The 72,089-nt window shown below is 48.4% G+C and overlaps 1 protein-coding gene across 4 annotated transcripts; it reads right to left on the reverse strand.

Moving 5' to 3' along the window:
• Positions 1-4,075: 4,075 nt before the first annotated feature.
• CTXN1 (cortexin 1) lies at positions 4,076-55,436 on the reverse strand. Of its 4 annotated transcripts, XM_090125987.1 has the most exons (4): positions 55,278-55,435; positions 46,440-46,508; positions 7,556-7,666; positions 4,076-6,609 (listed from the first exon to the last, which is right to left on the reverse strand). In XM_090125987.1, exon 4 carries the CDS (start codon positions 6,424-6,426, stop codon positions 6,172-6,174), a length of 255 nt encoding a protein of 84 aa, XP_089982113.1. In that variant the 5' UTR covers positions 6,427-6,609; positions 7,556-7,666; positions 46,440-46,508; positions 55,278-55,435; the 3' UTR covers positions 4,076-6,171. The 4 variants fall into 4 exon arrangements, with proteins under 4 accessions (XP_089982113.1, XP_031466393.1, XP_089982112.1 ...); XM_031610533.2 differs by lacking the exon at positions 46,440-46,508 and having other exon boundaries at positions 55,278-55,436; XM_090125986.1 differs by lacking the exons at positions 46,440-46,508; positions 55,278-55,435 and adding an exon at positions 14,832-14,986.
• Positions 55,437-72,089: the final 16,653 nt, after the last annotated feature.

Genomic DNA, 72,089 nt, shown 5'->3' on the forward strand with positions numbered 1-72,089 from the left:
TGTGCACCAGATATTTCCTTAAGTCTTGGTGGCCAGAAGAAGCAAAGCAGCAGATCCTTCCATCTTGACAGCCTGTGGCTCCATCCTCTGGAACACACAGGGTTCCACACTGTGATCAGCCAAGTGACTTGCTTACTCAAATATTTGTCTGATATTGCTCATTGGGCAGAATTACTTGGAAAAGGCACCAGTCCAAATGTTGGTGCTGTGCTAATTAATCCCAACAGCACTGAAATACTCACACATCAGTAATTTACAACTAAAACAACGAGCTGATGTCTTCTGGTGTTGAGGTTACATCACAGAGGACGCAGCAGACGTATGGAAGAGCTATCAATGTGCTGAACTACCATTTGAGTTGCATCTCTTTAACTTCACTGTGCGTGGCAAAAATGCCACATTCCTCAGGGGGTACAGCATGGGGTTCTGCCTGCACAGCAAGACAGCTGTAGTATGAACAGCCATCTCAATTAGTGCTCCGCTGTGGCTGACACTTTCAGGATCTCCCATCAGAACAGATGGCAATCCATTCATCACAAGAGACAGTGCAAATTTCTGCAGGTCTGGAGAATTCAGGAGTCTGGAGTTTTGGATGAACTTTGTCACAGCATCTCTTTGCTGAAAGCACATATTTAAAAGAAATGAAACCAGCATCATTGCCCATCAGACTGAAGAGGACAGCTTCTTCCCATGCTGTGTTTTTCCCTGCCTTGAAAACACATTTGCCCAGATCAAGGCATAACCAGAATAAAAATGTTCTTCCACCAATGATTCACATCTCTCTTACCCTTATCAATGAAACATGTTTGTCACAGGCCCCCAGAATGAGGTGTCTTACCTGCTGCTTGGGATGAAGACTTGAGTCACTAAACTGACACTTTTGACCTCTAGCCAGAAGCAGATGGACAGATTGTACAGCTGGGTTGCTGCTAGAGGCCTGAAAAAGGAGAGCTGATGATTGAAGACAGAAGAGGTGACTGTTGTTATAGCTGAATGTTTACAAGGCTTCAGGTGGTTACTGGATCAGCAAGCTTCAGCAGGTCTGCATTAAAGCTCTGCACATGTGAAGGGGGGTAGCGCAGACATTGCTGTTCAAGTCGTAAATGAGTAATTTGACAGCCTTCAAGATGATTGTGTGTTTTATTTATGAAACTTCAAACATTCTGTTCTCATCTAGTTGGAATTGCAATCCCACTACATAGCACTGTATGTGTGCCAACCTCCAAACCAACACACAAGTGAAGAAAAAACATTACTGATGAACGTGAGATGGGCTGCTACGCCAACCAGTGCTGGGAAGCAGATCCTCTTTGTGCTGTAAGTGCTGGGCTGTGGAGCAGCTGCAGAGGATGAGGACAAGGCTTCCAACCCCCAGCGTCCACCAGGAGGGGCTGTGGGACACCCCCTGCATATGGCCCTGCATATGGCCTCATCCATGGCAGTGACCATGCCAACGTTCTGTGAGGCTGCAAGGAGAGGAGCATGGCTGGGAGCGCTCAGCACTCAGTCCCCTGCTGCCCCCTCGGAGCCCTTGGCCCCCAGAAGGGCCCCCTCCTGCCTGCTGCAGCTGTACCAAAAGCCTGGGCAACAGCACAATGCCAGCAGGCTGCAGAGCAGGGAGGAGGATCCTGGCAGCATGGGTGAGCTTTGGGAACAGGAAATAAGGGCCCTTCTTGTGGGTAGGATCCACGCAGCAGGTTCTCCTCCAGCTCCAGGCCCTGAGATGCCTCCAACCCACCCCATGGTGCTCCACTGAGGTCTTCACCCCAGTCCCCCCCAGCCCCTGTCCCCTGGTTCTTTGCACAGCCTCACACTGCAGCCCCAAGCCTTTTGGTGAACCATGAAAGAAGAAGCATTGCAGCTTCAGAAGACCTGCAGTGCTGCCAGCAACCAGCATGGCTCTGGGAGTGGGGTGAGCGTGGGGCAGAGCACAGCCCCTGGCGTGCTCTGGCTGAAGCTAATGGTGATGGAACCAGCTGACATAAAGACATAATGACTGGTCAGGAAACGAAGCCAAAAGGAAACCTGCATAGGATAAGCAGCACTAAGTGCTGTGCTGGTGTGAAGGGGAACACGGGGCATCAGTGCACACACACACACACAGAGCACTGAAGGAATTTTGGCCATGTCCCATCAAAACTCGCACAGCTGACTTAGTTAACAGTGCAGTTTACTACTAACAGATGACAGGTTCTTTTGGAATGCCAGTGAAGAATTCACTGTCTGCAAAGTGTGTGAGGTTAACCAAGAATAATACAAAGCATGTGCAAAGAACTAAATGTAATACAGCCTGACTACCAGCATCCTAAGGTATGAAACAGCTCCATAGAGATTACTAAGTTTCCTAGGGAAGCATTCAGCATAGCCAAGTGTGCAAACCTTACCCAAGGTGAGTCCCTATGGGGGGAGGAGAGGCTCAGCCCATTGACAGATCCTAGGGATGAGAGATGGCCCATGTCTGACTTTTCTGCAGTGGGATCTTCCTTAATCTTCCCTCCTTCTTGACCCACTTCTATCATAGAATCATAGAATGGCTTGGGTTGGAAGGAATCTAAAAGATCACTGAGATCCAACACCCCTGCCATGGGCTGCTTTCCAACGTTCTTTTCAGGATGACCAGAGCTCCCATCCAACCTGGCCATAAATACCTCCAGGGCTCATGCTCAGTGGGTGTCAGAGGGGTGATCACACCTTGGAAGCAGGCATCCTTTGGGACAGAGGTGTGTTTTGGTATTATAATAAGGGTATAATGAGCAAAGTTCACCCAAGGACAGCTTTTTGTCAAAAAGATGACAGACTTGGGGAAGTAGTTTAGCACCACAAAGTCCCCATCCTAGCACAGTTCTTGAAGTCAGTACATCAGTTCTCACCTTGGGCTGCTTAGGGAACTACTGTGGGTCACAGAACTTGGCTGTGGAGCTCCACTCCACTCCACCTTCTTTGCAGTTTAGTGGCATGGAGGCTGCACTCTGCTCTTGTACACCTGTGAACGACCAGTACCTTAATTTCCAGTGAACAACGCTACACCTTAAGCAATTATCCCACATACTCTACCCTGTGAGTACCCATGCTAAGCTACATGATATTCAGAAGGAATGAGGAGTGTCTTGTGAGGATTATCAGTCACATCAAATGCGTATATATCTTGTGAGTATGGCAGATGAGCTTAGCGTTCCCCCATATTCCAAAATCTAACATCCATGGTAATTATCAAATTAAGGCAGAGAGTGGCGCGTATTAGTTAAATAACAACATGGTGATGCTTCCAGTAGCAGTTGGTGACCATCTGAAAAGAGGGTCCCACTCATGATATTCTTCATCCTTCTTCACTCTTTGCAGGACAGAGTGCACTGCTTCTACAATGTGATGGACAGTCATCAGAGTTTTTTGTCCATTTTCTCAAACCTGCTTCAACAGCCACTTCAGGTCTTCATCATAGCCACCCAACCTGCACAGGCAGCTCAGCCACCTTCGTGTACACCAGCCTTGGTCCCCTCAGCATTGCTGTCCTGCAGGGTAGGGGTGGCCTGGGGGATCACACTGTGCTGCAAGGCTCATTGCTCCCATGGCCACCATGTGCCACTTCCTCCATGTATGTCCCTTGCTCTGTTCCATGCATACCACCAGCCCAAGCAGAACTGCTGGCCCAATATGCAGCCATTGGGTCATAGACATGGGGTGGGCTGGTGCCTGCATGCAGATCTCCCTCCTGCTGGGAGCTGCTCAGGGGGCACAGCAGAACAAGGACAGTGGGCATGGGGAGTGACCTCATCCAGAAGGGCACAAAGCTGTAGGGAGCTGGCCAAGGGGCAGCTGCTGCTTGGGGGTTGCTAGGCATCAGTCAGTAAGTAGCAAGTGATTGTGTTGTGAATATATAAATATATAAATATAGTTTTTATCTCATTCTTGTTTCCATTTTCCTTTTCTGTCTTAGTAAATGGTTTTTAACTCAACCCACAGGTTCTATTTTGTTTTCAGTTCTCTTCCTCATCCCACTAAGGGGGGGAGCGAACGAGTGGCCATGTGATGCCAAGCTGCTGCTGGGTTAAACCACAGCAGTTAGAAATGCTGTATCATACCTCATGGTTTGCATGGTGCAAGATGGCTTAAGACTTGGATGGGAAAACAATTCACTCCAGAAAACGAGCCTAAGGGAGCGGAATTGTCCCTGAGCTTGTGTGCTGTGCAGCAAGTAGGCACTGTGCATGGCAGTTCTGCTAGGCACTGTTTGGATTGTGCTGTGCAAGGGGTTGTTGGGCTGTTAGAGGATGTTCTGAGTGCTGGATGCACTGGACTTTCATTCTCTATCTGAGGTATATTCAAAGGTACACCTCTCTTCTGCCCTGTCTCCAGCCCTATCTGCTGCCTGTACCTTGAACCAGTGCTGTAGCTTTATCTCTAGTCTTGTCTTTGGGTCCTTCTGTTCCTCCTGACTCGATTCTTTGGATGGTTTTTGCACCTCACCTTGTTTGAGCCTGTCAGTGCAACATCCAACTGCCACCAGTCCTGTCCTGCTCTCCTCACCTGGTGCTGTGGGGCTGCTCACTCTTGTTTCCCAGCTCATGCACCTTTGTGGAGCAGCCCCACTTTGGCTGCTTTGTGGCAGTTTTGCTGAACAATGATTGTGCTGAGCAGAGGTCATACAACACAGGGACTGTCTGGACTGTGCAGTGAATGTTTTTTGCAGTACATTCTGTGATGTAGGTTCTTGGCCATGCATCCAGTGGTGTCAAGGAAAGTGCAGAAGCAGGCTCACAGGAGCTGGGTACCAGTGTCCTGTTTCTTTGCTGTCTATGTGATGCCATACTTCTACTACCTCTGTCTGGCCACCTCCAAGAGAGAAGACTGAAGGACTTTCCTATCAGAGCAGGGTGTTATGTAGTGCCCTAAGCAGCCCTTGAGCATCACCCAGCAGTCAGCCCTTGCACCTTCCCCCGTGCCAGTGCTCATATGACTGCCAGCAATGACTGACATGCACCCACACACCCCAGTGCCCGATGGGACGCATCACAGAGCAGAGGAAAAGCTGTGTGGGGTTAGCACAGTGCAGCTTTATTTCCGTGGAGCAGGAGGAAGTTCTCCCCCACGGGTTCAGATCCCATAGCACACAACTTGCCAGCCCACAGCCATACCCCACCACAGCTTTTGCTAGCCAGCCCTGTGGCCAGCTGCAGCACCCCTGCTTAAGAGGCACGGTTCCCACAGTCAGGTTCCCCCGCTATGGGGACAGCCATAGTTCCCCTCACTTACACAGCCCTTCTGCTAGGCAGATGCAGGAGCACGCTCAGGCTGCCCAGGTCCTGCTGGAGCAGCGATATGCAGAGCGAGGCACTGCTGGGTACTGCCAGGCCTGGGCCGGATGAGAGCCACCTCCCAAGTGCTGCGTGGGGATTTTAGATCCCTGCAGGGATCCCCGCGGGGCTGCCAGGCAGGTTTGCAAGTGGCTGCATGACTGCACCTTGCTCAGACCATTTCCACCAGTTTGGCAGGGAGCGGTCATGGTGGTGTAAAGCACAGAGTGGGCTGCAGGGCTGGAGGGCAGAAGGGCGCTGCACATGGGGTTTCCATCTCCCCCTTACTCGTGGGGGGGCACTTTGAGGCTGCCACACAGAGAGGAACAAAGCCAACACTTGGGTCAGGTGCCTATAAACCCCCTCACAAACAAAGCTCAGCTACAGGGAAACACACACACACACACACTGGGCCACGGTCAGCACTCCCCAGAGGACACAGACAGAGGTGACGCGGGAGGCAGGAGGAGGTGGGGGTCCAACACCCGGCCTGGTGCAGGGCAGAGCTGCCCAAACCAGGAGCCGTAGGGGCCGTGGCCGAGGGCAGGTCCTGCCATGCCCTGCCCTGCCGCCTCCTGCCCCTCTCTGCGGCACGCAGCACTGCCCCGGGGCACGGTGGGCAGCGAGACCCGTGGGGAGTCGCATCACCCCTCTGATGCGTCCTGCCGAGAGTGCTGCAGGTTGCGAAGAGAACTGAAAAGTGCTTAGAAAAGAGAGAAATCCCTAGAAAACCCACCCCAGACAAGAGCCCGACCTCGCCTCCCTGCCCACGGCATCCCTGCTGGCCCGGGGCAACACCACAGAGGAAGGGGGGGCCGGGGCCGGGGCCAGCTGGGGTGGGAGGCACTCGGAGCACCCAGGCTCGCCCCATCCCTGCCTTCTACACCAAGGCGTAGTCAAACTGGCCCCTCTCCAACCCCTCCTTGTGGTCAGTCCAGGAGGAGGCAGGCATGCGGCTGTAGGGGTCCAGCAGGATGCGAAAGCAGCGCACCATCAGCATCACCAAGAAGACGAGGAGGAAGATGACAAAGGCAAAGACGGTTTTCTGCTCGGCATCCATGCCTGCAGTGCTGGCTGGGTGCTCAACCAAGGACGGGGACAGCAGTTCATAATCCATCGTCGATGCATCATTCATGGCAGATCTGAGGCACAGGAGCTGCAAAGAGCACGAGGACAGGGAGCATCGGGGCTTGGGCAGCCAGCTCCAGCCTCCTGCTGTGCACCTGGAACACCACCTGTACTGGTCACTCCATAGCCACCAGCACTGCTAAGCTGAGCCAAGGAGCTCAGGATTCACTCCTGTGCAGACCGAGAGCTCCTGGAAGGAGAAGCAGAGATGGAGAGAGAGGAGGAATTGGCCACGGGCTTCAGCTAAAGAGCACCTTAGCTGCTAAATAATTAGAGACGGGAGAGGGCAGGGAAGAGTCTCTGTTGCCAGAACTGCAGTTATGTGCTTGCTGATGCAGCCAGACAAGCAGTCAGTTATCCAAGAGAAAAGCCTGGGGACAGTGATATTTATGGCCAGAGGCTGAATTTGCTACGTATTTTCAGGTAGGAAATGTGGAAATAGTATTTGTTAATTGAAAAGTAATACTTTCAGCTTGAAACTTTTCTTAATTGTTATTGTTTTAAATCCAGCTTCTAAACTGTCAGCATTCACCAGGAGTCATTTTTGCTTTAATCAATTTAAAAATCAGAGGGGTTATTTTTTTTTACTTTTGGCAGCTGAAGAAGTAAGAAAACCAACAGGGGAGGAGGAGTAAATGTAGGGAGGAAGTGCTTTGTAGAAAGTGAGGAAATCTCCCTTATCACCTCAAAGGCACAGGTTCACAAGTGGGTCTACGGTTTTCTGGCAAGCTCAGGAAGCACTGCCACAGTGATGCCACTCAGCAGGGACACAAAGGAATGGGGTGGGTGGCAACTTAGTCTGCTAGTACTGAGCTTGCCTCTCTACATAAATCCCCAGCAACCTTCTGGAGATGCTGTCTGCCTGCCAAGCACAGTGCTGCAGGACCACTTGGGACCACTTGCCCTGAATCACAGGAACATGTAGACTGAGACCTTAGCTGTCAATCTGAGCAGGTTTCTCAGGGCTTTAGCTGTCTGGTCTTGACAATTTCCCAAGATGGGCACAAGCTCAGAATTTGCCCATTCTCCAAGGATGATGTCTCCAGCTGCTGTGTGTCCCTTGAGCTAATGACTGCCTTCAGTTTTGCACCAGGCTTAGAAGGGGCTGAGTCCTGGAGGAGAAGTAGAGCACCTACCTCACTCCAGCTGTGTGGGTGCACTAGCATTGCTGTTGCAGGAGAAGCAGAAGACTGCCTCCCAACAGCCACATCACTGAGCAAAGATCTCCAGGATCCAGCTTCCTTGGGCTAGGGATGAAAAGCAGAAAGACAAATTGACAGAAGTTAAAAGAACAGCAATCATTTAGCAGTCATAAAAAGCAACTAAGACATTCCTGATTTAGCAAATGCTGTGAGTTCTCAGTGTCTCTTAGATCAGCTCCTGGGTAGGAGAATATCTTTACCAATGTCCCCTTGCTCCATTCTGGAGCCTGAGTGCTCTTAGTGTTGTGGAGACTGCAGCAAAAGGTCCCACTAGGAGACATCCAGCCAAGCGTGCCCCTGCCCTCCAGGCAGCAATACTGGGAGCAACTATCAGTGGGAAAAGGCAGCCAGCTATGGACCACAGAATGTTTGACATGGCTCTGACTCATGCTGAACACCTGCTCTCTTTCCTTTATCTGCACCTCCTGGGACACCACAAGGAACAGTGCTTGCAGGCTTTACAAATAATTTCATATCACAAAAACAAAAAAATAAAGGGCAACAGCAGCAGCAAGGTGAGAAAGAGGGGTGTGCTCTGTCCACCTTCCTGAGTCTCAGGACCTGCCTGCTGTCAGTTGCAAGACAGTGACCCAGTGCCCTGTGATCTGTATAGAGGTAAGCTATTCCTGTTTCTGAGCACACTGTGAATGGAAACGGTGATGGCAGCAGAAGGATGCTCTGATATCTGTCACAACTTCCTGCAGCAGAAGTGATCTGCCACTTGTTGGAGATTGGCTGATCCTCATGTGCTGCACTTTTCAGTCCAGCACTGTTTGTGATCAGGGGGTGGAAGGCACTTAATAGACAAATCCCCTTCCTCCTGTCCTTGCTTGAGAAGCCTAAACAGGCAAAAGCAAGATTTGATAGCAAAGAGGCTGAACGGTTGTGGGCACAGACCTGAACAGAGCTGAGCACAACTGCTCTCTGGTCTCTTTTCACCCTATTTATTTGGTACTCTCCCTTCCCAGCATATCTTTTGTGTCTAGGCCAGACATGGAATGTTCTCTTGATAGGCATTTCTACAGCACTGTGCAGTACAGCCTAGTTCTCCCACTGGCACAAAGCACCACCAAAACATGCCTCTCCATAGAGGTGATGAGCCCTGAGCTGGCATCTATGCCGATACTTGGCCAAGTATCTCTAAACTCCAAATACTGACCACTCCAAAACAGCTTTCTCGACACTTCCACTAACACCAGTTTCCCAATTAGATGCCAAGGCTTCATATGTCCTTTGAGGGTGAGTAGGATCTTTACTCTCATTTGTCAGCTACATTATTGCAAGGGAATACCCACTGCACATCTCCAAAGGGAAACTACTAACATCCAATGTCCAGATGAGAGGATGTTTGTCACCCCTAGGATGACTCCATTCAGAAATCCCTTGGATTGTTAAATGCTCATCATGCTGAGGTTTACACCCACCTCCCATATATTCTCAACCAAGCATGGAGTGCTGGAGAGCCCAGCTCAAGCAGTGTGGAGCCTGTGAGTCTGCCAGATATGACCTTTTAGCATTTCAGGAAAGCACCAGCTCTCATGAGGCACCTCTCCAGGACAGCACATGGGGTTGTCATCTCCAATGACGTGTGGCCCTGGCGGGTTCTGGTCCACAGTGCTCTCACAAGAAGTCCCTTTGAAACACAGATATATACCCTGATCTTGGGAAATAATGCTGGTCCAGGACCCAACCATCTGCTGGCAGGTCTATGTAGGAAGACCAGGACTGCTCAGTCAAGCAGTGCCATGAGTAGAGAGAAGCACTTCTCGTACCTTCTCTGTCAGGGATTTTGACAAATATATCATCTGATCTCAATGAGTACAAATTGCAAATATTAGATTTCTCTGGCAGTTCCTGGCCTTCCCTGGTAGCAGCTGCCCAGGCAGTCAGTTAGGCTCCCTCAGGCCTACACTGGCGAGCCTCGGACTCTCCCTTGTTCGTGCTGTGGATTCTCATGGCGTGAGTACTGCATCAGGAGGGCAGAAGGATGGGGGTGAATGAGCTGAGCTGGGAAGTTTTCCAGCTGAGCAGGAAACACATTTCTTAGTCAGTAGAGAATGGCCAGGCTCAGAGCACAGTGCCTTGCAAAACTTGGCTCCTCACACTCTGCAAGGGGTGGTCAGTGGTCCAAAGGTGGATGTGAACCATGAAGATGAGGACAGCGTTGGGAATGAAGCATCCCTGGGGCCTCAAAGTGAGCTGACTTCTTTGCTGGGAAGCTCTTCAGATTAGTCTGATGTTCCCACGGAAAGATGGTGGTCAGACACAGGGTGAGCACAGGAGCAGATGATGGTTCCACGTGACCCAATCAGAGGGGCTGCAAAGATGATTCAGAGCCTGGAGCATCTTCTGCATGAGGAAAGACTGAGAGCCGTGGGACTGTTCAGCCTGGAGAAGAGAAAGCTGAGGGGGGATCTCATCACTGTTTATAAATATCTGAAATGAGTCAAGTTGATGGAGGCGGACTCCTTTTGATGGCGAACAGCAGTAAAACAATGGGCAGCAGGAAGAATCTGGAACACAGGAAGCTCCACGGTAACACAAGGAAGAACTTTATTGTCAGAGTGACAGAGCACAGGAGCAGGCTGCCCAAGAGAGGTGGGGGAGTCTCCTTCCATGGAGACATTCAAGACCCATCTGAACACCAACCTGTGTGACCTATTGAAGGAAACCTGCTTTAGCAGGGGGATTGGACTCGATCTCTAGAGGTCCTTTTCAACACTTTCAATTCTGTGACTTTGTAATACTAAGTGACCTTCCAACAGTTTCTGAAGATCCCAAGCTAGAGTGTCAGATGTTCATGGACCTTTTTGTAATTCAATTTCATAGAGCTGAAGAGAGAGCAAAGCTAAAATGTGTAGGTGGGAACCAGCTGCTGTTCCACAGGAGTCATTCAGCAACGTTATCTTATAACTTCCACACACAGCACAGTCACTTTCTGCATACACACAGAAATTTTTGGCCACAGCTGTCAGAATTCAGACCTTGGTGAAAATAGTTCAGAGATCAAATAAAAAAAAGCAACCAGGCTCCTTATCACAGGCTCCTTCTTTCCCTCTGCCAATTATTCTTCCAGAAATTATATTGCATGAAGCTGTGGGGCTGAAAGTTGCAATAATCCCTGCAGAGAGAGCTCTTCCCAAGTGCTAGCTATCTATTCCAACTCGGTGCTGGGATAACTGGGGCCTTCTGTTATCTGGTCATCTGTGATTGCACAAAGACAGCATCTCAGAGTCCAACCCTGCACCAAGAGCCCTAACTCCATGTCTTGCATTAACATGGCAGAGCATCCCTGCTTTGTGGCTACCAAGAAGCCACAGCTGGCCGAGTGACTTCCACCAGCTGCAGCCCTCCACCAGAGACTTCAGTGGAGATTCATGCTTCCCATGGACACATCTGGGTTAGGAGAGTTCCAATTCATAATCCTTGGTACCAGCAATGCTGAAAACAGGTCCTGCTTCTATATAATCAACTCAAGCACAAATCATGTGTCTGGAGGTGCCCAACTGACTTATAACTGATATCAAAAATGCAGGCAGAAACATGCATATGCAGGAGAAAATACAAGGTTTTCTGCCAAATAGTAGCCCTGTATTAAAGTATTTCTCTCGCATTCAGGATGTGTTGCTTTTTTATTACCATGTGAAGAATCAGATCTTAATTTCCCAAGAAAATGCTGGTAAGATAGTTAAATGAAGGCAGCTGTTATTTAAGGAATATGTGATTGAGTTTTATTAAGATTCATGTTCCCTTAGTAACTAAAAAGAATGCATGAGCAAGGAAATTACTAAATGGGGAGAGAACTCACAAAGGAAGAGGACTGTCAACTATTTAGCAACGCTGCGGGGATATTTTTACGGGTACAAAACACAAATTAAATGTTAATTTGGCAAATGACAAATATCTAATGAAATATTAACCTTAAAAAGAGGCACAGAGTAGTCTTTACAATGCAGGATGCCATCTGGTGTGGAGGGCTCACCCTTCCCACTGGAGACACCTCCAAATGGAGACTGATCCCATGAGTGGGCAGTGGCAGAGGGATGGGATCGTGAAGGATGGCACGACTCAGCCTGCTGGCTGCACTGCCCTCAGACAGTTCCAGTAGCATCAGCTTATTCCACCCTCCCAGTTCTTGCAGGTTTTTGACCAAAAGACAAAAGCAAGAGCTAGCTGCTGTATGGGAAAGCACAAAAGGAATCAGTGGGAAGGAAACGCAGCTGTGGATTCAGGGCCAGAGGCAGTTCACCAAGGTACTAACAACCTTGTCTTAGGGTGCTGGGAGATGAAGACAGCTTTTCAACACTGTAGTTAATATCAAGAATCAGCCAGCCTTGCAAAGTGTGCATTTTAGGGGCAGAAATTGAAAAAAGACCCACATGATTGACACAATGAAGCAGAATTGTACCCGAAATGCTGACCTATTCCAAGAATGGAACTGGAAGATGAGCGCTATTAAGAGTGAAGTGGGGTTTAATTGCACTGTATCATGGATGCGGTCCAACATCCAGGGAGGGACCTCGTTTGCACGCTTTTAAATGAACACAACTTTCTTAGTCCTGTCTTACAACAAAAGAAGACATTTACAATTATATAACAGCAATAAATGTGAGTAATGTCTTAAGCAGAGAAAGCAGAACTAGTTTTGATGGAACAGAGTTCTGACGGGGCTAAATGCTCAAATCCACATGAAGAGAGCAGAACAAAATGTCTGCGCTCAAGGAACGGCATCAAATTCATTAGGATGCTGGTAAAGCAACTCTGCTTTTCAAAGCACAGATCCGCTGTTGCTCCCCATACAAACCTATGTAAGGCAAACTGGAGGAATATCCCAAATACCCAGGGTTCAAGGAGGAATTGGTGTGCAAAATGAGAAGGGCAGGGGAGCAATGCCACATACACCCTCTGCTCAGAGCTGGGAGTTCTCTGCTGCTCTGCAGGAGCCAGGGGTCTCACAGGACTCAGCTCCACATGTTCCCTGTTGTTAATATTCATCCCATTGCCATGCATGGCACACAATCGCCTGTTGCAACCGGAGAGCAAACGCGATCGCCAGGGCGACAGGGAAGCAAGCACCCTTGTGAGGGCTGCGGGCAAAGTGCTTAAGCAAGAGGTCTGCAGGGCCTACCAGCTTCAGAGAGAGACGGAAAGGCTTTACTTGCGGCACTGCAGGACTTTGTCTCTCCCTCCGCAGCCCCACAGCCGTGCTTCCAGGCCCACAGGCCCTTCTCCTCCAGGGCCCTGCTGGGCACACCTCTGGCACTGCGATAGGGAGCTCACAGCACAGCGCAGCAGAATTCTTGGCAGGGCTTGCATTGCCTTTTTCAGTCAATGTTGCTGCTGATTCCCCACAGTAACAAATGAACACTGGGTTACTGCACGGCTGCCAGGATCAACAGAGCTGCTGCCACAGCGGGGCCTGCACAGCCAGGGGCAGCTGGAGATCCCTCTAAGGCGGGGACAAGAGGAGCTGCCTCCTCTCTTCACTCCCTCCCAAAGATTGCATTCAGCTGTCATTCTGCAGTGCTCACCTTTCCTCTGGCGGAAACTTTCTCCCACAGGATCTCCTCCTGTTCCAGCCTAGTTTTGCCCCTCAGGAAGAGAGAATTTGTAGGCTCTGTTTCCAGGAACAAGCACCCGATCCTCTATGGAATCCATCCCACAGGGCTACAGATCATGGCACGGAGACATGCATTACAGGCTTCTGCTCCAAAGCAGTGCCCTGGAATGGGCTGTGGGTCCCTTACAAGCAGTCTGCAGGGATGAGTGGCAGCAGTTTGTTTTCCTTCAGGAGGGCCTCCATCACCAGCGCTGCCAGCACCTCTCCATCACCTGGCTCAGCTCCCAGGTCCCGTGAAGGTCCAAGGAAGACCCCAAGTCTCAGCAAGATCCCCTAACTGCAACAATGGATCCAGATGTCCCCTCATGCTCTAAAGATTGTTCTTAACAATCACCTTCAAGCAACTTCCAGAAGGAATGACACTTCTGTCCTGCAGGACTGTCATGGACTATGCAGATTGAGCCCCTGGGAGGGATGCTCTCTTTGACTCTCCTCTGCCCCATGGGCTGTGCAGGGAGGCACCAAGGTAGGGGCTGAGGAATGTCCATCTGCCCATGGCACAGGGAACCGGGCTGAGGGGGTGTACCCACGGCCATTTGCCTGGGCTGCAGGAGGACCCGGGCTCTTTCTGCCCGCTGCCCCTTGGCTCCAGCCCAGCCCTGCAGCCCTGCATGTCTGTAACCCAAGCCCCCTACAAGGGGGGGGGAGTCTTCTGACTGGCAAGTCTGGGGGAGTCTTCAAAGGCTGGCAAGTCTTCTGTCAACCAGCCCATGGCTAACGGGAAGGCTAGGACCCTGCTGTTTCTCTAGTCCCATGCAGCCACTGTGGAGAGGACTTGCTGGCAAGGCAGCTCTACCTCAGGATTGCTGCTGAGCCCCATGGTAGAGGAAAACAAGCAAAACCTAGGGCATGGAGCATAGGACAGAGCTAATCAGGCCAGGGCAGCAGCACGAAATGCTGAGGGTGAAACACTCTTGCCCCTAGAGGGAGCAGGGACAGTTCTGGGGCTCTGAGGTCTATAGCATCATGTACCCTGTCCCAGTGATGGAGTCTGAACCATACCAAGAGTCAGCCCACCTGGCACAGTGCTAGGCACAGTGCCCCTCACCCAACTGCCCTTTCTCCTGCCAGTTTTCACCATAGAGATGGCCTGCTCTAATCACACTCAAGACAGACAAGCAGAAGGCAACCTCCAGGCAAGAGCCTGAGCTAAGGAGAGATGATTCTTCCCAGACATTGCATTCCCTGGTCTCCGTGGAAGCAGGGCATGGGAAGCTCAGAGAAACACAGTGCTCTGCAGAACTCCCTTCATGTGCCTTCTGTCATCTCAGCACACAGAAATCCCACCACCAAACCAAGCCACCCGGTAAGAAGATAACCCAACAATAAAGCTGTCTGTTACCCATAACAACTGAAAAGCCCAGCATCCTGCTCTCTCCATCTAGACTCAACAGTTTCCATCAGAAGACATACTGGTCTCAACACTAGATGAGCAGAGCTATCCCATCTCCTGAACCCATCACCAGTGAGAGGTCCTTGACAACTAAGCATAAAAACAACTTCCCCCTCCCTTTGCACTTCCTGGCTCTGCAAACCCTCTGTCCTCCCCATAGCATGAACACTTGCGAGGGATTGTGGCATGGACAGTACCTGGATTGCATGGGTCGGGGGGCCCAGCCACTCAGCCACAGCGATTCCCAGCTCCAGCACTTGCCATCTCGAGGGAAGGAGCAGATGCCTCTCTCCTGGAGAGCGCACAGGGAAGGCAACTGCTCTTCACTCACACTGGAGCAGGTTCCTATGGCGATGCAGAATCAATTATAATAAAAGGTGGAGCACAGCTATTGGAGCTCGGAGAAGTTTTGTGAGCTGCCTGCCTGGGAAAGCGATGCTTTAAGAGGAAATGGGGCTGGGGGCTGGGGGCTGGGGACTGGACTTGGCTTAGTGTCCAGCTCCTGAATCCCAGTGTCCCCCTGGATGCTCCATGCTCTCCCAGTGCAGCATGTACAGCGGTCTGCCAGGCACCTACAGGTCTCACCTACACTTCCCAGAAGGCTGTCCAAGGCACTGGGTGCAATCTGAATTACCCAGCTACAAATCTGTCTAGCACAGGCCTTTGCACTCCAACCCTTACCACCATCCCCGTGGAGGGAGCAAATCCCAGCATGGAAAGGTTTTGTACAGCAGCAGCCCTTCCTTTCCCATGCAACAGTCCTTTTGTACAACTCCCTTGCAAAAGCTGCTCCAGAGCACACACCCCTGTGTGCCTATGTCTGTCCCAGAGCCACAGCCCCGCTCCCAGCAGGCTGAGATGAACTGGAGCAAGCTCAGCTTTCCTGCGGGGCAGGCACACCCCTGCCATGCCTGCACTTAATCCAAGCCTGACTTCATGCAGCATCCAGCACATGAAACTGCACCTCCAAGATGCAGTTTAAGTATGAGATGCTGGGTGCACAACTGGCCATGAAGATGTTTAAGGAGTGAAGGATCTGGGACTGCAAAATATCACTACAACCATATATGCACCTTCTCACTCCAGGCTCAAGGAGTCATCCAGGTTCAGCGCCAAGCCTGGCAGCTGAAAGCAAAGTGCTTTCAGGCTTGCAGTGTCACACCCAGCTCACAAGGAAACATGCCGAGGTTTGGGAGAGGTCCAGGAGTGTGAATACGTGCTTGGACCTGAACCAGAAGCCACACTCAGCCTCGCTGCCTGACAGTCTTGTACAAGCTCCTCATGGCTGAGTGTGTGCCACCAGCTCTGCCTGCTGCTGCCTCCCACCTGCACGCCCTTCCCACTTCTCTGGGGAAGTGTACAAGCAAATGATGGCAGTCTTTTCTCTTCTGGAAAAAGGTGACAGGAGCCTTGAAGCCCAGGCAATATGATTTTACTAACACTAGATGGAAAAGGAGAGTGTGAGGGACAGGAGTGGTCAATATAACTGGCAGACCTACTGCAGCAGTGATCATGGGGAGATGATCCACATTCAGTTTTGATGGTCATCCACAGACAAAGGCTGTCTCTCCTTGTTCTGAGTCCTGAGCTAAAAGATATGGGAACAGGGTTGGCAGGAGCTCAACAAGTGAAGAGTGCCTGGCAAACAAATATACGTAGCCGGACCAACAGCATCCCTGAGTTTTTGGCAGAATTTAGCTGTCTGAGCAAGCCCAGAAAGCAGGATTTGGCCATTCCCAGACACCACAAGTGAGAATAGCAGTCAAGTTCTGGAAGCAGGATATCCCTCTGAACGCAGGTTCTCCTATAATTTGTCACTGCTATGGCCAAATGTGGCTCCTGTCATCTGCTGAATAGCAGGGCATTGCACATGTAGATCATCATGGATGAAAATCTTCATGAAAGAAAGAAAGAAAGAAGAGAACTCTGACCTACAGGGACTCCAGGGGAACAAAGGCAGATGTTCAAGCAGGAGACTTAATGGACGGGAAACCAGGGGTGACATCCACTGCTATGTGCTCTGGTGAGAAGTGAATCATCCCTCCTCACTCATGTGCTCAAAAAGGGACATAAAAAGCTGCTGTACTTCTACTGGCTGTTAATGGCACCCAGAAGTATGGATTAGAAGCCCAAGTTGCATGTAGCTGCTGGGAGGTGTTGCAGTCCCTCTCCGCACTGCTTCCTTGTTATGATTTCACAATTTACCCAGTGCAAAAATCTATTCTGTAAAAATTAATCACCAAATCATAAAAGCAAAACCCTCCATGGTTCCACTTCAGCACAGTGCAGCATATTCCCTTCCTGCAATAAATTGTAAATATCCAGAAAAAAAACACAGTATTTCCTGTGCAATCCACCTCAGCTGCTAATTGAAATGCAATTTTGTGGTTGTGTTTGTTTGCTTGTTTTTCAGAGATGCTTGCAGAAAACATTCTCACACTTAATCATCACAGACCACACATTGCCAGGAGCAAAGGGCCACATGAGTGGCCTCCCTGCAATATTAATATTGCTTTGCTAGTCATCTGTCTTTTGGCCAGGACTGGGAGTATGTGAATGAATCATTCCTAAAATCCTTCCTCATAGGCACTCATGGAAGTGTCATAGGAGCCCCTTATGGTCTGTGGTGACACTGGTTGTGGAACTGTGTGACCTGCAAGCCAGAGGAGGTGCTCACACAGGGGTGCCTCAGGACCCCCTTGCTGATGCGTGGCCACTGGCAGAATTGAGGGGCTCTGCACTGTGCAATCCATCCCTGCCCAACTCCCATTATGCCTCACTCCAGCCCAACTCAGTCCAACCCTATTCAACATCCCCACTGGCCCTACAACCATGGTTTTCCTGTGCCTCATGCACTGTGGTTAGCTAAGGAGATCTGCCATATCCTTGCCTAAGGGCTGAACACCACAACCTCTGGCCAGAGCTGGTTGTGCGCCAGCAATGTCCAAATTCACAATAGCAGCTTGTCCTGGAGTGTGGAGCTGAGCTGCTGCTGGGTTAAACCATAGGAGTCCATTTGGTGCCCAGTGTGGGGCTCAATGGGTTGAGATAAAGGCATATCTGACCAGAATGCGTTAAAACAAAATTGTTGTGTTACAGTAGGTCAACAGCCGCTGGCCACAATGCTGATCTTGTTCTTCACAATGTGGTTTTATTTGTTTTCAGGGTTGTTTTTCTTAACTCCTTCCAGGTTTATCATCTCTGGGGGCTGGCCTAAGCTTATTTATAGTTTTGCCAGCTTATATATAGCAGACACTCATGTTATACTGACCATGGATTTAATTTGACATCTGCACTCAGCATAGACATAACTTTTGCATTTCAGGAACCTTATCATGGAAACTCTTAAAAAGAATGCTCTTTACTACAGGCGAATTAAAATAGTTTCTGAAATTTTCTTGCATACCTGGGATGCTCAAGCTAGTATGATCCTATTGCTATGTCTTCTGCATGTGTTTCCAATTTTGGTTAAGAAGCAATTAAAAAATACCACCCAGAGCTCTCCCCTGAGGCTGTGGATGACAGGGTGTATGGGAGGAGATGGGCAGGTACTGTCACTATTATCACCTCCAATGGGTCTGTAATTCACCCCTGAACAAATGTGGAATCCTAAAAAGCAGACAGAATTTTTTTAAAATATATGCTCTGATTCTGGCAATGTTGCACTGAAGATGGAGGACATTAAGGAGGTATCTGCCTTGCCTGGACTCTCAAAGGACCCTGTCTGTTGTGGGGTTGCTAAGGGTAGAACAGCAGGTGCCAATCACTACCACAGCAATGCACTGGTGGCAATATCACACCAACCAGAACTCCCTGATTCCATCCATCAGCTGATTCGCCAGCTGGAGAACCAAGGAGTAATCAGCAAGACTCACTCACTCTTCAGTGGTCCCATACAACCAGTGCAAAGTTTCAGCAGAGATTGGAGGCTGACAGTGGGTTATCACAGCCCAAATGAAGTTACACCTCTTTTAAGCACTGCTGTGTCTGTCATATTAGCCAAAATGAACTGGAGTCAAAGGCAGCCAAGTGGTATGCCACAACTGACATCACTAATGTGATCTTCCCAATCCCTCTGGCAGCTGAGTGCAGGCCTCAGTTTGCTTTTACTTGGAGGGGCATCCTGCACACGTGTATATGGGGCACTTTGGGACATGGTTTAGTGGACATGTTGGTGATGGGCTGGTGGTTGGACTAGGTGATCTTAGAGGTCTTCTCCAACCTTAACAATTCTATGATTCTATAAATGCTACTACTATGAGTCAGTCATCTTATTCTTTAAATACAGAGCAGCCTGGGAGCTCTAACCCTCATAGCAAAACTGCATGTGACCTCCCCAGTTCCATCTAAATACTGTGAATTTTGAGTGAATACAGCCATGGGGTAGATTACATGGAAATTCTACTGGAGGTGATCTATTGAAATGTCCACTTCTTGAGAGAAGACAAAACTCCAGGGTGGAATGAAGTGGATAATCTGTTCCATGATAGTTCTCTAAGCAACACAAGACCAGCAAATCTTAGATTGCTAGCAGTGCCAGGTGAGCTTGATACGCTGACTCTAAGTAAGTAATACAACACTGAGGGGGGAGTGGAGTGCAAACACACACGCAGCCAAGTTCAGTGATAACACTGCAGGTGGGAACTTGATAGTACTGCAGAACAGATAAACATCCTTCTTGTTACACTGAGCCAGCCCTGAGCCAGCAGTATTCCACCTTTCTGTCAAAAATGCATTCCCTGAATAAACTTTACAAAGTGCAGGTATGTTTGATTAGAATCACTAAAGATCCATCTGAAAGAAAGAAAATAAACGGTTAAAGATGGCTTAAGAGGAGAAAGGGGAGGGAAGATATCATCAGAGATTGGTCAACAGCACAACACTGGCTTCTGGGATCAGTTGACAGGCTGAGCCCCACTCCTCCCCCATAGAGATGCCTGTTGGGTAAGATTCATACGCGAGGTTATACTAAGTTCTTCCCTGGGAAACCTAGAATTCTCTATAGACTTGTTCCAACCATTTAACATGGTTGCAGTCATCTGTATTATTTGTGTTCTTGGTTAACTTCATATACTTGCAAACAAAAGAACTTGTATTCCTGCTGCTTTTATAAACTGCACTATTAATTTACCTAACTGTGTGAGTTCTCACTAGGAGCAGCCATATTCCTTAAGAGTGATCATGAGAGTACATTCAGGTGTGACTAGACAATTTGGGAGTGCATTATTTCTGAATCCGCAATCATGATGGATCGTATATTGGACCTGACCAGGCTTGTAGTTCTGAATTCAACATCCCTCAAAATCTAAGCCCAGCTGCCCACAGCCCCTCTGATATCTGAGGACAAGCTGGGATGCAAGGGCATTTATTTATTATATACACCAATGTTCATAAATCCATGGGACCCGATGGGGAGCATCCACGGGTGCTGAGGGAGCTGGCAGAGGTGATGGCTGAACCGCTCTCTATCATCTTTGAGAGGTCTTGAAGAATGGGGGAGGTGCCTGAAGACTGGAGGATAGCCAATGTCACTCCGGTCTTCAAAAAGGGCAAGAAGGAAGATCCAGGTAATTACAGGCCAGTCAGCCTCACCTCTGTCCCTGGAAAGGTGATGGAACAGATTGTGCTGGATGCCATCTCCAGACAACTGGAAGAAAAGGAGGTTATCAGGAGTAGTCAGCACGGGTTCACCAGGGGGAGGTCATGCTTGACCAACCTGGTAGCCTTCTATGATGTTGTCACTGGCTGGGTGGATGGGGGGAGAGCAGTGGATGTAGTCTACCTTGATTTCAGCAAGGCATTTGACACTGTCTCCCACGACATCCTTATAACAAAGCTGAGGAAGTGCGGGATAGATGAGTGGACAGTGAGGTGGGTTGAGAACTGGCTGACTGGCAGAGCACAGAGGGTTGTCATTGGCGGTGCAGAGTCTGGTTGGAGGCCTGTAACCAGCGGTGTTCCCCAGGGGTCGGTGCTGGGTCCGGTCCTGTTCAACATCTTCATCAATGACCTTGATGAGGGGGTAGTGGCCACCCTCAGCAAGTTTGCTGATGACACGAAGTTGGGAGGATTGGCTGACAGACCTGAAGGCTGTGCTGCCATTCAGCGAGACCTGGACAGGCTGGAGAGCTGGGCAGTAAGAAACCAGATGAGGTTTAACAAAAGCAAGTGTAGAGTCTTGCACCTAGGGAGGAATAATTGCATGCACCGGTACAGGTTGGGGGATGACCTGCTGGAGAGGAGCTCTGCGGAGAGGGACCTGGGTATCCCCATGGACAACAGGTTGGCCATGAACCAGCAGTGTGTCCTTGTGGCCAAAAAGGTCAATGGCATTCTGGGGTGCATTAAAAAGAGCGTGGCCAGCAGGTCGAGGGAGGTGATCCTCCCCCTCTATTCTGCCCTGGTAAGGCCTCATCTGGAGTACTGTGTCCAGTTCTGGGCTCCCCAGTACAAAAAAGACAGGGATCTCTTGGAAAGAGTCCAGCAGAGAGCCACAAAGATGGTGAAGGGCCTGGAGCATCTCCCCTATGAAGAAAGGCTGAGTGATCTGGGTCTGTTTAGCCTTGAGAAGAGAAGACTGAGAGGGGACCTGATCCAGGTCTATAAATATCTAAGGTGTGGGGGGCAAAGTGGCAAGGCCAGACTGTTTTCAGCAGTGTGCGGAGACAGGACAAGGGGAAATGGCCAGAAGCTGGAGCATAGGAAGTTCCGCACCAATGTGCGCAAGAACTTCTTTACAGTGAGGGTGACGGAGCACTGGAACAGGCTGCCCAGGGAGGTGGTGGAGTCTCCTTCTCTGGAGATATTCAAGACCTGCCTGGACGCCTACCTGTGTGACCTGGTGTAGGGAACCTGCTTTGGCAGGGGGGTTGGACTCGATGATCTCTAGAGGTCCCTTCCAATCCCTACGATTCTGTGATTCTGTGATTCTGTGATTTTCTACCACAGTTTTTTGCACTTTTAACACAAGAGTGGTTACAGCAATGGAAGGAGAACAACTGAAACAAAACTATCTGGGTCACTGTGTTGTGAAAAGATACTGTGTCCAAGGTAGAGAAGCTGTACAAGTACATATGTAATGCCCACATATCCAAGAGCTGGGCCATTGTACAACATCAGAGCAACTAGCAGGTGGATCAGGTTGCTAGGACTGAAGTGGCTCAGGGGAATTTGGACTAACAGAAGGGTGAATTATGCACATGACACCTCAGGGCATCAGGGAAGAGATGCAACATATAGATGGGCAACAGGTGCCGGGACATTCAAACGCTGGAACACACTTTTAGCAAAAGCCACCTGGTTAGTTGACACATGGGGATTGGCCATCAATTAAAAATCTTATGTTCTGCAGGAGATGGTGTCCCTGTAGTGCACATGCAAAACATATAGCTTAGGACAGTCGGGACTATTCCTGCATCTGGCAAAGGCAAAATTATCCATGAGATTGCTTTTGCTCAAGGACCTGAGTGCATGTGGTGGGTAATGCAGAAGGATGGGGACGTCAGTTGTGTACCTCAATATGATTTGGTATTGGGTGAGGACAGCCAATAATTTGAATTGTATGATGTTAGTTGCTACATAATAATGCATGTCACCACTACTGTTGTTGCTATACAACCTATCAGTGGTACCACAGTGGGTATTACCCAGATTAAAGATGAATATATTATGATGGAATCAGAACTGGTTTCAGTGTGCAGCAGTGTAACAGTGCGCATCACCCCTCCTGCAATGAAGGAATGTTATGACAGATGGAGCCCAAAGTTTTTTACTAAATGAACTCCATGGGCAACTTAGAGACATGGCCTTAGATTATGAGAATGGTATCTGTGTGTACAAAGGCTGCTCCAAAAGTAATACCTCCTGTTTTATGATAATGATCAGGAATGCCCCGTCCCTGGAGGTGTTCAAGGCCAGATTAGATGGGGCCTTGGGCAGGCTGGTCTAGCATTAGGTTGGTGGCCCTGCATGTGGCAGGGGGGTTGGAGATTCATGATCCTTGAGGTCCCTTCCAACCCTGGCAATTCTGTGTTAGAGGTGAATGTTGGTGGGATAACAGTAGAGGCTGAACCCTCCTGCCAATACCCCATTACATTTTGTTGTCATGGGACAGATGACAACAGAGGGGCAGTCTGAAAAAAATGGCATCTGACATGAATGTGTGGATGAAGCAACAGTGTGGAATTGAATTCCTCCATGTGGAGCAAATGACACCCATTGACATTCATAAACACTTACAGAACATTTATGGAGACCGAACAGTGAATGTGAGCACTGTGAGGGATGGCAGGTGCCCCAGTAGTGGTGACAGCAACAGTGGTTCACCTCTGCTGGTGCAGATTTGTATGAGACCAGCTTGGAGCTCTTGTTGATCACTGGTGAAAATGCACAGCTAATGGTGGTGACTCTGTTGAAAAACAGTGTTTTGTAGCTGAGAATTTGTTCTATCAAACAGTGTTATTGTGTTCTTTGGGCCTGTTTTAATTTCCATGGAAATAAATAGGAGGCATTACTTTCAGAGCAACCTACAAAAAGCAGGAAAGGTGATGGTATGGATGGAATGAATTGGAATGTATGGGAAAGTGTGGGACCTAAATGTGACATAAATGATACGGAACAAGGAGTGGATATTGTCTCAGTTTTAGAGTTCTTTTCCTTCATAGCATCTGGTACGACTCTGTTTTGACTTAAGGAAAAAAGCAATGCTGGTTGCAAACTAAATTTCCTATTGCTGCTGAGCAGTGCTGCACAGAGCCAGGGTTCTTTCAGCTTTCCAGCTCCTCATACCATCAGCAAGGGAGATGGGCAGACACGAGTAGCTGGGAGGAGACAGAACCAGGACAGCTGACCTATAGTGTCCAAAGGGATGTTCCATACCACATGACAGCATGGAAAAAAAACTTGTATAACAGTGAAAAATTGGCTGGGGGGGAGCTGCTGCATGGGAACTGGCTGGGCACTGGGAGGCAGGTGGTGAGCAATCACATTGTGCATCATTTGCTTCAGAAATATTATTATTATTATTATTATTTCTCTTTTCCTTTTAATAAATAGCCTTTATCTCAACCTACAAGTTCTACTTTCTTTCCTGATTCTCAGCCTTATCTTGCAGGGAGGGTGGAGTGAGCAAATGGCTGTGTGGTGCTGAGCTGCTGCGGGTTAAACCACAGCATGTCAATGAGCTCCTGCTGATCTTATCTCCTTTAAATTGGTAAGCATTGCTTCTGCAAACACAATTACATTAGTTGAATACTCTCTCTGGTGTTATGGACCACACAGGACTTTTCTGTCTGGGATTGCCTCCAGCAGAGCAAGTTGCTTCTGGGACATCATGTGGTCTTTTTGCAAGAGCCAAAGAGGAGCAGCAGTTGATAGCAGTGTGCCCACAGCTTCCCAAAAGCACAGGAGGTAGAGCATCTGTGAGTAGCAGTGAAGACCCTCACTGGATAGCTTTGGAGTGTTCCCAGACCAGCATAAAAGCATGCCTTACTGCAACAGGGGCAGCAAATGTTACCAGCAGAGACCAGGCAAATCTGCAAGGCTCCCTGACCAGAATAACAGATCCCATGCTGTGGTTGCACATCCAAACTCTGGGTTCAGTGAGGGAGACCTCTCCTTCAGGCAGAGTAGGCAAAGAATGGCTACATGTGCAGCTTCCCCAGCACCAACAATCTGCACAAGTCACCCCTTCAGAGTAAAAACAGGATGGCCAGAATAAATGCCTCACCACATCCATTCATTGAGCTGGTCTAGGCAGGAAATTCAAGCATTAGACTTGACTGCTGATATGGCTGTAGGTGGTCTATGGCTCACACATCTACTAGTATGTAGATGAATTACACCTGCAAGGTGACTTGTTTCAAGGGTTCCCTACCAACTGAGCATTTAAATAACAGAGACACAAGGCAACAGTAAACCTGAACAGTGCTGCACATATCCCTTGGCTGCAGGATAAACTTTGCTGGCTAAAAGTAATGGAGGAGTCTGGAGACAGCTCCCACTTGGCATATCAATTACACCCCATGGATGTCCTTGCCTTTAGATTAAGGCAAAGCAACATGTGCTCCTGCAAACATTATTTTGCTTAATGACAGAAATTATGAATTGTTCACTTCTAAGAAAATTCTGCAAGAACTCTGAAGAACAAACATCGCAGAATCACAGAATGGCTCAGGCTGGCCATGGAAAGATGGGATGAAGATGCACCACATCATGCCCTGATTCAAATTCCATCCAGTGCTTCACAACATGGGATTCACTGTGTATGGAGGGACATAAGATCATATATATTATTCTCTTCCAGTGCTGTATTCTCTTCCTTTGTCCCTGAGAAGAGTCATGTCTGTGCTGGAAGCTTAATTCCAACTAGCCCAACACATTTGCAAAGCACCAGGAGTGGCGGTTGGGACTCACCTACCTGCACTGTGCAGACAGTAAGGGATCTCATTCTGCCAAGACTTGAAGGGCTGGACAATTAAATGAGGTTCAGCCTTTGCATTATCTCACCACTCAGCCAAGCACTTTTGAAAGAAAAAAAAGCTGAGTGTTTCTCTAATAAAAAATCTATTCACCTATGAAATGGAATAAATGGGACCTCTGTACTTTTTTTTTTTTTTAGTGCTGACAAAGTGATATTGTAAAATACTGCAGCAGTAGCAATGGATAAAGCCCTGTGGCATAGAATGAACGTTTTTGTCTTTGAGGACAGTGACTGGAAATGCGCAACTGAAGGCTTCAGTTCAAAGCAAAAACAGTTGCCCATGGCTCAGTGAAAATAATTATTTATTCATGCAGTTTTTACCAACTGAAGATTTTAATTTAACTGCCAATGGTGAAGGACTTAATGAACATCAACTTCTGACTTACTGTGAGACTGAACTGCAACAAACACAGCGCTGCTTCAGAAAGGCAAGACAACTCAGGAAAGTTTGTCACCTCTCAGCTGTCAGATGACAGCGCGCTGAGCTGAGCAGACTGAGGAAAGACTGAGCCAGTTCAAACACACCAGCTCCCCTTTCTTGATGCCCTGATACTAGCAGGGCTCGTGGCACACTCTCATCCCCTTTCCTGGAAAGTACTCAGCACTGGCCTGAACCTTCCTGATGAGGAAATATTTCTCAATATGCCTGGGTGACAGTGAGGGAAGAGTATGTCCTTTCCACTGCTAATCCAGAGTACTTGGGAGCAGCTGAATCCTCTGTAATGGCAGCTAATCAAGCAGAGAATTGCACCTCATCACTCTTTCCTCAGAGCCAACTTCAGCTTTGCAAAGCAATTGTGGATAACATGAAGGATGTTTTATAGTTGACCTATTCTTCCGTACCTGCACATGTTGAGAATTCTCTCCTCAAAGCCTTCTGGCCCCAGTAGCTATCAAGAACTCCCTTAAACATTACAGAAAGAGGGAGAAGAAGCATTGATATCAAAGACTTAAACAGTCTGGTTCATGTTCAGGGAGCAGACCCCTCCAAGCTCCAGATGGATGGGAGTGGGTAAACATTGTAAGGGGTACTGAGGGGTGATCTATGAGACAAGGCAGTGCCAAAGAGCAGTCTGTGTACCTCAGCATCTGGACCATCTATGGGCCAACTGAGAGACCAACAGAGAGCCCTGGCAAGACCCTCTTGATTGAACGGTGCAGGTGCAATGATAGATTTAATATGATATAGTCTACCTAGGCTTCAGCAAAGCCTTCAATACTGTCTCCCACAGTATTCTCCTGGAGAAGTTGTCAGCCCGGGGCTTGGGCAGATACACTCTTTGCTGGCTAAAGAACTGTGTGGATGGCCAGGCCCAGAGAGTAGTGGTGAATGGAGTTACATCTGGCTGGTGACCAGTCACAAGTCGTGTTCCTCAGGGGTTGGTAGTGGGGCGCATCCTGTTCAATATCTTTATTGATGACCTAGACAAGAGCATCAAGTGCACCCTCAGCCAGTTTGCAGATGACACCGAGCTGGCAGAAAGTGTTGATTTGCCTGTGGATAGAAAGGCTCTATAGAGCAATCAGGACAGGCTGGATAGCAGGGCTGAGGCCAATGATGAAGTTCAACAAGACCAAGTGCTGGGTCCTGCACTTTGGCTACAACAACCCCATGCAGTGATACAGGCTTGAGGCAGAGTGGCTGAAAGACTGTGTGGAGGAAACAGCCTTGGGGGTGTTGGTCAGCACTCAGCTAAACATGAGCCAGCGGTGTGCCTGGATGGCCACAAAGGACAATGGCATCCTGGTGTCTATCAGAGATAGCATTGCCAGCAGGAGCAGGGAAGTGATCATTTCTTTGTACTCAGCTCTGGTGAGGCTGCACCTTGAGAACCATTTTCAGTTTTGGGCCCCTCACTATAAGAAAGACATTGAGGCCCCGGAGTGTGTTCAGAGAAGGGCAACAGAGCTGTGAGGGGTCTGAAGCACAAGGCTTATGAGGAGCGGGTGAGGGAGCTGGGATTGTTTAATCTGGAGAAGAAGAGGCCCAGGGGAGACATTATTGCTCTCTACAACTTTCTGAAGGGATCTTGTGGAAAGGTGAGGATCAGCCTCTTCTCCCGTGTAACTCAGCAATAGGGAATGGCCTCAAGTTGTGTCAGGGGACATTCAGGTTGGACATTAGGAAATTCTTCTCCAAGAGAGTGGTCAGGCACTGGAATGGGCTGCCCAGGGAGTGGTAGAGTCACCATCCCTGAAAGTATTCAGGAAATGGTTAGATGTGGTATTGAGAGACACTGTTTATTGGGGAAATATTGGTGATAGGTGGATGGTTGGGCTGGATAATCTTGGTGGTCTTTTCCAACCTTGGTGATTCTATGGTTCTATGCTTCTATCTGTGACAATTCTGGGAACAGGTGGGAACTTTGCAGAAATTGCATGAAGATTCCTATGTTAAATGTGTATAACAAGGTTGATGTAGCTCTGGGGTGTGCATGTTTTGTGGAGAGATCACAATGTACCTAGTGCTGCAGTAAAACGGATTTGGCTTTCTAAACTATCATTTGGTTTGGAGAATTTTCTTGGTTATGATTTTCAGTAACAGCACAGTCCTCCAGGCACAGCTGCACCCACAGCTCGTGACAGTCCTCAGCAGGTCAGAAACAGCATGGTCACAGCCTGCCCCAGGGACAGCCAACGGATGCCAAGGAAGGCACACAGAGATATTGCTCCTGGGAGGTGAAAGGCAAGGCATGGTGCAAAGCAGAGGCAACAAGATCTGCTGCCCTACTCCCTGTGCATTCCCTGTCTGCTCTCATTGGACAAGATAAAAGCACGACAAAGGTCAAAATGATGGTTTGTGGTGAGACAGTCAAAGACACCAAAATGCAGCCTAGAGTTAGCAGCCAGCAATTTAACTAAGATGCCGGTGACCACATATGTGCATGTGGTGTCTTTTATACAGGGCACGAGACACACTGCAGTGATTTTGATACAGAGATCATGGTACACTGAGAAGTCAGCGATACGCATGATTGTTAACCTGAGAAGGCTCAGGTCTGTGCTGTATGCATCCAGCTGCCTTCAGGCTGTGCAGTGCTGCACAAATCCCTTGGTGACAGGAGAAACTGAGACAGCTCGTTGTGACAGAGCTGCTGGGGATGGTGTGGCCTTGTTTCTATCTAACTGCAGCAAGAAGCAACCATGTAAACTGCCTCTTTTATGTACGAGTTGTGACAGCAGCAGGCACAAAAGAGAAAGTTCTTTACTGTGGACACCGCCAAAGGGCCCTTGGGATCTGATGTCTGCCAAAACTATGGTGCCAGGAGCTGCTAGTGGCCAGCAGTGGCAATTCCACAAGACAAACAGCCAGGCAGTGATAGGAATGTGTAGGGCTCGGCCCAACTAGTAAATCAGGGCTCAGAGCTCTGACATTTAGTGGAAAATACTCCTGTTCTTAAGTACTCCCACAAAACTTCTCCCAGCATCAACCCCTCTGCTTGCAAGCCCAAGGAGATAGACGGTGCTGACAAGAAAGACCTGACTGCCACTGTGCTGTGGGGCAGAGAGGGAACATGCCTGCTTCGTCCTAATTAGAATGAATCATTAAATAAGACATCCCCTTCCTGACTGCAGCACATGTTACTGAAATAGCTGTATCAAAGCTGCTTTGTCAGGGGACAAGAAGTGTCTTTCTTCTGGGATTATACAGCCATGGAATTATCCCTTGCCTTTGACAACATCAATTAATTACTTCAGAGTCATTTGCAGTAATAAACTAACTTCTTTTCTCCTTGTTAAGCTGTAGTGTAGCTGCTGAGTAAACAGCAGTATCTGGGCACACAGTGCCCAGCTTGTGATCCCCATGGCTAGGCTCTGAGCCAGCTGACGGCTGAATTCTGCTCCCTGGAGGTCTCAGTGTGCTGCCCAGCTGAGTCTCACACTGTAGGTCTGCAGGAACCTAAGTGCTGTTTGAGAAAGCACAAGAGTCTCCCTTATTGTCACAGCCTGGGATGAAATCATGTTCTCCAGCACCGCCCTGAATTTTCAAGCAGCAAAAGGCATGGTGCCTTGTAGCCTGACTCCTGCAGATGGCCCTGACCTCCCCATTTCCACTTAATTAGATACCAGGTCAAAGCAGGTTAGCAGCAGACAGAGCAGCGCAGACTGCTGCCCCACATTTTCCCCTAGCTCCAAGCACTCATCCCAGAGGTGTAGGGATGGCTTCATGTGATGAACAAGTATCTCTGCCTAGGCTGGGGCGCAAGCAGTGGGGACAGGGCACAAACCAAGTGAGACTCTGAGAAGCTGGGAGGTTCATGTTGAATGGCATACTGGGGTATTACATGGATGTCTGCTGCACTAGTCTTGTCCTCTGTCCTTCCTCGAGCTTTGGCAGTGTAGACTCAGGAAGAGGACATGGGCACAGCAATATCAGCAAGGGTCCAGGTGCTCAGTCCCACCAGCACTGTGAGCACAGCCTTGGTAACCGCCTCACTCAAACACTTGTTGGCATCACCTGAGCCATCAGCAATAGTGACCATGCAGCTTTCTTTGTGCTTTCTTCTTGTCTTGGACAATTCACACAGAGGGTGGTGACACACAGGAACTTGTTGCCCAAGGAGGTTGTGGATGCCCCATCCCTGGAGGCATTCAAGGTCAGGCTGGATGTGGCTCTTGGCATCCTGGTCTGGTGGTCTGGTGGTTGGTGACCCTGCATATAGCAAGGGGGGTTGAAATTCAATGATCTCTGTGGTCCTTTTCAATCCAGGCCATTCTATGATTCTATTGATCTGCACAGATAATTTTATATGTAGTGTAAGACAGGTTGTACACTTGACAATACTCTTTGCCTGACTTTGGAAGTGATTCTGTCAAACTCAGACCCAGACAGCTGCAAAGGGAGAAGCATCCCAAAACCAACATGGTTTTCAGCAGATATATTCATATAATGTGCTAACCCTGGTGACACTGAGACTCAGGAATACAAAGTGTTGATGCTTTCACTAGGACACGTTAAGTTGGTTCTAGACAATTCACACAGAGTTTAGTGATAAAGAGAAACATTGCCTGAGCAGCTCCTTCGGAAAGAATTTGTCACCATCAATAAATTGATGAGAGATTTATTTCTGCCAGTCCAAAAACTGCACGCAAAGTAATATGATTTGTCCAAACTCTTTAACATGCTGTTCTCCTTGATTTAAAGTCTGTTGAACAATCTTTATTTTCTTGGCACATTATTAATTCAGATTCTGGCTTTGATGGGAAGGAGCTGAGATGCTTCTGGAGTCTGCAATTTGGGAGTGAAAGAAGGAAAGGGCAAATGGAAAGGCTTAGGCAGCAAAAATCATCCCAGTATAACTGCAAACTGGGATTAAGCAAAGGTTACCTGTGTCTTGCACAGCTCCTATGTCCAAGGACTCATAAATAAGCATGGAAACATCCCATAAATGGCAAGGAAAAGGTGCTGCCTGATAACAGCAGGTAAATAACACAGGCCAATCCAAACCAATGCTTCCTATTTATTTCGAAGGGAATCACAAGAGATCTGAAAACCACAATAACAGTGGTGACAGAGCACAGCTAGTGGTGCTGACTATGCTGAAAAACAGCATTTTGTAGCTGAGAATTTTCTCTGTCAAACAGCACTCTCGTGCTCTTTGGATCTGTTGCAGTTTCCATGGAAATAAATAGGAGGCATTACTTTCAGGGGAAAAGTACGGCCCTGGTTTTTGTGCCAGCAATTCTTCTTGCACAGGAGAAGCTGCATCTGTCCTGCTGGTCTGCTAATGCCACAGCATAGTGTTCAAAGGTGGCTGCACCTTTACTGGGACTAAATGTTAAACTGGGGTCAGAGGTGAGAAGGAAATTCTTTATGTAGAGGCAATGAGGCCCTGGCACAGCCCAGAGCTGTGCATTCTTGGAGATGCACCAGTCCATGGATGGGCACTGGGCAGCCTGAGCTGAGGGCATGGGGGGATTTTGGGGTCTCTTCCAACCCAACTGTTCTGTGACTCTATGATTCTATGAATATTCCCAGACAAAATAGGATTATGATGAGAAGACTGAGGATATGCATGTGTGATTTAAGGGAAAATCGAGTGAGGGAGGTGGTGGTGACCTCACACTGAGCTCTGCTCAGAATTCAGGAAAAGCAAACCCTACGGAGATGTGATTAGGCCCGGGCTGGGTGCCATGGCAACCTGCTCTGGAACAGGCCTGCTCACAGCCTCACAGTGCCGTGAGAGCAGACAGAGGAGGGTGAGCACGTGGTGCTGGTGCACGAGCATCAAGAGAATGCAACAGGCACCATGCACTGCCATGGGGTTTCTGTCCCCATCAATGCAGCTGCAAGAGGGATTCACTGCATTACTCACTTGGGTGTGATTGTTAAGCATTTGAGGATAAATAATTTAGAGCAAAGGACTGCATAAGGCCTAGAGTGATGGACATGGTGACGGGAGACATGAGGCAGCATGGGCAGAGCATAGACCAAGAGTGCCTGGCCTGTGGCATGGAGAATGCTCATGTGCTCCCCACTGGGAAGAGGTCAGCAAATCCCTCTGTGTCAGTAGAGGAGGTCAGAAGGTTTTGGGGATGGCAGAAGTGTCTCTGCTGTGCCTGAAGGAAGATGCTGATGTCTGTGGTTGCATCAGGGTACAGAGTAAGATAGAAAAGTACTGTCTGCCAAAGTTGAGCAATTAATTTTAGGACCTTGCAGGTCTGCCACTCATCTGAATTATCCAGCACAGCCCTGAGGAGTCAGCTCGGCAGCCACAGAAACTGTGACTCTACACCTTGGTTTCATCACTGAGTGCAATAAGGCAAACAGAAGCTAAGCATCTGCTGCTGGGGAGCCTAGCGGTGTGCTGTAGGGCTGCTGGCTTTCATAGATGTTCACTGGGAGTTCTTCCAGTCAGAAAAATGATGAAGTAATACTATACAGCCTCGCTCACAGACATGGGGATTAAAGGCAGAAAGGTTCCTGTATGTACAAGGGCTGCTCCGAAAGTAATGCCTCCTGTTTCATAATGTCAACCCATGATGTCAGAGGCGAATGTTGGTGGGATGGCAGTAGAAGTTGAACCTTCCCACCCATATTCCATTACCAATATCCCATTTTGTTGATGTGCGGCAGATGGCAGCAGAGGGGCAGTCTTACAGAATGGCATCTGATATGAATGTGTGGATGAATCAAAGAGATGTCATTGAATTCCTCCTTGTGGAATAAGTGGCACCCATTGACATTCATGGATGCTTGCTGAACATTTATGGAGACCAATCAGTGAATGCGAGCACTGTGAGGGATGAGAGGTGCATTTTAGCAGTGATGACAGCAACAGTGCTTCACCTCTGCTGGTGCAGATTTGTACGAGAACAGCATGCAACTCTTTCTCATTGCTGGTGAAGATACGCAGCTAATGGTGGCGGCTATGTTGAAAAAAGATGTTTTGTATCTGAGAATTTGTTCTATCAAATAATGTTATTATGTTCTTTGAGTCTGTTGTAGTTTCCATGGAAATACATAGGAAGCATTACTTTCAGAGTGGCCTACGTGCTTTTTCCTCCTTTGTCTCATTTCCATTTGTTAATCTCTCAGCTTCCAGCAGGAATTCTTGATATTACAGCCTAAATACATACCCCTGCCAATGGCACTGCTATGTCCAACACTCTTTCTTATGGATCAGGCTCCTTGTTAACCCCATGATCCTCCTATTGATGTCCCAGTTTTTTAAAGCCTCAGTGATGCCTCTCAGACTGTCATCTTCCATTTTTGTCCAGCACATTTCTTCACATTGAGTCTGACCACTAACCAAACCTGAAGGCAGTCAGTCCTCAGGAGGCAAGGAGTGAGAAACTTCATGAGAACACTGCTCAATGCTCCCTTTACAGCAAAGCCATTCACATCTTCCTCTCTGTTTGGCAGCTCATCTTGCTTTGTTCACCATCACCCCCAGTCTCAATACTGATTTCTCAACATGCCAAGTGCTTTGCTGAAATTCTGGTAGGTTACATTAACTTGAATTTCTTTCTCTCAATGCTGATTTTGTTGAAGAGAACTCAATCTAACTGATGCAGTCATACTCAATATTGAAGCATATTGTTTCCTGTTTATGTGTTTTATTTTGTTCCCAGCTTACTTTAAAAGTCTTGAGTGTTGCCTATAGCTGGACTATAAGGAATATGTTGTTGTATCTCTGTTTTAATGTCTTCAGTCCAGTAAAGATATTTGCTGTTCTCCAGAATAATCAGTGGCTTGCAATCCTGTATTCTGCCTCAATACAACCATTAGCAATACCAGCTAAGGATTCCTGACCAGGGCATCTGTGCCTGCTGTGACCCAGATGGTCTACATGACAGTAAGGTTTGCCTCACTCGGTGCATCCTCAAACACACAGAAGAAGTGTTTTCTCAGTCCTCTGCCTCTGGTGTCTCTGTTAAAAATACAAAATTTTCCCTAAGTTGTCTTTCTGTGCTTATTTTCAAGTGAGTGTCAGGAAGCCAATGTGCTTAAGATTCTTTTTATTCTTTGAAAACTGAACAACAGACCATGCTGGTAACTGAATAATATCCTTAAAACGTGCACACTTACTTAGCCGGTGCTTATCTAGCTTCATCTTTTAGCCATTGGGCCTAATGATGCTTTGCTGGGTAGAATAAGTTGGTATTGCTCTTCCACTCTCCAGTCAGGCATTAATATCTTGTGGTAAGACACCTCTGACAATCCAAACTTTCACAGAAAATCTTCTGTTGCCCATCTTCACTAATCAGCCTCATTCTTCGCTGATTTCTATCCAATTTATTAATATCCTTATCAGCCTTAGAGACTAATGACAATAAAGGCATAGCCCTGCTATTGCTCAAGACAGCTCTCCAAACGAGGATCTCATCTGAATATTTGGCATGGCTATGCACTGGAAGTCCAGTTGTTCACTGAAAGGCTGGAGACAGAATGACCAAAGAAAGTAGCTCTGCAGAAAAAGCTTTGGAGTCTTTCTGGACAAGTTGGGCAGAAGTCAGATGTGTGCCCTTGAGAAGATGAAGGCCAACTACTGCATAATACTGGGCAGTTGTGAGTTAAACCAATCAACCAAAACAAAGGTTAAGAGAAGAGCTACACTGGAGAGTGAAACAAGGGAGAAATGAAAATGGCAGGGGGTGCCAGAGCTGAAGGACTTGTTTCCAAGAACTCTGACAACTGATGAAAACATCTAGAAATGCCTCTGCTCTGTGACGACTCCCAGTATACCCATTGATGTGGGCAGGACCAATTTTCATGACTGTTCCAGATGCCACAGTCACTTCTTTGTTGGTCAGAGTGGACAAGAGTAGAAATCAAACTGACTTTTGTAAACACTCCCTTAACACAACACTTAAAAGACAGTCACCACCTCAGATCTGATTATCATTTAATCAGAAGGCAACAATCCATCCTCAAACTGGCAGAGATTATTTGATTTCATCATTAAACTGGAATCTTGGCAGCTCGAAGCTCCTTCTAGGCCCTTCATTGGGCTACATACACCCGTATCTCCACTTCAAGCCACTCAGAACCTAGTAGGAGCTGTAAGGACAGGGGAAGAATTATATCTAGGGGTAGGTTGATATCCTACAATACCCAGTGAAGTGCACCTCAGCCTTTTCCATGAGTAGATTCCCAGAGTGAAATGAATGATCTACTCTCATCTTCACTTCAGCACAAAAAATGGCGATAGGACAAGGAACAATTGCCTAAAACTTGAACATAGGAAGTTCCACACAAATGTGCAGAAGAACTTCTTTACAGAAAGGGTGATGGAGCACTGAAACAGGCTGCTCAGGGAGGTTGTGGAGTCTCCTTCTGTGGAAATATTCAAGACCTGTCCATACTCCAACCTGTATGACCTATTGTAAGGTTCCTGCTTTAGCAGGGGCTTGGACTCGATGATCTCTTGAGGTATCTTCCAACCTCTGCCAATCTGTGATTCTGTGATTCTGTGATTTGTCCCACCTTCACGCCCTGGTATCAAAAGCTATGAGTGAATCAAGGGCAGAAGCTGTGTAATGAACTGACTTTGAGCAAGTGTTTGTGATTGGGAGTGACTCAGTAGCAATATTTAATGATGAATTCATAGAGGCAAGACCTTAGCACATCCCTCGAGTTCCCTTAAGAAAAGTTGGGAACTGATAATTGTTTCTTGGGAACCACATAAAAATACAGACATATTCCTTTGTCCAAATACCCAAACACTGAGAGCACCTGCACTCCAAACCTCCCACACCCCCACTCCTACCTCAGACTGTGAATGCACACATCCATAAGCACACAGCCTCTGTCTGCATGCAAGCACACCACATGTCTGCAGAACATACACCCCCACCACCTACAAGTTCATCCCCTCCATCCCACACACCTGATGAGCACACAGTGCAGAATACCTCCACACACTTTTCTTTTACTCCATGGACAAGCCAAACCCACGCGTCATTGATGTGCACCCACACCCCTCACCTGGTCCAACAGCTCTGTTGTTTTTCTTCCTGAGTGTCCTTTGTAAGACTGGGACCTCTGGTTCCTTAGTCCTTACATCTAATTTACCCATCATGGGAATATCCCAACACATCTTTCTGCAATCCAAGGCATTTCCCCACAAGCTCAAGTGTCAGGGATTAGAAAGTATCTTTCCAGCCTGTTGTTGAACCACGGATTACCATGAGTTGGAAGGAACCCATAACAACAACTGAGTCCAGCTCCTGGCTCCACACAGCACTACCCAGAACCCAAACCCTGTGTTTGAGAGCAGTGTCCAAATGCTCTCTGAGCTCCAGCAGGCTTGGTGCCATGAGCACTTCTGTGACAGTGGGCTATGCTTTGTTTTAATTGACAATAAATTAAATCCATTTTCCCTTAGTCTGTTTTGCCCATGATGGTAACTTGTAAGGGATCTCCCTTCTTTATCTTGACCCACAAACTTATTCATCCTACATTCTCCCCTTAACCTTTTTAGATGGTTGATTAAGAGACAGCCAAGACCAATCAACCCACCATGAAACTGCACATGCTGTTCATATTAGGTTTGTATTAACTAGCACGAGTCCTTTAGGATGCATTCCTAAGCTACTGGGAATTCACTGTCAAGCCTTGTATGAACTTCTATGCACCCACAATTTCATCCACATCTTTGGAGTACTGCTACATTACTGTTTTACTACGAAGGAAACAAACAAAGCCCTGATCAGATAATATTTTCATTTTTTTTTAAAGCTGAGGGCAGATTCATTCATAAATGAATAACCATTTATATTATTTAATTGTTTTAACTATTAACGGATAACATGACTATGTTCTATTAGAGATGACTATGTTTTATTGCAAATAATGTCAGTGTCTAGAGAAAGCTAGCAATACTCATGTGAGTACCTGAAATGTAAGAGCTATACACATGAGTTATCTTGCTCCAAACTGTTCTAAGCCAGGCCACCTATATCTAAAGATAAAGACAGAAAGTGATTTGTGGTGGAAACTTACCTCATATATGCATTCTGAAGGAGTCTGAGAGCCCAGTGAGATAAAATGCAGTAAGCTGAATTCAACCTTGTGAATATCACCCTTTATATGTATTTCAGGAAATATATATGCCTTGATGAAGGAAGAGACAGTTTCATCAAAAAATTAATTACAGGATTTATGTGAGTATTTGCAGCCAAGAACTTTTAAGCCTAATAAGTAACTCACTTCTGTCAGCCATCGGGGGTGAGTAGGAAGGAAAAATAATCATAGTGACATAGGCTGGTTTAGCAATAGGGATCCATATAAGTTAGTTTAAGGACCAGTATATTAGTTTAGCAAAAAGAATTGATGTGTGCTAGTTCAGTTTAGCTCTGCTTGGAATGTGAAGGCCTAGCAGTCTTGTTTTGTATGAGCAACTCTTTGCTTCACTGATGTCACAACAGACCACTTCTTATCTATGTGGTACGTACTGGGAGCTCTGTATCACCGGGTGCAAGGACTCCCCTTGGATTTCATATACATTGTTTTGAGTTGTAGTACCAAGAGAAAAAGTTGCTCATTGTGGCAAAACAAGCAATGGAAATTTGGCAAATTAGGGGAAAACAGCTGAAAGTTGGCCAAGGGTCATGATGAAGAGGCCGGTGATGGAATCAAGGGGATGAAGAACAGGGTCTTAAGGCCACCAAAGGGCCACACTGCACACATTCAACGGATATCAACATGCATTAATGAGTCCTTGGAATAAGAACGAATACGTATGCCATTTCCAAGAAGTGTACTGCCAATATATGTATTAACTATATAAATGTAGCACCAGAACTCCAAGAGGGTGCTCATGGCTGGCCAAGTCACCCGGTACATATTGTGAACTAAAAGAATTCCTGCTTTCTAATACCACGTTGGAGTTAAAGAGTTTTCTTCCCGGACATTCCAATGGCAATAGCAAACAAAGACAACTACAAAAATCCCAACAGCATGCCATCAATAGATTTCAGGCAATTTTGTCGTACTTTCCCTTACTATCTTGTGGTCATCTTTAGGGCTAGATGGAGAACCTGAATTTTTAGCTTTTGCTCTGAAGTTGAAGACAACTTCTAGAACGTTCTGTGCTGCTCTCTCCATGACCCATGAGGCTCCTTCCCATTACTGGGCACCATACATAATCCAACACCTCAGATGCAATGGGGGCTGATGTCCAGGGAACATTCTGCAAGGAAATCAAGCAGAAGGTAGGGAACACAGCTAAGCATCTCCACAGAGATTCTCTATGGGCAGTCTATTTTTTTTTTAATTAGTATTTTTCTTCATGTTTTTAATAGCCATTAAAGGAAGATGGGGTGCATGCCTTCCTTCTGCACAAATAATGAGATAGCAGCTTGTAAGATGACTGCTGAAAAAAGAATAAGTTTTTATGCTCTGTACAAACAATACACAGAAATGCTGACTAATTCTTATAAGATGGTATGTAAATGTACTATATCTAATTAGCAATTAAGTGACTTCTTGCATTTAAATAGTAATATAAGTACAAACAATGCTAAGCAAATTAGGTCTTTAACATTTAATTACCAGGCTCGTCTATGAATTATTTATCAAGTGGGCAAATATGCTGCTCCAAAGAAAACCACTGCTACAATTAAAAGATTATCAATTATTTTGTGGTCTGAATTCCTCTCCTGCCTGGAACCATTCATATGCAACAGCATTTATAGCCATGCTTTGGTCTTTCTGTGGATGGATTCAGCCTGACTGTAAATGTGTAAGCAGTGATTTATCCACCCCAGCGTGCCCTCCATCAGAGTTGCTTCCTTGTCATCCTACAGCACCGTGGGCTGAGCAATGAAATAAGTTCTAGGATGCTCAGAACAGTCGCTTGCTTTCTTAAAATGTATTTGATGGGGATTCCTTTAAGGACTCTGCATCTTACTCATATCTATCCTAAACCTCATTAGTTCCAAATGAAACTTATCATTTCTCATCGTGTCCCAGCAGATGCAATGAAATCTTGATCACTTCATAATAGCTTTATGTGTTAGGAAGAGTTCACTCCCTTTCTTTGCTGATCAATTTCAGCTTGCTCTTTCAGCCCTTCAGGCTCTTCTTAGTCCTGTCAAGTCTTGCTGCTTTCTCCAGCAGAGTGGGAGTGATGCTGAGAGTGCACAGGGCTCTGCAGAAAGGTGGCAGGGGAATGCATCTCAGGCCAAGGAATCAGACCAACCAAGAAACATTCTGGCAAGTCTTCCTGCCCCCACATGGCTTCCCAGACCAATCACAGAGCTTATTTCTCAGATCTGGGGAAATACTGACAGCCCAAGAAGATAATTGAAAGTGGAGCATCCCATACCACCCTGTCCTACACCAAATAGCACTGATTCCTCTTGGTGGGAAGAAGGTTGGTTCTGTTCTGCCTGGAATGCAGGCAGGCAGGGCAGTATTGCAGGGTGCTGTGTAGGAAAAGACACTTGGTCAGTCACAGGGGGAAGAACTGCAGCCTGGATGAGTCTGCCTTAGGGCTGTAATTAAATCATTTCTTGACAATCCTCCTGCTCACACAGTAGCATCACCACCAAACCAGAGTACTTGTCAGGCAATGCATTCAACAGCAGCTCTAGTATCAGAGGTAAATGGATAACATTAACAGAGGCAGCCTTAAAATTATGCATTGCCCCTCAGGCCTTATCCCTCAGCCTTGTGCATAGTCACATCTTTCCAAATCAGCAGAAATCTCCCTAAGGACCTGAATTATTCAAGCCACTTTGACAAGATAGCCCACGCTTGGCCTAAAGCTAATCCATGCACTTATTCCAGCACTGGCAGCATGTCAAACCATTTCCTTTTCGTGTTCTGGGCTTCCCAGCAGAGCTGGCATGACTATGGCCACAGAGGGGAAGGAACAGGGAAGAATGGCACAGGTTGTTTTTCCCAGCAAGGACTGTGCCTTCTCACCCTGATTGAGGCAGTAACAATACAAAGGCTGTGACAAAGCTGTCTCCTGGGGAGTTTTTGTAATTCCAAGCCAGTTCCAGGGTTTGGGCTTGCTGCTGGCCTTTCTGACACCAGGAGGAGGAAGGAACATGCACTTGTGAGGCCCATTCAGCACTTGCTCTTGTGTTATGGACCACAGCTTCTCCTTCCACTATATCATAACTGGGGAGTCTGTCTCATCCATCCAAGCCATGTTCTGGCCCCTGCTGGCAACTACAAAGTATCTGAAATGTCTCCTTGGGCTCCTGACAGCTAAAAATCAGAAGTCAGAATTTCAGATTCCCAGGACTATTTTCTGTCCTGCCTACCCAGCGCTGGTCAGCCCATCGCTGTTCTTGGCTGTAGTAGGAAATGAACATCCACAGGTCAGAACATACATGCCTGAAACCAACACTATGTTGCTGTGATCTTCAGTTGGCCAAGATGATGTTATGTTTTGGCATTAGGATATCAAAAGTAAGGCAGCAAACACCCTTCCCTTGAAGTCATATGCTCTGGGAATATATCCCCTCAATACTCACCAGAGGCAAAGGGATGCAGGATAATGAAAGTGAAGGTACAGATTAACCTATCCAAGGCTTTCTGGAAGATGTGCAGAATACGCCAAATTGGATGGGAAACAAAAGGATTAAGTCACGTGGGACAGAACAAAAACTATACCATGTATCTGAGAGCATTGTCTCAACACTTCCTGAGCTCCAGCAGCTCAGGGTTGTGGAGCCATTTGGCTCCAGGGCACGCTGCTGCCTCAGACCCAGCTCGCTGTCGACCAGAACCCCCAGGTCCCGTTCTGCAGGCTGCTGTCCGGCCTCTCATCCCCCCCCCCCGTAGCCATGGGCAGGGCTGCACACCCAGGGGCAGGATTCGGCCCTGTTCTGGCTGGACTTCGTGCTGCTGAGGATTGCCCAGCCCTGCTGTGTGTCAGGGTCTCTGCAAGGCCTCTCTGCCTCTGAGGGAGTCAGCAGCTCCTCCAGTTTAGGGCTGTCCTCAAACTCAGCATCCACTCGAGTCCTGCATCCAGACACATCTCCAGACCAGACCTCTCCTTACAGATAAAGCACCGGATCCCATAGAGAGGGGTGTGATCTAAGAGGCTTAGAGAACACCACTGATCTCACTGGATTGCTTTCTAAATGTCTAAAATATCAAATAAAAGCATTGGAACTAAAGGGGGGTTGCACTCCTGTTTATGCCATCAGCAAAACGCACACAGTGTCTTTTTCTAGTTGGACCTCCAGAGCAGCCTCTGGGAGACTGCTGGCATTGCAGAGCATTGCCTGGGTACACAGCTACTGCAGCAGAAGCTGTGCTGTGGAATCACGGAGCATTTGCAACAAACAGCATCAAACTGGGAAGAGATGTTGGAGTAATAAGCCTTCCCAGTTGTTATGTCTTTTTATTCATTCATTCATTTATTTATTTAAAGGTGATGCAAATAAAATGTTGGAAGAAGAAACCTCCTTTGTTTCCAGATCCTTTCAGCCATTCCTTCCTTCCTTCAGTGCTGAAACTGAATTTGTACTTCATCTCCCAAAGGAAGTAGAAGCAATGATTCCACTATCAATTTAATGGTTTTCTTCAAGAATCAAGCTCTACGTTCAGAGCTGCAGAGATTCGCAAATAAATGATAGTCATAGCAAAATACTGTTAATTTCAAGGGACAGCTTCCCTCATGGAGCATTTAAGTGCTCTCAAGCATGAGTGCTACATGGCAGTGCTGATCCGCCCTATGGGAAACTTTTCAATACACGGGGAAGTCTGAAGATCCCATGAGTGATGCAACAAATTGACAAAACATGAGATTTGTGTGATGTGACTGATTGCCATCTGACACTTGAAATGTGATTTAAGCTGTGTGTGACTCTGTTTGTTCTCCTTAAATGAGCATGAGTTCGGAAGATCCTACAAAGGTAATATCTCTTGTTTCAAAAAGCTAAGTTACAATGCTAAAAATGTAATTTTAAAATTGAAAATAGTTGAATCTAAGCTTGGACTTCATGTGACTTGGCAGGAACAGAGCTGACACAAATGTGCACTTTTGTTCTGACAATACTGAACGTATCGAAGTAATCTGTTCTGCAGTTTTCAAATAAATACTGATCTTGTGCAGATTCAGCCATAGCTCTGAGACACCCAGTACATAGAGCAGATTGCTGTTAATTCAGTGCATGCTCCTGGGCAGTGCAAGGGTGAAAAGGTGGGCATGAGAAACAAGTTGCCAGATCTAGGAGCAACCATGAACACACTACAGGCACAGCACCACCCTGGGTCACAGCGTGGGCTCCAGCAGATCCTCCCGAGCCTTCATCATCTCCTTAGCCCAGGCTGTAACCAAAGCTGCCCACGACTTCTCCAGTGCATGACATCATGGCCAGGGATTTGTGTTTGTGGCAACTGAGGATCTTGTCCAGCACAGGGCAAGGCTCTCCAACCCCTATTGATTCACTTGGGATTACAAAGATATCTCCGATGCCTGTTATATTCATCTTCTGTTAGCTGTGCTAGTCATCTGTTTCAGTGCTAATGAATCCAGGAGACCCTCCACAGGTACCAAAATATCACCTTCAGACCAGGAGTCAACTGGTTCCTGTGGATTCAGATGTCCTTTAGCCATTGGCAAAGCCAGCCTTACAACTGAGTCTCTCCTCACTGCCCTAGGTCTGGTAGGAGTACTGTCAAGTCATTCTGATCTTCCAGTACTTGACATGGGCACAAGATCCACCCCGTGGGAACCAGATCCAGTTCCTGACCCCATAGCACAGCACTGGCTCCTACCAGAGCCCCTCTGCCTCCCTCCAGCTCTGCTGCTGGGTGGGCTCAGGCAAGGAGATTCACACCGAAGCCAAGAAAACAGAGGTTCTTCATCACAAAACTCAGGGATTCCAAACAGACCCAGTCTTTCTGCAGGTTGATTCATTCCCACAGTTGATGCCAGAAGTGCCTGCATCCCACTGCTGCTCATAGCTGTGCTCACACTTTTTCTTTGGACCTCAGCATATGAAACCAGGGGAAAACAGTCCTGCACCACCTCCTCTCAGGAGTAGGGACACTGGTTTGCTAGAGCAGCAATATTACTGCTCAGCTCAGCACAGGGATCCCTGAATCTCTCTCTCACTGGTGTCTCAACCCAGAAACCCTCATGTCAGCCTACCTGCCAGACCCATGGTAGACATGGGACATGCCAGTTTTAGAAGCCCTGGCTCACCAGCAGTACATCCTGCCCAGCGGACAACACAGAGCAGCCAAAGGCATTTAGTTCCTGTCTGGTGTTTCCTTGTATTTGGAGTTTACCATCCAGAACCCTTTTCCGAAGTCAGCTGGAGAGTTTTGCAGTGTCACACTACTTTTCATCCTCAGCGCTGTGATTGCAGACACTTCCCACTGGGAAGAGGAAATTCAGGTTCATTCCCGCATCAGGCAGTGATGTTGTGCCCACTGCTCTGCACTGCACACAGGGACAGACCAACACTGCACTGCCCTTGGCTGCGACCCTTATCTTCAGCGCTGCAGTACAAGAGAGAGCCCTCACCTTTCTCCTAATAGCAAAGTCCGGCTCTCACACCTGAGCAGGAGCAGAGCAGGAGTCAGTGGGCACTGCTTTCAATACAGCTGTGCTAGAGGCAGGGAACATAAAGAGGACAACCTGGGCAGCCTCCATCCTCCATGGTTTGCCGTTCTGCTCTCCATATTCCTCTAACTGACATCATTCTGTAGAAGGGCCAGGTAATCCTTTCCTACTGCCCTTAATATGATGGACAGTATGACAACAGAAAGGTTTCCTGCTTCTCCCTGGTCACAGGTACATCTACAAGGGTTGCTCCGAAAGTAATGCCTCCTGTTTTACAATGCTGACACACAGCTTCAGAGGTGGATGTTGGTGGGATGGTAGTAGAGGTTGAACCTTCCCACCCATTACATTTTGTTGCCATGTGACAGATGGCAGCAGAGGGGCGGTCTGACAAAATGGGTCTGACATGAGAGTGCAGATGAAGCAAATGAGGTGGCACTGAATTCCTCCTTGAGGAACAAATGGCACTCATTGAAATTCACTGACACTGAATGTTCATGGAGACCAACCAGTGGATGTGGGCACACTGAGGTGGTGGGTGGTGCATTTCAGCAGTGGTGACAGCAACCATGGGTCATCTCCACTGGTGAAGATTTGTGCAATGAGCGTGGCATGCAGTTCTTGTTTATCACTGATGAAAACGAGCAGCTAGCAGTGATTATGTTGAACAAGGGTGTTTTGTAGCTGAGAATATGTTCTATCAAATAGTGTTATTGTGCTCTTTCTATCTATCATAGTTTCCATAAATATGAAGCATTACTTTCAGTGTGATTTATGTACCCTTGTGACACAGTACCCATATCCAGGCAAAGTGGCCCCACTGCCCTCTGCAAGGAGCCAAGTGGAGGAAGACTTTTCCAGCTGCTGGGAGGAGGTCTGAGGCAAACACCCGTATCCAGAATGTAGGTCAGCATCACTGGATTCCACTGAGGGAAAACCAGAAGGCTGCTCCAAGCAGAGGGCAGGAATAAAGGAGGGAAAAGGAGAGGAGAGACAGAGGACATTACAACATGAAAGACCTTGAAACAGGAAGGAAAAGTTGGCCTGCATTTGTTCACCTCTCCGGGCCTTAATCCCTTCATTAACACAAGCGCCTGATGATACAATTAAAGACAAGCTCTTCCAAACCTGCAATGCAGACAGTCTGCACCAACAAAGGCTCCTGTGAATTAATCTGTGTATTTAGAGGTATCTTCCAAGCTTAGCAGCATTTTCCACGTTGTGCAGATCTGTGGGGTTGGCCCAGGGCCAACGGACCCCTACATTCTGACCAGGCTCCATAGAGGAGCCCTCTGCACTGAGGAACAGGAGCAGAATGGCTGAGCCACAGCAGAGCTGGAGCTCATCACACACAACCAGCAGGAGCCAAGGTGGTGGGAGGGAGCACAGAAGGTACAACAGACATCAGGAGAGGGAGCATGCAGTACAAAATGAGCCAGGACAAATAAACAAGGAGATAAGGGCAGGGCTGATAAGAGGCCGAGTGCCAGTGTTGGTGGGGGTTGCAAGCAATAGCTGTCCTGTGACTTGGCTTAGGCACATCTGTCTCGCTGGCCTGCAGGCCCTCCTGTTCTTTTGCATCATCAGCTCTCCAGGTTGTGCCCACATCCTGCTGTTTCTCCAGCAGGACCTTGTACTGCATGCAGCTGTGCCTCTAGACACCACAGCAGCACAAACACTAAAAACTACACATCTAAGCAAAAGAAAACAGGTCTTTGGGGTGGCCCTATCCAGCCTCAAGGTTTGGCAACCCTGCAAGATCCAGAACAACTTACTGGCCAGCTTACCCCATCCTGAAACTGATGTCATCATAGAATCATAGTTTGGGTTGGAAGGGACCTCAAGGATCATCAAGCTCCAACCTCCCTACCGCAGGTAGGGCCATTGACCTCCATATCTACTACTAGACATATCTAATGCTATCTATTACTAGATGTCCTCACATCCTGCCTTGGTATCTTCCCACAGCCCCCTTCCCTACCAGGAGATGGGTTCTGTTCACATCCATGTTGTCCATGCATCACACGTTCATTGAGCATGACTCCCAGGAACTTGGGCAACAGTCTGCCTTGGCTGAGAGCCTCTGTGCCAACTACTCTGTCCCTTCCAGACTTTGCACAAGACACCAAAAACCCCTGAACTCTGCTCCTGCCTGTGAGCAAGCCCCTGACCCAGCTTCCCTGCTGAGCAGCTCAATGGGCACACGAGGCTGATCCTATTTAGGTGGGCAGGAGGTAGAAGCAACATGCTGCTGGATGCTCACAGAGCTCAGGCAGCACCAAGATCATGGTTTTATGGTGGTTCTATCTCCATCCCACTGCATATGCAAAGAGCAGCGTGAACAAGAACCAGGCTCATTAGATGCATCCCAACAGGCTGCATGAAAAGGATGTGGATGCAGCAAAACAGGCAGAGCCTCTCCTTGTAAGGCAGTGAAGAAAACTGTGGACTTTGCAGTGATTTTTCACTTTAATTGCATGAGGACTTCCAGAACTGGCAGCGCACCAACATCTCACACCATGCAAGCAGAGCCTTCATCCCATATCCTCTATACCTGGGTAGTAAAGGAGCATCTGTGACACAGTGAAAATTTGGACAATAGGGAGCAGGAAAGCGTGGCCAATTTGCCTCTGTGTATCCTGCTGCAGCAGTGTGTGACCATGCACATATGTGCTGCCAGAAATGCATATGCATTTCCCTAGAGGTATGCATATCTGCCTGCACGCCCTGCCTGTCTCTGCTCAGATGTGCACTCAAGAACAACAAATTGCTCTGCTCCTCCCTGGAGGCTGAGTGGTTATCCATTTATTGTCGCTGTTCTTGGCCTATCACTTTCTAGTTTATTATCCCCTTGGATTTATTTCTTTTTTTTATTCAGTGCACTGGAAAACCGATATGCACTTAGAGATGCTTCCAGACCCATGCTGCCAGAGCTGGATTGCTGCTGCCTGGAGCATACATCCGAGGCAGGACAGCTGCATGATGGAAACATCACAGCCCTGCCTGACCACACACCTCGTGGCAAAGAGCAGGGATGAAGGCTGTTTTGGAGGCAGTTGGATGACAAGGAGAAGAAGACTAAATAATATAGGGGAGAAACACCTCTGGCCAACCTTGATAACTAGCTCTGAGGTAACTGCTGCTTGCAAAGGACTTGGAAGCTGAGAGCAGAAATAGAGGCAGTTTGTCTGAGCTAACAAACTAAAGCTGCAATCACTGCAGATCTTGGGAGATCAAACAAGTGGGTCCCATGGGATCTACAGGAGAGGGAAATAAGGCTGCATGAGGTCTGGTATGGCAGCACGCCCTGCCTCTTTGCAGATCCCTGGAGATGTACTTACCTCTGTGGCTCTGGGCCCTGTGCCCACCCTTCCAAGGGCAGCAGCATCTGCTGGAGGGGAAGGATACACCTAAGGAAGAAATCCAACAGTTTCTCATGGGAAATGAGAAGTCACAGGGCAGTGAAAAGGAAATTGCCTGGCTGTGCAAACCACCCAGTGCCAAGGTGTCCCTCCCCACTACCAGGTAATGGAGCAGCTCCCACAGGGAGCTCTGAGCCCACTGCTCGCTGCAGAGGGGTTGGACCAGATGACCTCTAAAGGCCCCTTCCAACTCAAACAGTTCTATGAATTCTATGACCAGTCTGGGAGCACAAGAGCAAGTACAGGGACAGGCTGGGGTAACATAGCCCTTCACAGCAATTGCAGGGCTGTGAAGCAGGAGGAGAGGGCTGCTTAGCCCATATATCTGGCACACACAGCAGTCGTCCTGTTTCCAATAGCTCCCAAGTCTATAAAGGTAATGCTTTAGTATCAGCCCCTGATTCAAATTTATTACTATGTTATTATATCATTACTATTATTACTATAAAAGTAGGGAGTCATGGCTGGGTCATGCATGATCCCAGCATCTTGGATCGCTTCTGTAGGCAGAAGGATTTTTAAGCTTATCCCAGAATTTTGAGAGCTACGCTCATTATGTTTGATCCCTGGCACATGACCAAACTGCAACCCCCATCTCCCTCAATACTCGCACTCTGCTTGCCCGTGGGGTCTCTCTGGGAGCTGGGAGAGGAAACGAGGCCAATCTGATGCAGTACTTTCCTTCCAGCCTCACAGGTGTCAGCTGTGAGGTTCAGACAGCCTGGTTTTGCAGCACAGCTGGGAGAGGAAAGCTGCAACCCTCCCCACACCACAAGGACAGAGCAAACTTGGAGAAAAGCTCCCTGCAGCTGAGCAGAGGGTCTGCCCACCCCAGAAGGTCCAGCAGTCAGGAGCATCTTTTCTCCATGATTCTGCCCAGCTCACCTGAAGCCAGTGGAATGCAAATGAGCTGTGCAGCCTGAGGCTCAAGTCTGAATGTAGGAGCTGAAGTTTCATTCACCTTTCTCCCGCACTGAGATGGCTTTGCATGGCACCTGCCAATATACATATAGGACCCTGGCCAGCAACTGCTGCTGACAGCTCTGTCCTCTGCTACTAGGCTCTGTAAAGCAGAAGGACTGCATACAGAACTGTATGCTGTACTGATGTGTGAGTGCAAGTGTTGAACAGACCCTGGAGCTAGTGCTGAGCTGCATGTGACAGCACAATTCCTGGGTGAGATGCAGCACAGGCAACAGCATATCAGCCCATATCAGCCCATATCAGACAGCTAGCCAATGGCTAGTGCTGCCAGCTGTCAGTCAAGACACATAAAAAGCCCATGGAGAAAAAAAAAAACGGGTGCTATGACAGCACTATTCTAGTCATTTAGCCCTAACCTAAGGCCAGTAACTCTCCATTCTCCAGACTAAAACCAGCTCATGCCTCTCCAGTAGTGCTTTGACTAGAAGCTGCTCCAGCATCTCAGTGAGGAGTCTGAATGTGAGGACATCAGCACTGTGCACATCCAGAAGGAGCACGACAGGAGTGCTGGTATCTCCATCCTGGAGATCCACAGATCCCATTACTTATGCCCTTCCCCATACAAAACCAACACGAAGGCATTCAGAGTAGCATTGACTGAGGGTCATTGCCTGCAGACCCTCCCCTACTCTCAGAAGGGAGCATTGGTTAACTGCCCTGCTTGGCAGTTTAAATTCAGTATTTATCTTAGCATAGGAAAACATTTTTCTGCTGATGCCCACAGAAAAGCCTAGAGAGAGAAGCTGAGGGCACAACATATCCAAAGGTTGGAAAGGCATTGAGGCTGCTAAAAGGCAGCAAATCTGGAGCCTCACCAGCCTTTTACCGCCTTCCATTCCAAGGGTGCCTGGTACCTCTGTGCTGTCCCCACTACAGCACCATGGCATCAGTCCATCCATTATGCAGGCTGCCCCAGATCACACCATCTTTCAAGAGAAGACTGAAGATGGCTATCTGCTCATCAGCTTCACTACAGCATGAACTCCTGCCCCTTTTTTCAGGCTTCCCTTTTTAGGCTACAGCAAGTTATACTGAACATACAGGGAATGGAAACTTGGGTTGCAGTGACTGTGAGCAGCACTGTCTCTGAGCCTCTGGGCTTCAGTGGGGCTAAGGGGACTGCTGACACCAGCGATGGGCAGAACAAGGTCAGCTGATGGCTGCACACCCAGAGCTGTGTCATGCTGCCTTGTTGCCTCGCACATTCAGAACCCCTGCAGCAAAGAATGGACAGAACTGGCAATGCAGGCCTGGAGATAGCCAAGTTCATCAAAAAACTCATCATACCCAAAGGTGGAGAAGAATCTTCAGAGCCCAGATTCTGAAGACTCAGACTGGATATAGCTTGCCCTCAGAACCTACCTAGAGGTGCAGAAAAGTAGGTGAAGTTGCAGCAAACTCATTGCACTCACATTATTGTACACTATGCTGGAAAGCAAGACAGAACACACAGACCAACAGAATCCCATCCCCAAAGCATGCCCAGTCTCCCAGAGATCACATGTGAGTTGTGATACCTTTGGAATGTGGGACAAGAACAGACTTTTGCTCTACAGACTGCTAGCTCAGAGGCATTCAGTGCTATAGAGCCTAAATAAGGCTGAAAGAGTCCAGTAAATAATGCTCTGCCTATTTTAGAGCTCCCTGGAGTTGTTTGTTCCTTTCTCTGGGCTCAAATGATTGGTCTCCTGTGGACACTGCTCTCTGCTTAAACCCCTTTTGCTCTTAAGTAGTCACATGAACTGGGTACAGCTTTAGTTACATCAAGTCCATTCAAGTCCAAATACAACAGTTTAATGATCAAAATCCTCCCCAAACACAGTTCTGCATTGGGGTCAGGAGCACAGAGACCCTGTAGCTGCTGGCAGGCAGCACTAACCCCTGCCAGGACAGAAAGGGAAAGAGCTGGCAAAAAAGGACCTGACAGGCCATCGATATCCACAGCTACATGGGTGTCAGTGGACAACTGGAATGCGTTGTGCTCTGCCTTGGGGTGGCTGAAGGGCAAATCCAGAATTATGAGTAAGAATTAAAGGGCAGGCTACCAGGGGTTATGAGTGCACAGATCACTTTATTAAGATAAGGAAGATGATGAGGCATTCTACAGTCAGCTGGAAGTAGCCCCGTGATCACAGGCCGTGCTCTCATGGGGGGACTTCAACCACCTGATATCTGCTGGAAAGATTTCACAGCCAGGCACCAACAGTCCAAGAGGTTTTGCAGAGGATAGGTAACTTTAACACAGGTGGTAGAGGAGCCAATGAGAGGCGTGTTGCTGGACCTTGTGCTAACAAATAAGGAAGGGGTGTTTGGAGTGAAAGCTGGGGGTAGCCTCGACTGCAGCAAACATGAGATGGTAGGGTTCAGGACCTTACAGGGAGTTTGCAAAGCTACAAGTACAAACACAACCATGGTCTTCAGGAGGGCTAACTTTGGCCTCTTCAGAAACCTGCTGGTAGGAATCTCGTGGAATCAGGTCCTAGAAGGAAGAGGAATCAAGCATCTCATCATCTGGGCTCAGAGTCATTTGTACTAGTAAGAACTCTAGCAAAGGAGGCAAGAGACCTGCATGACTGAGCAATGAGATCATGATGTTGTTGGTATGACTGGTCTTGTCTTTTGGGAACATCTTGAAGGGGAAAGATGTAGCAATTAGCACACCTTCCCAGCTTGCAGGAAGGAATGTTAGCCCTACAGTTAACTCAAATATGTATGAGTGGGAGAGTGGGGCTGAGATCTCAAGGCAATTGCAGACCTCTCTTCAAACAGGTAGACAGAATTTTGCAATGTCCACCCAAATGTACATAAAGGATGTACTTTGTTCCATCATGGTACACGTTAGGTGGAAACGTAACCATGTACCGTGATAACACTGTGATAACAGTAATGCCTGCTTCTTAATACTACTCTGGTATTAAGGAGTTTTAGTTGTGCTGGGGCAACAATGAGAACAATGAGAAACCTCGGAAGAAAGAAATGTACAGAATGTAGAAAAGAGGACAAGCCGTGTGGGAGGAATATAGGGCTATCATCAGAGTATGCAGGGATGCGATGAGAAAGGCTAAGGCCCATTTGGAATTTAATCTGACAAAAGGTGGAAAGGACAGGAAGGGCTTCCTCAAATATATCAGGAGCAAAAGGGAGATTAGCAAAAATGTTATCCTGATAGTGAACAGGGCAGGAGCCCTGGTGAGAAGGCAGAGTTACTGAGTGCGTTCTTTACCGCAGCCTTCACTTCTGAGACCAACCCACTGGAACTCCAGACCCTGGAGCCCAGAAAGTCCCAAAAAAGGAAGACTTTCCCTTGGTGAAAGAGTCTTGGGTTAGAAATCATTTGTGCAGACTTAACTCCCATGGATCCATGGGCACTGATGGGATGCACCCGTGAGCACTGAGGGAACTGGTGGATGTTACTGGCATCATCTTTCAGAGGCCATGGAGGATAGGAGCGGTGCCTGAGGACTGAAAGAAGGCCAATGTCACTCCAGTCGTCAAAGAGGGCAAAAAGGAAACTGTAGACCTGTCAGCCTCACCTCCATCGCCGTAGAGGTGATGGAATAGCTCATCCTAGAGGCCATCTCTAAGCATGTGGAGGACAATCAGGGGCAGTCAACATGGTTTCACCAAGGAGAATTCATGCTTAACCAATCTGGTAGCCTTCTATGGCAGAATGACTGGCTGGATAGATGAGAGGAGAGCAGATAATGTTGTCTTTGTTCAGCAAAGCTTATGATGCTGTCTCCCATAAATCCTCACCTGTAAGCTCAGAAACTGTGGGATAGATGAGTGGACAGTGAGGTGGATTGAGAATAGGCCAACATCATAAAATAGGAGGCATTACTTTTGGACCAGCCCGTTAATATTGTATAACAGTCAATATTTTTTATTAAAACATTAAAAAAAAAGAGGGAACAACAAAAACATAAAATTGGTGGGATATGTAGCACTGTTTTTGTGAAACTAACATCCGTGTGGTTCAGTGGCAGTGGCTGCAGTTCTCAATGAGCTCTCAAGGTGGTTGTCACATTTTTGATGACATTTTGCTCTTCCTGTGTTTTATCCTTGACAGCAGTTGTTCACAGATGTACGTACTGCCAGAAAGCGATGGCATGAGCACGATGTGACTGTGAAGGGAGGGATATTTCTCTGGTAAGAGAGGGATTTATAGAGGTCTGACGAAGAGACATGGTCAAATTTTCCTTTGACTCGAATGTCTGTTTGCACTCTATACATTCCATTTGATGACTCACAAGTAATGGATTTACATTGGCTGAAAATGGAGTTGCAAATATACCAAACATTTGATGATCTTTTTTATGGCACTCTTGAAACAATTTCTCCTCTCCACACAATAAAATCTATGCTGGAGGGCAGCCCCCCACCTTGGGATGCTCAAGGTGCATCCTGTCATCTTCTAACAGACCTTGGAGAAGGCAGATCCATACTGATGTGACCACCAATGCAGCAGTTCGGGAGAAAGCATCACACATTGCCTATAGAGGTGCTCTGGGTTGGGATCACACCAGAGCCCCACATCAGCAGCACCCTTGGAGGATCCCCACCAGCTTTGAGCTCAGACTGCATGGATGCAGCGAGTGCTGCGTTGGATTCAAGTCTGCTTCAGGAATGGCCAAATGGCCACTCTCCCTTCCTAATTAATTGGATAAGAAAAGGTGCGGGCTCAGCTCTGCAGCCCTGATGGCTGGGTGCTTGCTGCAGCAAAAGAACAAGGCCTGCACCTCTGAGCCAGTGAGCAGCCGGCTTCACAGGACTGGCTACTCAGAGAAACGGAGACGTGCAGGGATGGGCTGACCGTCATCCCCAGTGGAAAGAATGTACCTATTGGGGTAGGTGGGGAATGTGAGGTGCTGCTGGCTTACTTCTATTTACAGGATGCTGCTGGAGAAAACGGGCAGAGAGCACAGGGCCATAGGGAGAACAGCAAATCCATGGGGCAGTGTGGCCCATGCAGATCATGACTCCTGCCCCAACATTTGGTCTGCTTATCTCAATAGTGCAATCGAAAGGTCTTGGGGCAATGTTGAGCAGCAGGTCTGGGATGCAAAATGGTCAGCAGGCTCGAGACCCACAGGCAGAGCTCTGCTGAGAGCAGGGCCAGGGCTGGGGACCTCACGGATGCTGACCCCTGGAGATGTGACCATTTCATACCTAGGTTTCAAGTCATGGTTCAGGTCACTGCAGCTCTGTCTGGCAGACAGTGAGTACATGTGTTGCTGCCAAAGGGTCTCAGCAGCCTCCCCTGCTCCCTGCCCCATTGCCTGGCCCTGTGCCCTGGAGCAGCCAGCCCCATGCCACCCTCCACCCATCTGGCAGCCTTCTTCATTTGTCTTGATGTCTTTAATCCTTCAGTTAAGCAGTGCTGATGTGCACTGAGAGCAGGAAAGCAGCAGCCTAATGGCCATTAAGTTCCCCTTCAGAATATTAGATTCTGATTTTACTTTGTAGGCAATATTTTCTGTGAAATCAGAGCAACTCCCAGGCGCCTGACAGCCCAACAGTGTTTTCTCCATAGGAGCAACTGTTCAGAAAACACGCCAGTTCAGGATCTACTGACATTTCACAATATGAGACAGTTCATAGCCAGGAGCCAGAGGATGCCACCAGCTTCTGCCACCCATGTCAGCTTCCACGAGCAAACCATACTGCCAAGGAAACAGGCCTGCTGCTGCAGCCCTCTGACCTTGCAGCATCCACCCACAGCTTGTCATTGCTGCAGCCCCATCCTCTCCACGATCACCAAGGAGTGCTGGTCACTGATGTCACTCCACCCCCAGTGAGGAGTGGGAGAGCTGCCCCTGCAAGGCTGCAGGCAGAGCAGCAGAGTTTACCAAGCTCTAGGAAAAAGAGCACATTTCTCTGCTAGCAGCACAGTGAGGAAGGTGGTGATGTCTTGCTCTCTGCCAGTGCTGCCTTCAACAGGTGGGTGGCACATTGCTGGGAGCAGCTGGCCTCTCCCAGCACGGAGAGCAGGTTGGCAGGCAAACAGTGCCGCGGGGGTTCCGCATTCATGGAGCAGTGCTGAGTCCTTTCCAGGGGAGCAGCACGCTGCCATTGTGCCCACGCCTTTCTTATGTTCTACAGAGTTAATGCACAGTGCCCCTTCCCTTCCTGAAGCAGAGCCATGGGAAGTACTCCTGAGCTCCCACAGAAGCTCACCAAGGGTTCCCTGGGCTTCAGGGAAGAGTGCAGTCTTGCCCTGAAGATTTGAGTATTTACTGCCAGCAAGGACCAAGCTGGTGCTGGTTTCTTAGAAGCATGCCACAACAGAGCCCACTGCCAACCAGCCCACCTGCCCAGACAACCTGGATGCAGCCAAGGCTGCACACACTTTTCCTGCCACCCCCTCCACCTGCCCTACAAAGGCAGAGTGAGAACCATACATGATGTGAACCAGGAGGATGTTTGCAACTCTGCCATCTCCCAGCTGCAAAACAGGGGCTGGCACATTCTGAGTGATATCATCACCAAGGAACGCTCCCACACTGCCTGCTATGCCTAGCTGCAAATTGAGCACCCCATGGACAAATCTCCACTGCATGCAGTTGTTCTGCTCAGCTCATGATCTGTGCCCCAAACTGCCCAGGATCCCATAGGGCAAATCAACCAGAGGGCAAAGCTTTGTGCCTCGTTGCAGTACCACCGCCTGAGCTTGGGTTGCTGAGGCATTTGCAGTGCATCGAGTGAGGCTTGTCCGCCAGACAGAACTGGAGTCACACTTCTCCCTCTGCTGCAGACAAGAGGACCCTGCCATCCTAAGGATTTTACCTCCTTTACTTTGGGGCTTTACTTTATGGCAAATTGCAATAGCTGGGAGAAAGCAGAAGAGAGATGGAATGTCAGGGAGGTAAAGCTGGGAGTTCTATAGATACTGTCAAATGCGTACCTGTCACTGCCAACAACAGCTTTTACCATTATATTTAACAAAAGGCTCTGCACCAAAAACTGCTTGCTCCAAGCAGTCTCATCGCTGTCTTCCCAGGGTTTGGAAGAGCTGGACCTCCTCCGCCATGGGCAGGGCTCACTGGCACTCCCAGCATCGCAAGGAGAGTTCCTACAGCTCCAACTCTTCCTATGGGGGCTGAGATTGAAATTTCACCAGCTCCTTCCTGCTTTGCTCTTTGGCTTCTTCCTTTATCCCAAGGCTCGGTGCGGTTCTCTGAACAGACCCACAGCTCCAGAAGGCAGAAATCAACTGAATTCAAAGTTTCTCTGATGCACACCAGCACTCCAGACCCAAAGGGTGGATATTCTCTGAAGACCTTCAGTGCAAAGGGTTCTTTTGCAGACACCCCATTGCATCCTGCTGCAGGAACTCCACAACCAGCAGTTTTGCAGCAGCGGCAGAAATTCACTATTTTTAACTTCTCCCCCCAAGAAAAAGTAAGACCCCCCACCCCAGCCCGACGTTCTGACGTAGCGGTGGTATTTCTTCCCAGCCCCCTTTTGAGCTCCGGACCGTCAGATCCCGGCTGCGCTGCCGCTCAGGAGCCGCCCCATTGCTCCGCAGGGCGCACCGCGGGCGATGCAGCCGCACCGGGGAAGCGGTTCGGGACGGAGACCGGGGACCGAGGGGGTGGGGGGCGGTGGGCTCTCCCTACGCGTCGCAGCCTCCGGCGGGCGGTGCCCGGCGCATCCCGGCCGGGTGAGCATCTCCGGTTTCGGTGGCACCGCGACTAAACTTTCCCGGCAGCATCCCCACACCTTCCCGGTGCGGTGCCCGCTGTGCCCCCCCCCGTCCCCCACCCGGCTCACCTGCGCTCCGGGCGGCAAGAGAGGGCCGCGCCCGCCCCGCGGCTCTCCGAGCCCATCCGGATCGGCCCCGTTCCGCAGCCTTCCCGGCTGATGGAGCGCAGCAAAACCGCCGCCGGCGCTTTGCGGGGCCGGGGTTTGAATTCGTCCAACCCGCCCTGATTGGGTTTCAGGGGGGGAAAAGGGAGGGGGGGCGGGGAGGCTCCGGGGTGGGGCCCGGGAGTGGGGGGGAAGGGGTTGAGGTAGGGGAAAGCGGGAGGGGGTGGATGATGCTGGAGTGCGGTGTGGGTGGGAGGTGATAACGTGGGGATGCGGGGGGCGTGCGTTGGGCGCGGCGGTGCGGTGCTCCCGCGGGGCCGAAGGGATGCGGTGGTTGTGGGGAATGCGGGGGAATGTGCTGCCGTGCGGGGGGAGTGTGTGTGTGCGCGGGTTGTAGGAGGGTGGGGGAAATGCGGGTGAATGCGAACCCCTTCGGGGAGCCGCGGAGCCGCAGGGCAGTGGGGGGGACGCAGTGGGTGTGGTGCTGCAGGAGGACCTCGGGGCTGCGGGGAAGGGTGGTGGGTGCCACGGGGGTGTTGTGGAAAGCAAAGGGGATCGGGTGATGCCTTTGCGTGTGGTGCTGCGGGGGGTGGCTCGGGTGTCACGGCGCCGTGGGGAGAGACCGCGAGGACGCGGGGGGTCAGGAAAAGCCTTAGGAATAATAGGGATGCAGCGCTGTGGGGATGCGAGAGTGCGGAGGTGCAGCGTGCTCTGGAGATGCAGTGGGATACGGGGGGTGCCGGGGGCACCAGAGAACGCGGACACGTGGGGATGAGTGACTGTGCAAAGGTGCGTGGCAACCACAGAGGAGCGTCCCAGAAGTACCAGCGTATCTGCTGGGACCACAGTGGCTGGGGTGGCTACTACAGGTCTGAGCAGGGAGGTATGGGGGGCATCTGTGGGCAGCAGAGGGAGAGGGGAGGAAGCACAGCCCAGTAGATGCTGGGGAAAGGGACACAGCCCTAAAGCACATTATCCAGGCTGAGACCCCCCCAGGATTTCTCTGCCAGAAGATCCCTGCCAGATGTAGGACTGCTGCTGCTTGTCCTCAGCTGGAAGCAGGTTTTGCTCTCAAAGATTAGCAAAGCTCCCCCATGCTGCAAGGCCGCCTCCAGGGAAATGTCAGGACCAGTATTAAGGACAAGAGAGGCTGGAGTGCAGTCAGACCCCTCAAGCTAAGTGTTTCCAGCACACCATCAGACCATCCCAGAAGCCAAAGCACAGTTACACCACAGCCACCTCCTGCCTGGATGTACCCCTCCCTGCACTCCTGAGCAATGCACCAACATTGGCTTTCCACATAATCCCAAGAGCAAAACACAGAGGAGATGGCCATGCTCTCCACCACCACTCTCTTCTCAGATTCAGCCTAATGGGACTTTGAGCTCTAAGGCCTCCTGTGCCTGTTCCTGTCTCCTGTCCTGGCAGCTGGGTTGTGTCACTCAGACTTTTGTCTTCTGCAAAAGCACAGAATAGATATAGATAGCCATAAAGGTATTAAAGGGGCATTCAAAGCAGTGGTTGCTGCTGATGGGCAGGGTGGGGGTCAGCACAACTTTTGGGGCTGCTCATGCTCACAGGACGATGGCCAAAAGAGTGCTGCCTCCCCCACACACTCAAGTTTCTTCTAACACTCCCCATAGTGGGACATGCAGCCACAGCATCCAGTTGAGCACTCAGCCATGTTGGACTCACCAGTGCTCCCTCCTTCCTGCTCCTTTCCCCAGGGATTTTGGTTCTGGGGAGCACATGGGGTGTCCCTGTGGCACTGAGTGCTGAGAGGCTGAAAGCTGCAACAGCCATTCTCTGTGCAGTTTTCTTCAGATATGTCTGGCGTTAGCACAGACAGCTCCCTGCAGAGTCCCTTTTCTCTCAGCACTTTGTTCCTGCAGGCTGATTGAGCACACTGGATGCTGGACCTATGTGTACATGTGTGTTACCCAGGCTGGCTGACCAAGCTTGGGGGAACTCTGTGACGGGCACAGATGAACCATGACGGATGAAATTAAAATCCTCCTAGCACCAGAATGAAAACAAAGGCACTCCCTCCTCTACCCCAATGCCTGGGTGCCCACCCAGCTCCAGGTGCCCACAGTGTGGGCAGTGAGGGGCTCTGGCACAGGGCATCTCCCATATGTGGGCCACAGGACAGGTTGTAGCTGCAGCCCCAGGACCTGCCTTCAAAACAGGTGATCTCAAAGTGACACAGCTGCACCTGTGCCACAGAGGACAGGAAAAACCCCGAGATACAGCACAGATGTCACCACAACAAGCTGGTATAGAGGCTGGGAAGTTAGAGTCAGGAATAATGATAACACATTTAGACTAAGTCATACCCTGCTCTCCTCCTCCAGTTCCTCCAGCATCCCCATCACTGCAGGGGCTGGGAGGAGGTGCAGGGGAATGATATCACTGGAAGACAGCCCAAGCAGGACCCACATCCCCTGCCCACTGCCAGAGCCATGTGGCACTGCTCTTGGCATCTTCAAGGGCTGTCCTTGCTCCTCATGAGCTTAGGGCCACCTGAACACTTGCCAGGGCCAGAACAAGTTGTGGCAGCAACAGAATTCCCACTTCCACAGGTCCATGCTGGTCTTATCCTGAGAGCATATTTCAGCACATGCTGTATTCACAGCAAACCATTCCTGCTGGGATCTGGGGATCCTTTCTCTCTGTCCCCAGTGCTGGGAGGAACATGAGGAGACCTCATGTTGTTTGGAAAAACCCCCAAAGCCCTTAGGGGTTTGATTGAGCTGAATGGAGGTGCTTTGGCACAGCCTTTGGGACACAGTGCAGGTATCCCCATCAAGTCATGGAGGGTACTTTGCAGCAGCTTCTCAAGGCCCATGTGTAGTGCAGCAGCACTTCCACCACTCTTCTTCCTCTGTTCCTTGTCCCACCTTGGGGCTGGAAGCGCATCTGCCCAGAGGTGAGAGCAGGGCTGCTCAGCTGCCAAAGTGGAACACAGCTCAGAAGTTCATTCTGGGATTGCCATGCAGTGTGAAGAAGTACCCATTGGCCAGATGGGGCCTTTGCTTCAAACGCAGTGGAAAGCTCAATGTCAGAGTCAGCCCTGTGCTCTCCGGTGCTGGAAGGGGCTGCTCACCCTCAACCACACAATTTCAATGGGCTGAAAGATTTCTGGGAGCTGCCCAAGCAGTTGCTGATGTTATCTAAGAGAATAGCATGGAGCAGCATTGCTGTGCACTGCTTATGTGTATCTATGGTTACAGAAGTCTGTGTCAGAGTATGTACAATGTTACCAGGGAAATCAGACGTGGTGGTGTCAACAGATAATGCAGGAGCTCATCCTCCATCAGAGCAGAGCTAGAAGCTCAGTGCAGACCCACACAGAAACCAGCAGTGATGAGAATAAATGCCATTTGGAGAAGAAAACCATCCTACCCACGCAGAGGGAGGGGGGCCTGGCAGGGATACACAGGTACCACCCACTGCTGCAAGCGCTTGGCATGTGTTCCCAGAGACATTCAAAGAGACATGTACCAAAGAGCTTCTCCTGTCTGAGCAGTCACTGCGTCCTTACAGACTTCCCTACAATTGGAACCCCTCAGGGGGCTGTAATGTAGCCCTGCATCCTTTCCAACAGCAAATGTTTCTGTGAGAGAGAATTACTCTTTCAAAATAATATTTTCAGGATCTTTTAAGAAAGTGGTTTCATGAAGTTTGATTTTTTTTCTTCCTGCGTTTATTTGCATTTTAAAAGTGGTGGTATTTTGGGGGGTTATTTTGAAATATATGTCAATCCTATCACATCACCCCACTTATGGATCAGAAGCACTGCAGTGAAAACCCTTATAGAAAACATCCCAACTGAAAGCATACCGAGGAAACACAAGCTTTGGATCAAGGAAAGAATCAAAATATCTTATTCATCTACCAATCTGTAGTCACTGCTCAAGCAAAAGCTATTTGAAAACCAGCAGCACAGAAAGTCACATGGGAGAGTGCTAGTTGTGGAGCAGCAATGCTGGATGTTCGGCCACATCCCGAGCTCAGGGAGCTTTTGGCTTTGGGCATCTGCCTGTAGACACCTCAGTGTGGAGGTGATGCTTGTAAGTGCTGAGCACTTTCCCTTTGGAAAGCAAATTGCCAATGGCATCTGCAGCTGCTGCCCAGATCATAACTCAGAGCTGACAATTGTAGCGCTGCTGTTTTTAATGATGCTCCGTGCCTCGGTTGTGCTGCTTGCTCTCTGCTGGTGCCATGCTGGAGTCACAGCAGTGACTCCGCAGTTTAAGAGGCTGGTTTAACATGTGGACCTCTACAGCCCCCTCGTGCCCTGGGAGCTCTCTCCTTACATCCACAGGACACAGCCCAGGGTCCAACCTAAAGCTGTTCCCTTTCCCTCATGCTTTATTTCAGACAGAAATGTTTAAACACTTCAAACAGAAGTGTTTAAAGCAGTGCTTCCCCTCCCACCCCCATGGCATGAGATTTTAAAAGTGCTCTTAAAACATTTGTCTCGGAGAAAGGTTTTGTTTCTTTGCTTGTTTGTTTTAGATTATAGTCACAGGTACACAGTCCTCATTAACTCCCTCCTGCTGCTCTCTCCAGCAGCACTCAAGGAGAGCTCACAGCAGTTTGGCCAATCTGATAAAGGAGACGAATCATTCTGGAGTCATCGGCTGCTAAAATGAACCCATCTCATAGACCACACGAGAGTCCTGGGAGATGGTAGAGCAGAGAACCCTTCTGTTGGTTCTATGGGCCTGCATCTGAGCGAGGTGGGTACCTTTCTGGGATGGAACACACTTCGTTCAAAAATACTTCCACCTTTAATGAACTTCCCATAAGCAAAGTTTCCTGGCACAGAACTTTCCTTGTAGCTGTAATTTGGCTGTGAACACTTTATATGCTAGAGTCTGGAATAAAACACCCCTGTGCCAGAACGAGGACAAATTTCATCTGGCAGCGTGGGCTGCATCCCAAACGTATGCTGTTTGTAGGAAGAGAGGACGAAAGTGCACCTAGAAAGCAATTGGTGCAACTGGTGACCCGTTCAAGAACTAACCCTGATCATCACATTTAATCAAAATCAAGCATAAGACTTGGAAACGACTGAAAAAATTCTTCAGTAGGAAAACTGAGCACTGGCTGCCTGAACTCAAACACAACAGGACTCGTTAGAGCAGCAAGGCAAAGCCCCACTGTTATGGAAGTAACAAAATGAGAACACACTGTATGGAAAGATCTGAGACTGCAACTCATGACATTCTCCCTCAGGTTCTCAAGAACTCCCCCACACATTGGTTATCTCATGGTCCATAATTCAGAAGGGATGAGCAGATCATGTAGACCTTCCGTCTCATTTGGGCCATTCACCTACTGAGCACATGCCTGGCCAAGAGATCTGTTGTCAAAAGTCATCTACTTCAGGCCCTAGAGACCTCTTTTAGTAGGAGATACCATTTCCCAGGGAATTTGTGCCTAGATTTAACTACTGCTAAGATCTGAAACTTAGTTCTGGACAATACCAATAACAAGCTGTCTGAATTACTCCTTCCCCCTGAACTAAGCCTGAGTACTATTGTAAAATCTCTATAAATCCAGTCCAAAATGAATCCAGAATTGCTTTGAGCCAAGATGAACCTGAGCAGTGCCAGGGACAGCTGAGTTTATACTGGAATCTGCTTGGTCTTTGTTGAATCCAAACCAGGGACACATCACAGCATCTACTCATGCATCTGAGATATTTGAGAGCAAGGTTTTCTCCACCATCTTTCAGCATCATCTGTAAAAGGTGCCTATCCTGGCTACATGCAGAGTGCCATGCCTCCTGGCCTCACTCCTGGTACCTCCAGAAATTACAGCCTTTCCATCAAACCTGCTGAAGGTTTGGAGCTGAGCTCTGTCTCAGTTAAATCCCTGCCTTCTCTTGGTCACCTCCGTCAAGCTCACCACTGGTGGAGGATGCCGGATCTTGGAGGGCTCTCACAGACACAGAACAACTGCAGAGGGAAGGATGTTCTATGCCAGATTCTCTTTGCAAAGCTCAGGATGGGGCATGCACAGACACTGCTCTGCAGGGTCCTGCCCTCCCTCATTTAAACAGCTTCCCCCTGACCAGGCAACACTCAAATTGCCTTGGTTCTGTTTCCTCCATATCATTGCTCTCACTGAGCTCAGAACAGCTTCCCATCCCCTGCAGGGATCTGGGGGGTAATGTGCTCAGGGGTCACGGGGGGTCTGAGCCACAGTGCAGCAGGAACTGAAGCTGCTGCAAAGAGCCTCGAGGGAGGGAGAGTGGTAGTGTTTGCAGAGTCTGCGGGAAGGAGAGGCAGGAGCCGGTAGGAGGTATCCATCCCAGCACTTTGAGCAGTAAGTTACCTCTGTGGGCAGCCAGGAGAGCTGGCACGACGCTGTTAGGGGGCCAGAGAACTCCTCCTCATGCTCAGCATCCACCACACAGAATCAAGACCTCACACTGTCTTGTAAGGCTCTTTCCCATACTCACAGCTGCCCTGTATGCTGCCAGCCTTATAGGCAGCATGCCCAGAATTGGTAGAGCAAAAGGGCAGGGCAGGCTTCAGCCAGGCCTCAGTGCTGGCTCACTCTCAAGATCAGAATGCCCCAGTATGGGCTACGAGCCCCAAATGTCCTATATTAAATCCAAGGGCTGTCTCAAGCTCCTGCGATCTGTCTTCCCTGATCAGGCACCTCCTGAGGTGACTGGGATGATCAGGAGGGATGGAAGGTGCACTTGCAGCCCAGAAGACCAATTATATCCTGGGTCCCATCAGAAGAGGGGAGGCTGGCAGGGCGAGGGACGGGATTGTCCCCCTCTACTCTGCCCTCATGGGGCCCCAGCTGGAATTCTGCCTCCAAATCTGTGGCCCCCAACATGGAAAAGATGTGGAGCTGTTGGAGAGGGTCAGGAGGAAAGCCAGAAAGGTCTGGAGCACCTCTCCTATGAAGATAACTGAAGGGATTGGACTTGTTCAGCCTGGAAAATAGAAGGTTGCGGGGAGACCTCACTGTGGCCTTCCAGTATTTCAAGGGAGTTTAGAAACACGAGAGAAATTAGCTTTTTACATGGGTAGACAGTGATAGGACAAGGGGGAATGGCTTTAAACTAAGGGAAAAGCAATTTAGATTGGATGTCAGGTGGAACTTTTTTGCTGAGAGAGTGGTGAGGTGCTGGAACAGGTTGCCCAGAGAGGCTGTGGATGTCCCATCCCAAGAGGTATTTAAGGTCAGCCTGGGTAGGCCCCCCATTAAGCTGTCAGGACCTCGTGTTCTACTGTAGACAACCCATCTCAGGCAGCACCAAGATCCCAACAGCAGGTGCATTCCTGCATCAGAAAGAGGACAGGGGAGGGAAGAAGGACACATCCTGGTCCTCACAGGAGAAAGAGCCAGGTGGGACAGATGTGAAAGGCTCCTGCAGGATGCTGGCCCAGCTCAGATCATGCTGGTATGAGGCAGGCCTGCATCCCCCTGAGGTCCCTAGGGAGGGTTATAAATTGCTTTTCCCTAACCAGGATTATTGATTGTGGTCAGGCCAGTGGCACAGAGCTTGCTAATGAATTGTAATTGGAAAGAAGCTCCACTTCGATACATTTTATTTTATTTATGTCTGAATTTGCCATGCATTAAGCTGGGGGCTCATTAAATTACTGAGGCAGACGGTTCCTGCCAAGATGGCCTGAGCTAATGGTGCTGGGCAGACTTCAACTGGGGACTGGCAGCAACAGACACAGGAGATACGTGGTCTGCAGAGAGTTCTGGTAGGCCTTGTGCTTCTGAGCTCCCTTCACGTAGACAGATTCAAGACTGGCACAGCCAATACTGCTCCCTTCTCTGTGTAGCCCTCTCCTCTTTCTGTCCCTACTTCAACTTCCTACAGTGCTGGGAATGGATTTTTCTTGGGAAGTGATGCCATGAAGTGGAATACAGTGGGTGAGACAGAGGCCACGCTGTCCTATCTGGTGAGCACATGAGTATCCTGACCTACATTCTACTCTCAGGAAAACCTGAGAGAGGAGAAGAACCATAAGAGTGGGTGACTGAAGCAAATCACAAGAGTAACAGGCCAGGAGCACTGTCCAGTTGAGCAAAGTGGGACCAGAGCCTGAAGACTGGGGGTGATCTAAATACAGTAAGGGCAGTATGTGGAAAGAACTGTGCAATGGAACAGGATAAAGACAAACCTGAGCCATGCAAATCTCTGCAGTTTGTTGGTCTAAGCAAACTGTACTGGAACATGCTGGGTAATGAACTGGCTGTAGGACTGGGCCCAGAGAGTAATGGTGAATGGATTTACATCCAGCTGCTGACCAGCCACAAGTGGTGTTCTCCAAGTGTCGGTATTGGAGCCTGTCCTGTTCAATATCTTATTGATGACCTGGATGAGGGCTTTGAGTGCACCCTCAGTAAGTTTGCAGATGACACCAAGTCGGGAGGAAGTGTTGATCTGCGTGGGGGAAGGAAGGCTCTACAGAGGGGTCTGGACAGGCTGATCACCAGACTGAGGCCAATGGGATGAAGTTCAACAAGACCAAGTTCCAGGTCCTGCAATTTGGTCACAAAACAACCCCAGACAATCCTACAGGATTGGGACGGAGTGGCTGGAAGACTGTGTGGAAGAAATGGACCTGGGGGTGTCAGTCAACACTAGGCTGAACCTGAGCCAGCAGTGTGCCTGGGTGGCCAAGAAGGCCAATGGCATTCTGGCTTCTATCAGAAATAGTGCAGCCAGCAGGGGCAGGAGGTGATCTGTACTCAGCTCTGGTGAGGCTGCACCTTGAGTGCTGTGTTCAGTTTTGGGCCCCTCACTACAAGAAAGACATTGAGTCCTTGCAGCATGTCCAGAGAAGGGCAACAAAACTTGTGAGGGGTCTGGAGCACAGGTCTTATGAGGAGCAGCTGAGGGAATTGAATGTTTTAGTCTGGAGAGGATGCTTAGGGGGGACCTTATTGCTCTTTACAACTACCTGAAAGGAGGTTGTAGTGAGGTGGCTGTCAGCCTTTTCTGCCGTGTAGCTAGCAATAGGTCTAAAGTTGCACCTGAATCTCCAATTGGACATTCAGATTGGACATTAGGAAATTCTTCTTCTAAAGGGTGGCCAGGCACTGGAATGGGCTGCCCAGTGAAGTGGTGGAGTCACCATCCCTGGAGTGTTCCAGAAATGTGTATATGTGATACTGAGAGACGTGGTTTAGTGGGGTAATATTGGCAGTAGGTGGATGGATGGACTGAATGATTTTGGAGATCTTTTCCAACCTTGGTGATTCTATGATTCCATGGCTCTCCAGTACCATCCCAGTGCTACAAGCTGGGCTGTTGGTAGGTATGTTGGTCTCTGAAAACACAGATGGAGATATCTCTCTCTCTCCCCCCCTTTCAAGACTTCGTTCTACTACATGTGAATGCACATATTTACCTTATTCTAAGCACCAGCATAGCCCTGACATTAACCACAAATTCAGAAGAATCCATCAGTCATTAGTAGAAGCAGATAATATCTGAAACCAACAAAAATTCATGGAGATGCAAACTGGAACCATCTTGTCAGCAGTAGCAAAAAATGCTTAAACTGTCAAAATATTCAAAATATCAAGCAGAAATTTTGCCTCTTGATGAAGGTGAGAACAGGCTAAGTGGACAACACAGAGGGTCAAGAGATAGATTTTCTATCAAGGTTTGATAATTAACTAATATCAAAATTAATTAAATCCCTTAATTGGGGCATCAGATGTGCTTAGTAGATGATTAGTTGATGAAAAACAAGTCAGTTATTACTGGTGGAGAAAAATTATAGATTTGAACATAGATAGAAGGAAGCTGCCATGTAAAACTGAGACAATCTTGTCTGGGGGTAGAGTATGAGATGCTGAATCAGAACTACAAATGTAGGATCAGAAGAGGAAATGAAAATGAGACCATGAAGGCAAATGGAATAACACTGCAGGCTTGATTGTGTCAAGCAGGGAGGCAGTGTCTTCTCTTTTTATCAGACCAGGTAGATTTCCACTGACCATGTACAGAGCATAATCTTCAGGCTGGCATTGTGAATGAATGGCATATATAATGAAATAAATTGGAGGAGGGTGTAATGTGCTTGCAAAATATGTCCTACAGAGAGGTGAGGCAGCAGATCTCACAAGATTTAATAATTGGTAGAAGGATGCCTGTGTTCGTGGATAATTATACTGCATAAAAATTGAATAATTCTTAGAGAATTAGACCAATACTTCTGGTGCTCAAGCTAATGTTCTCTCTCTGAAGTTAGACTATGAAGAACAAGGAAAACAGAGTCACATGGAATTGTTCCAACTAGACCTTAACTGTGTGAATTAGATAGAGGGTGACATAAAACTGAATTGCATCGATTTCAGGAATGGAAAAAGCTGTTCTGAAGCTGAAAACAGCCCACTTTAAAGAGGGAATACAGAAGAAAGAAAATGGTGGCAAAGAGCAAACACAGCATTGCCCATGTCTGTGTGTTCTGATCCCTACAAAGGGGTTGGCATAGAACTGTTAATGAAGAGTCTGATTTATACTCTATTTCAGGGCTACTGTAACCACAACTTAGAAGTGGTCTTTCTAGAAAGTGCAACTACTGAACTAGATCTGACATGTCAAACTGAGATCTGTTGAGTTGGGTGTCAGATGTAGAAACAGCACTTCAGACGTTGAAAATGTCCATTTTTGCCTAAAGAGTACAATATTAAACATATTTGTTTGTATTCAGGGCCTGCAAGCGGTTATTAAAACTTTTTTTAAAAAAAGGAAAATTAAAAAAAAAGAAAAAAAAAGGAAGATCCTGGTTCACATTTCATTCTGGCTGCACAAAATTAAAAATCAAGCCCACTAGAAACTGGTCCTGATGCCTGCTGCAATGTTCTTTCATGAAAGCTTACGGTCAGATGTTGGCTGTAGGCAGTGTGCTGCCAAGAGAGGGAGGAATTGTCTGAAAGGGAAATAGATTATAGGAGTGTAAAGCAGATGCAGGGAGGTCACTGGATCAAACTATATCAACGGGAAATGCAGAAAGATTCTGGAACAAAAAACTGCTACATAACTGCCAACTCTGGTATGATGGGAAAAGTTTGTGTGTTATTGTCTAACCATCATTATTTATATTTCCCTTGGACAGCGGTGGTGAGAGGGCTTGCTGGCCATGGAGACACGTATTGAAGTGGGACATGCAGCAGTGAAGGGTTGCAACAGGAGGGGCACATGATACCTCTGATCCCCTTAGTGGAGTGAGACTGTAAAGCAATGGTGACAAGGGGATGCCAGGTGTCTGCTGCACTCAGATGGAGGTCACCCAAGGCACAAAGAGCCTTGCTTGCAACCTTGCAGTGCAAAAGGCAGGCACTTGCTGGCCCGTGATACCAATGCAGTGAAGTGCAGTGAAAAGCTTGAAGCTGCCCCATCTCAGGGAATCAGGGTGCAACATCTCCCAGTGAACAGCACTGCTGGGGACACTTAGAAAACCACTTTTACAAGGAAAGTGGGTCGGTGGGTGATGGGAAAGAATCCTCCATGGACTGTCCACACGCACTGGGCCCAGCAGTCCCCCCTTGATTCAGGAGAGCTCGGAGCTGGGATGACCATCCTGCACTTGCTCTGAGGCAAGGCTGCTCTGCAGGCAGCTGGGAAGGGAAGTTCAGGAACACAGCATTATCCATCACTGACACGTCTTCCTGCAGCAGAGAAACACCCTGTCTGAGAGGCCTCATTAGCATTCTAATGAGTTGCTCCGAAGCACAGCTGGGGCTTCCCACTCCAGCAGGTCGCAGCCACTCATTTACTTGAAACTACCACGGAACTCAGGGTGCTCCATCTGAGCCACCCCTGAGCGTGGATTTGCACAGACTTTCAGAGGCTGCAGCAGTACACAGTGTGTTGTAGGCCAACCCCAGGAAAGTGGTGCAGGCCGATGGTGCACACTGCCCATGGGGCACATCTCATACCCATCCATAGACCAGTTCACACCCAGTGCTGACACTACTGAGTGCAAAACTGTGGGATAGAAGATGTCTTAGTGCCCATCCTAAAAATCATGGCAAGACTACAAGGGGAAGGCAAGAATCCCAGCTCCCAAATTCCAGTCAGAAAAGCAAGAGTGCAACCAGTTGAGTTCACTGGAGCAGCAAAAGGCAGGATGGGATCAAGAGGCGGGAAATACACTGCAGGCACAGTTCCATGGTCACATAGCACCAAGAAGAGCTGCAGCTTAAGCACTGTGGCACACTGGGAGCTAGGCCTGCACCCTGCCCTGCTCTACAGCTGTAACTGTCTTCTGCTGCATCCCTGTTTCTTACTACTGCAGGTCTCTGGGATCTTTCCGTTCCATGCTGAGACTTTCTCTAGGCAACAGTGGGTCCAGCTCAGGACATGTGGCATCCATCCACTGCACAACTCCAACACACAGCTCCTGAAACAATCTGCTCAAGCATCTTAAAGTCTATCTTCTGAAGGGCCAAGAGACAAGTGGGAGCATGCAGGGGTGATAGCTTATTCCTAGGAGGCAAAATGTTGTATGAATAAGAAAGCCCCCTTTCATATCCAAGATAGAGCAAGCTGCGATGTGAGCTCATGGTACCAGTGGTTTAGCATTAGCACTAATCTCATCCGTAGCTGAGCATGCAGAACTGAACTCAGCAAGTAGATGATGGCAAGCAGATGCTCAAACATGAATACAGGCATAACCTGCAGTGACATTTATGCTAGAGGAGCAGACCCTCCCATGCAGGACACAGGCAGAGGTAACACACCTACAAAAGCCAGATGGAATCATACTTTCCCCAGTCTCTTACATCCTAGTCTGCCCAACAATGAGAGACTTACAGAGCAAGGATGCTGTGTTGCCAGATGCACCTTCAGCAGCTGCATTGCTCATCTCATTCCTAGTTTGCAGGGAACGTGCCGAGTCTCAGCACTCACATTCTCATGACTATCAAGGAACATCATTTCCACAGGCTCAGCTCTGGCCTGGAGAAAAGATTACTGCAGCATCAAAACACACAGGCCACAGCTAGCAGAGGGTCACTCTCCATGCTCTGCCCATAGCCAGCTGCTCTGTGTGCTCATGCTGTCAGAGAGTTTTCTTGCTCTGTGTGAGCATCTCTGTGGAGGAGGTATCAAACAGCATGCTCAGTGAGTATGCCATGACACAAGAGTATTAGTTCCAGATCTGGGACCACTTTCTCAGCACCTCATGTAAAACTTGCATGCCAAATTCAAGGGAGTTTCTCTTCAATATTTCCTGCACTGGAACCATGGAAGAAGAGCTATTTGCTAAATCGCACATAGGGCGAGGAAGGAAAGTTTGTTGCTTGATTTTAACCTGCTTCATTAGGGTGTGAATGTAACCTGCTGTGAAGCTGTTATGGAGTCCCACAACAGTGTTCTCAATCTCCCACAGTCTGCAGGTATGCCTGACACCAGCAACTGGATATATTTTATATATTGCTCTTTTGGAGCTATTCCTCCTTCCTGCCATTGCTCTACAAACATGAGCACAGGTAAGTGGCAGGGCTACCAGATACCAGAGCTCTCCTTTTTCAAATGAAGTTAAACAGCTCCGATAAGAGAAGCTGAACAGAAAAGGAAAGACTTGCCAGTATTGTTGGCATGGTGGGGATTGCAGGCCAGGCAATCTCTCTGGACCATTTGGATGCAGCAGAGCAGGAAAGGCTGCAAACAGTGACGAAGGTCATTCTGGACAAATTGTCCAACTGTGAGATAAACAGGTTCACGCTACACTGGGTGATGAACTGGCATGTGGGGATACACAGAAAGCCATTCAGAAGAGGTGATTCTCCTGGTACAGTCTCACCTTGAATATTCTATACAGTTCTTGGCTCCACAATCTGAAATAGGTGTTCAGGTACTTGAAGGCATCCCAAGGAAGGATGGAAAGCATGTCCTCTGAGGGCACTTGAGTATTTGAGTTTGGAGGAGACCAGGAGGCAGCCTCATTGCTCCCTACAACTTCCCAAAGTGGGGACACAGAGAGGGAAGTCTGATCTCTTCTCCCTGATAACTGAGGATAGAATACAAGAGAATGACACAATGCTGCACCAGGGGAGGTTCAGACTGGCAGTTAGGAAAATATCTTTATTGTGAGGGTGGTCAGACTCGAAACAGGGGCAGTTGATGTTCTATGCTCATCAGTGTGCCAGAGACAGTGGGACAACACCCTCATCAACATGCTTTAACTTTCGGTTAGCTCGGAAGTGATCTGGCAGTTGGCCTTGATAATCATTGTAAGCCCCTTCCAACTGAATTATTCTATTCTATTCTATTCTATTCTATTCTATTCTATTCTATTCTATTCTATTCTATTCTATTCTATTCTATTCTATTCTTTCTGTTCTGTTCCATTCATTTTTATTCATTTCTATTCCATTTCATTCCTATTTCCATTACTATTCTAACTTCTTCATTCCTTGAATCTGGAGTAAAATGTATTCCTACGTGGGCAAGAAACTGACGTATTATCTTGCAAACAGTTCTGACAAGAACAGAAAATGAGGGAAGGTTCCTGTACATTTGAACTGTCATATTCATGCAGCACATGGTTGGGCTTTGTGATGAGACTGTGAATTCACCCATCCAGCAGAAGCTGATGAGAGAAGTGAAGTTAGATCTTTTCTGAAAAGGAGACCTAGCAGAAGAGAAGGGATATCATCACTGCCAATGATCCCATGTGTATCCAGCATGGAGTGTTATTATGACATTCCGAACATCTGTGCACGTGCAGATACATGTTGAGTTGTTAAAAAACACCTGCCTGTCTGTAAGATGTTATTAAAGCCATGCAATGACTGTAAAGCTATATGCAGTGCTGTAAATATACACATCATATTACAAAGCCAGGCAAATTCTCTGCTGCAAATTGCTTGCAATTTGCAATTGACTGTGTCTATAATCATGGTAACTGCATGATTCTTGCTTTCAGCACTGAGAGTCTGGGATGATAATCATTGGCTCTGCTAATTGGAGCTCCTCTAACTACAGCTTCCTGCAAGAGAGAGTTGCATTCAATTTTCCCCTGCTCCGCCCCTCTCACCCCCCCAAGTGGCACCAGACCCAGTTTTTCACTGATCAGGTCCCATACCCCAAACAATTTTGCATCACACTTCTCTGTGCACCTTATGTTTATTTGCCAGATCACACATGCCAATTTATGCACTGCCTGCACTCTCGGCTCGTTAACAAAAGAATGTCATTGTTTTGAGGTGCTCCCCATGCACCTCCTTGCACAAATCCTCCCTGTCCATGTCCTCGCTCCATGTATTTGGGGTCTGATTGTGGTGGGCAAACCAGAGCAGCAGCTGGTTGGGGTTGAAGCCAACCCTGAGGTCATTAAGCATCTTGCACTGTTCAGAGCACCATTAGAAATGGGCATGATCATAAGACTGAGGTGGGGGAAGATTCTCAAAGATGTCAGATGGCATAAAGATATAAATGAGGTGAAAATCTACCTGCATTACTGGATGACTGAATGTGCAAAGTAGGCTGCAAGAAAATGTGCCCCCTTTTTTTTAGCATTGCTGCCACATCTGTTCAGTAGTGCACAAAACATGCCATCTCCAGCCAGCCTTGGATAGTCCCTGTGAGAGACCAACGTGAGAGAGATGGAAAAGCCTGCAGCCGTTCTACATCCACATCTGTCAGCAGTGGTCCCTGAACTCACCACAGGTCAGAAGTGGGAGAAGCATACAGATGGTGTAGAGCTGTGTTCTGGGTGAAGCTAAGGGAGAAGTATATTCTGATATGTGCAGAGAAACTCTCCTGCACCGGTGGTGGCAGTAGCCTAGACCATGCAGGAGAGACCCATGCTGTAAAGGATGTACCACACAAGAAAAGCAGAAAACAAGGTCCTGAGAGAATCTTTCAGGAAAGAAAGAGCCCAATATTCACAGAAAACAGTCCTCAGACTAGTTAAAGACAAGGGACACAAGGTGAGGAGCAAGGGATGTGATGAAGGGTAAAAAAAACAAAAACGGATGTGATTCTGAGCAGTGAGTAGTGTCAAGGTTGGTACTCTGGTTGGCTCTCATGATGTGAGGACTTATTCCCTAGCCACTCGTCCCAGTTCACATGGCTCTAACAAGCAGAACTGAGGAGGGAAAATGTTCCTGAGTCATTCCCTTGGCTCCTGTGGCAGAGGTATATCTCAGGGAGCTGGCATTGACAGCTAGAGGAATACTGCTGCTTTGAAGGTTTGTCTTCTTCTCTTATACTTGGTTTCCAACTCTTTCTTTGGTGAGCTGATGTGCCAGACCCCAAAGCTCTCCACTCTGCAGGCTATTTGAAGGAGGAGGGAGATGTCATGCACGCATCTTGTGCAATGGCTTACGTCTCTTTTCCAGGGTAAGTGGCAGGTCTCTCATTTCTTTTACACTAGCACTCAACATCTCCAAAGTGACGTAACTGGCAGCCATGGTGATGCTCCCCAGCCCATCCAAGGTGCTAGTCATATTTCACATTCATTGCAGCAATGAACGTGCATGTCACATTTGTTACCTTCTGCCTACCACACTGCTCTGACTGTTTCATAGGGTCATATAATGGTTTGGGTTGGAAGGGACCTTGAAGATCACCTAGTTCTAACCCCCTGCTATAGGCAGGGACACCTCCCACTAGACCAGGTTGCTCACAGCCCCATCCAGCCTGGCCGTCTTTCATTCCGATTCTGATTGCACACTGACATCCTACCACTGCCTCAGAGACCTGGCACGAGAGGATTGATGGGGAACTTGAGCTTCTGCTGGCAGGACCCAGCATTGTACTGG

The sequence above is a fragment of the Phasianus colchicus genome, chromosome 28 (assembly GCF_987193195.1).
Source record: "Phasianus colchicus chromosome 28, bPhaCol1.hap1.1, whole genome shotgun sequence".
NCBI classification, from domain to species: Eukaryota; Metazoa; Chordata; class Aves; order Galliformes; family Phasianidae; genus Phasianus; species Phasianus colchicus.

Bases quoted from the DNA above. Each gene is read 5' to 3' on its own strand.
- CTXN1 (XM_031610533.2), bottom strand. From the start codon at position 6,426: ATGAATGATGCATCGACGATGGATTATGAACTGCTGTCCCCGTCCTTG.